The sequence below is a fragment of the Pistacia vera genome, unplaced genomic scaffold (assembly GCF_008641045.1).
Source record: "Pistacia vera cultivar Batoury unplaced genomic scaffold, PisVer_v2 Contig152, whole genome shotgun sequence".
NCBI classification, from domain to species: domain Eukaryota; kingdom Viridiplantae; phylum Streptophyta; class Magnoliopsida; order Sapindales; family Anacardiaceae; genus Pistacia; species Pistacia vera.
Window position 1 is genome coordinate 1,050,976 of NW_022195597.1, and position 72,089 is coordinate 1,123,064.

At 37.1% G+C, this 72,089-nt stretch overlaps 5 protein-coding genes and 1 pseudogene across 5 annotated transcripts in view; 2 read left to right on the top strand and 4 right to left on the bottom strand.

Annotated features, from left to right (window-relative positions):
- LOC116124370 (glucan endo-1,3-beta-glucosidase 14) overlaps positions 1–2,389 on the bottom strand; it is a 2,462-nt gene extending 73 nt beyond the window's left edge. Inside the window, exons 1-3 of the mRNA XM_031410090.1 lie at positions 2,218–2,389; positions 604–1,640; positions 1–516 (exon numbers count right to left, since the gene is read on the bottom strand). The exon at positions 1–516 is cut by the window's left edge and continues 73 nt beyond it. Of these exons, the coding sequence (XP_031265950.1) occupies positions 460–516; positions 604–1,640; positions 2,218–2,275 (1,152 nt within the window). The 5' untranslated portion in view covers positions 2,276–2,389 and the 3' untranslated portion in view covers positions 1–459. The remainder of the gene's footprint in view (positions 517–603; positions 1,641–2,217) is intronic.
- Positions 2,390–11,498: 9,109 nt separating this feature from the next.
- Positions 11,499–11,977, bottom strand: LOC116124402 (annotated as a pseudogene).
- Positions 11,978–29,140: 17,163 nt separating this feature from the next.
- LOC116124403 lies at positions 29,141–30,997 on the top strand. The gene is made up of 3 exons (XM_031410127.1): positions 29,141–29,542; positions 29,640–30,261; positions 30,951–30,997. Exons 1-3 carry the CDS (start codon positions 29,141–29,143, stop codon positions 30,995–30,997), a joined length of 1,071 nt encoding a protein of 356 aa, XP_031265987.1.
- Positions 30,998–31,586: 589 nt separating this feature from the next.
- LOC116124404 (60S ribosomal protein L10a-3-like) lies at positions 31,587–33,805 on the bottom strand. The gene is made up of 4 exons (XM_031410128.1): positions 33,770–33,805; positions 32,712–32,952; positions 32,031–32,236; positions 31,587–31,820 (listed from the first exon to the last, which is right to left on the bottom strand). Exons 1-4 carry the CDS (start codon positions 33,803–33,805, stop codon positions 31,767–31,769), a joined length of 537 nt encoding a protein of 178 aa, XP_031265988.1. The 3' UTR covers positions 31,587–31,766.
- A 2,622-nt stretch (positions 33,806–36,427) lies between these two features.
- Positions 36,428–38,293, top strand: LOC116124406. Its single transcript, XM_031410129.1, has 3 exons — positions 36,428–36,829; positions 36,930–37,557; positions 38,247–38,293. The coding sequence occupies exons 1-3, from the start codon at positions 36,428–36,430 to the stop codon at positions 38,291–38,293; spliced, it is 1,077 nt and encodes a 358-aa protein (XP_031265989.1).
- A 589-nt stretch (positions 38,294–38,882) lies between these two features.
- On the bottom strand, positions 38,883–41,478 carry LOC116124481 (60S ribosomal protein L10a-3). The gene is made up of 5 exons (XM_031410221.1): positions 41,332–41,478; positions 40,563–40,785; positions 40,008–40,173; positions 39,327–39,532; positions 38,883–39,116 (listed from the first exon to the last, which is right to left on the bottom strand). Exons 1-5 carry the CDS (start codon positions 41,334–41,336, stop codon positions 39,063–39,065), a joined length of 654 nt encoding a protein of 217 aa, XP_031266081.1. The 5' UTR covers positions 41,337–41,478; the 3' UTR covers positions 38,883–39,062.
- Between the last annotated feature and the right edge of the window lie 30,611 nt (positions 41,479–72,089).

Below are 72,089 nucleotides of genomic sequence, written 5' to 3' on the forward strand. Positions count from 1 at the left end.
TTTAAGATTTAAATATAAATTTCTGAGTTTAATATGAAATTAAGCATTATTTACTTGATGCATGTAACAAGTTAAAAATGGACAAGTTTGGTACTATGAAATGATTCCCCAAAATCTCAGCCGTGTAATGCCTAAATGTCAGATAAGAATCTAATGACAATCTGCAGGATCTGACGGCCCAATTGCAAAATACATTTTATAGATGAAAAGTGCCTCCGAATTTGAATGTGTGGTTCTCCAGGGATTTTATTAATTAACATTTGTCAGTGTGTATACGAAAGAATAATAGGAATTTGTATTCTGGTTCAGAATTTTGTGTTACTGATCTGACAAATAGGAGTTGAATTTATAATATCTTACCTCTAAAATTTCTTCTCTGGTATATGAAAGATCACTAGGAATTAACTATGTTGTTTTTGCTTTAACTCTATCTCCCTCAGTTGACAAATTCAGAAGCTTTTACAGTAAAAGTAACCATGCTATGACATAGATCAGAAGACCGAAGACAGGAAAAACCTGCAAAATACCCAAAAAGGAAAAAGGAAAATGTAAGACACGGTGCATTGTAAAGGTGATAAAAGGGGAAAAAGAGAAAGATCTTACATTAATCTTGGAAGCAGAAGCCATCTGATCTGGAACTGGAAGATAACCCTGCAATCCAATGTTATAAACTGGCCTACCATCAGGATAATACAGCCCATAGTTCCTCTCCGATGCAGGACCCGGCTTTAAATTCTCGTTAAAAAGTGCAAAAACGTATATATCAATGGGGACTGATGGCTTTGCAGGTGTACCTTGCTTCTGGTCAATCCTCTTCAACAAATTACCATTATAAAGTCCTGCATTTTCTATGGTAGCTCCGGCCTCATCTTCATCTCCGTTCGATGGCCACCCTGTCTCGGAAACCCTGACTTCGATATCTGTATGTCCCATTGCTTTAATGGCTGAATAAACAGCATCAACTTGAGCATATAACATGTTGTCATAGTTCAAATTAGTGTTGGGATCTATCATCCCTTGGTTAGGCTGAAAGAGCACATAATCTAGGGAGACCTCGTTGGGGCTACCCTTGTATGCAAAATAGGGATATGCATTGATCAAGAAAGGAGATTTCACTTGAGCATGAAAACTGAGAAGGGGTTGGATGTATTCAGCGAGATCGGGCCTGAAGCTTCCAGCCGAAGGAGGGAAAGAATTAGCCAAGATGTCGAGTGAGTGAGCGCTCGTGACGATCACTTGTTTGTCGAGTCCAAGATCAACGAGGGTCTTATACACGGTTTGCATTGCCGGGAGGAGAAATGAATAGAGCCGGGTGTCATTGTCTTTGAATACTTCATTTCCAACGGTGATGCAAGCTATTCTCGTTTGAGGGATGTGAGGCTGTAAACTTTGTTGAACCCAATTTTGAGCCTTGATTGGATCAGTCATGTTCTCCAGGTACTCATTTCCGAGTCCAATTATAAACTCTACTTGTGTATTTGAGAATGCGAGAAGGACATTTGGATCTGCATCGTATAATTTCACTCTTCTTATGTTGAGGGATCTTAAAAGAACTGACACTCGAGAGGGAGACGGAAGATTGTTTGCTATCTGACCATAATTGATTCCTACTCCCAGGCCAAGGATTTGCACCACTGAACCTGAAAACAGAGTTGGAAAGAAGGTAAAAACAGAGAAAAAAAAATTCCCTAAAACAAAAGAGAGAAGAAGAATAAAAGTATTATGGTTAAATTCTTGGAAAAAAAAAATAATAATAACCAGTGAATATCATTCAATTCTGAAAAAGGAATATCAAGATAAAAAATTGAAGACATGATATTCAGAAATTTAAAGAAGATATGAAGAGAGCATCTGTCTTGTACAAGAGAAGGAGAAAAGATTTTTGAATTCTGAAATTTAGTTTAAAAGCAATGAAAAGATAAATTTTCAATAACTGCACGTACCATAGTAAAAGGGTGATGCAATTTAATAAGAATCTAAATTAAGTTGGAAGCAAAAAGATGAGTGCATGAAAAGGTACTTTGAATAGACAAATCAGATCAGGTATTGGAATCCAAAACATAAAAAAATTTCATGGTTACATTCATTGAATGTTAATGGAAACTCAATCTTGATACTCTAATTCATTTGTGTTCTTCTTCCTGCATTTTTCTTAGCAGCCAAATAGAAGAGAGCAGAGCAGAAACAGAGTGCAAGTAGAGTTGAAAAAGAACAAACCTGAAAAAGTGAAAATAATGAGAAAGATTGTAGGAAGGAGGAAGCTGCAGCCGCCCATTAGTGATCTGATCTTGGGTAAACCAAGACAGACAACACCGCCACCACCACCCTTGAAAATTATTTGTGTGAGAGAGGAGACAGATTGTCTCCTCTCCTCTCTTCATATATATAATTATATAGGGCGGTAAGAGCTACTCTGTTTTACGTCCTCTGTTTATCTGTTCACAGCCGTCCCATATTTTTTTTTTTATTCATTTCATTTATTTAATTTTTAATTTTGGGTCAATTACAGTTGCCTCCCATGAGGGCCGCGCGTGGAAAATATCTTTATCACCTCTTACGTTCGAGAAATATCTAGGACCCCCTGCTTTTTGTTGACTAGAAAAATTATTGAGCAATGATAAGTTTACTGAAAGTGCATTTAGCTCCTAAATAGGATTATTCCACTTAGATTAACAAATTAAGGTCTACACTCACAATCAAAATTAATGGTCGAAGAATGACTTATGTTGATTGAATTTGTGCGTTGTTGTTCCTTCGTTCATTTCACTACACAAACTCAATGATATGAGCTCACTTTCATGTTTATAATTAAATAGGGGCATATGTTAAGACTTAAGACAACAAGCGTATAAAATTTTTATTATATCAATGCATTGGAACATGTTTTTATTTTGTCTTTTGTATATAAACTTTGTCCAAATATAACTACCGCTGGGTGACCTAATGGTAAAAAAGAAAAGGAGAATACTGACATGATCTCTCAATTTCGAGTTCCCTTGCTGGTAAAAGAGCAAGAGAAGGATCTAACATGGTCTTCCAAGTTCGAGTCCCCACGACCTCTGATAGGAGTGATCACTAAAACTCTTACACAGCTGATAGTTCTAGGATCTCAGGGTATTAGTTAAGGTGCGCATACAAACTGGTCCAGATACCCCTGGTCATTAAAAAAAAAAAAAAAATTTGTCGAAGTAATTAATTTTTTTGTATATTTGTAGTTTTAACATGCCCTTTAAGACATGAGTGAAAACAACTCTTTATTATTATATAAATATTAAAAATGGGTTTTATTAACACTTATAGAACCAAAGTTCTAATAATATCTGTAATTAATTCATTAAAAAAAGAGCATAGGTTATTGTTTATGAAATATCACAGTTTAATCATTTAGTAAAGAAAAAGTACGGTGTTAAACAGAAAAGATGTAGAGATATTTATTAAACCTAAAGGGGGTTAAGGGTAATTTAGCATGAGTTGTTTTCTTACACGTAACAGGTATTGACCAATGTGTTTCGGGTGATTTACCGACGGAGTAATTTCGGATTTTTGTTTTACTATTTTTTATTTCAGGAAAAATAAAATAAGAAGCCTGAATCGGGGTTCCTCTCAAGTGGGAAAGTTGATAGGACCATTCCATTACTGGGAACACCAATTTGAACTGTCCTCTTCTATCACATCTGTCTTTTGTTTTAATGTACAAGATAAAAATATATAATGACATACATAATAAAAATTCACAGTAAAGATGATGAGATTTGTTGATACTAGATTTTGATGTTAACGAATGTATGTATGAAGTGTTAAATTTTTTTTAGAAATTACATGTAAATAATTCATGAGAAATGTTTATAGTGCAGAGATTATATATGTTTACAGAAACATATATATAATAGATTGAAAAAAGAGATTTTTATAATAGTTCAGATGCTTAAAACAAATCCTACATCCACTGTTATTTTATTATTCTCTGGTTATTTTTCTGATATTGCTTGTAAGACATACAAAATAGAAAAATGTTTTGTTTATAGAGAGAAAATAATAAAGCTCAAATATTTATCTAACTCTCATATGTCTAACCAACTTATTTTTTTATGAAGAGAACCTTTATACCTTTGAAGTTAATGTTATGAATGTTTTTACGAGTTGTCTTGACTCTACCGTGTATTTTTGGAGCAATAATTTTGTTACTATGTGAGATTCATGTTCCTTAGGCCATCAAATCAAGAAAATGAACCATTTGATTTGATGAGTTGATGAATTCTCCACCATCCCTAAATTCTTTAGATGAAAATGAAGGCATAAGACAAGTGGCAAGCAGTGAATGGTGTTGGTCAGAGAATCTGTTATTGGCTTGAAAAATACAAGGGGTAGGATAAGTGAAGTAACTTTTAAAGGGTCCAAAAGTAATCATCTCAATTGCAAATTGAAATAACAAATAAATAAATGAAAATGCTGACTGGAATCTTATTAGAGCGCACGTGTTAACCACCGTCTTCCAGTTCCAGGCGCCATCCTCGCTTCCATCAATTTACTCGGCTCCCACCCCCCACCATTTGCACGTGTTATGTTTCCTTATAAATCGATGGCGTTTACAAAAATACTCTTTCATAGGGTTCTTTTATTGTAAACACGTGTGTTGAACTTTTTTTTTTTATTAGGAAATACCCACAGTTTTTAGAAATATTATCAATTTTCGAATTTATTAACAATTTTGTCAAATTAATCTTTAAAAAATTGTATTAATCTCTTAACATTATTGATAAATTTTGAATGTTAAATTGATTGAATTTGGGATAAATAGTAAAAAAGTAATTTCCTTCAAACTTAAATAAAATAATGTAACATCCCTTTAAAGAAAATAGGAATTCTAGTATATTATTTATGAAACCAACAAGTTTTCATTATATAAGAATTAGGATCGTATTTCTAAAATCAGTTAGTACTCGTTAAAAATATCAAACACATAAGATTTCCTATATATAATAAATGAAAATTTGTATTTAGCTAATGTTAAATGTTTTTATAAGATAACATTAAATGTTGATAAAGAGTAGAGCTCACCTAAAAGACGGCCTTGGTGCTTTTAGATCTTCAAGACTTGAACTACTTGTGTTTTTTATTTTCTCATAACTAATAGGAGTACGGAGACGACGGTTGCTGTGCAAGTTGGTGTTGGTGGACAGGTGGCGGTGAAAATAGTTTATAGTTTATTAATTAACGATGTGAACGATGGTTATTGTTAATAAATTTGTATTTGGTAGGATATTGTAGAATTTCAGGCTGAATTAAATGTTTTAGGTATGATAATAACAATGAAATGAAATTAATGTCAAAGGACGGTGATGCCTCCCTTTCTGTTACTTATAACTCCAATAACTATTACAAAAAAACAATAAAAAAAAAGATGTAATGACGTTTAAAAGTCTCCAAAATCATAAGTATGGGAATCAAGCCCTCAATTGTTTTTTTATTCTTAACCCTTCATTATTATTCTTTAACTTTACGTGAAAGAAATTAGAGAATATTAGCACCAACTAAGATGCCATTTCCCTAAAGTTAAATCTTTAATTAACACATTTTATATAGAGATTATTTTTATAAACTCTTAATAATAATAGTGAATATGTAATAACATTAGTTTTTGATATAAAATATGAACTCTATTGCAAACTTTACAGTAGATTGCCACCTACCAATATAGTTATTAAATGTTTTGAGACTTTTGCATGGCCAGAACCAAAAACATATTGAATATAATAAGGTGCACTTTTGACAATGTGTTCTGTTGGGGTCAAAAATCGTTCTTTATCTAAATAGAAGAACGGAACTGAATGAAGAAGAGACCAAGCTCAATCTCGATGCGGCCCCATCCGGATTAGACCCATTTTATATGAGATACAGTCAGCCCAAACCATCCGGGCACAAGCCTCCCAATCAGGGGCAGCGAGGCCTACCCTCACATTTTAAAAAGAAAATTATTTATATAATCTCATAAAAAAAAAATCTATTAATAAATATATGTCTAAACTTATCTTTAAATTTAAAAAAAAATGAGAAATATTTTACATATATCCAAACTCATAAAAAACTTGCTATTAATATATATATTTCACACCTACATCATATTAAAAGTTTTAAAACTCTCTTTACTATTTTCTACGTCCACCTATTTTTTATGATTTTATCTCTAAAATTCTTTATTCTTTCATTCTCTCATTCTCTCTTTTACTTTCTTTATGTTATTCGTTCTTAAAACTTTTGAAGATTGAAATTGTTGAAACTTTCACTCATTAAGGTGTCACAATTAACTTCGTTTTCTCAATTTTAAGTATGTGTATTGCTCATTTCATTTTAGTTTGTTTTAGGGTTAAATCATGCTCATTTTTTGGAGGATTTTTATTCTAATTTGATGGAAAAGGGCATGGATCTTATGAGTTTGTTTTGTGTTTTGTGTTTAAGAATGTTCTTGCTTTCTCAAATTAAACCTTAACTATATTTCACTAAACGTTATTGTTTGCCCTTCACCTACCACTTTCTTATATTTTAAACGTCACCGTTTAGCTGTTCAAAATTATTAAAGAAGTTGGAGTTATTATCTATGTTTATACTAAGAAAATTTTCCCTTTTTTTTATTAATTCATATTAAAAGTCAAGGTAACGTTGACTTAATTTAAGTTTTGGTTGACTTTAGCTTAGGCTAGGCTTGATCAAAATCATGAAAATTTATATTATAATTTTTTAAAGCAAAAGCAAAAAAAAAGAAAAAGAAAAAAGAAAATTAAAAGAAAAATAAAGAGGAGAAATAAGAAATTTGTGTAGAACATTTTTTGTGGATTGTGATTGTTGTAAACTCTTTTAATTATATTGATTTAAGTGGATCGTTAGATTCCCGTGGTTTTTTGCTCTCTTTAATTGAAGAGGTTTTTCTACGTATAAATTTTCTTGTGTTTCCTCGTGAATTGAATGTTATTTTCAACATAATTTATTCAAGGTTTTGCTTCTCATAGATTTATTCAAGTGGTAAATTATTGTATTGTTGTATTATTTTCTTTCAGATTATTAATATTATATTATTTCTTTTGCTTAAGGTTTGTTGATTTTTTAAAAATTTTCACCAGTTGTTTGACAAACAATGGCGGAGCCATAGAGGCCCATCCTTGGCAAAAATCCTGGGTTCGCCACTGCTCCCAATCCCAGTTCACTTCCTGGGCCTATGAGCGAGTTCAGAGCCCATGGCACCCACAGATCACCTTCCTATTCGGGATCAATCTCCTATTCAAGGTTACTTTCCTGTTCGGATCACTTTCCTACTCGAACACTGGTAAGACAACTCACCACCGCCCTAATTTCTCTAGGGTTCGCATCAGAGTCACACTAGGACTCCTACTCCCACCAGGATTGGGAGACCAGACAGTCACTATATAAGCAGAGGCCAGCCCTCTCACAAGACACATTACATTACACCTTCACACCCGAAGCTCTTACTTGAGAGCTTCACATCACTGTCGTAGTCACAGTCCCTGACTAGACTTCCAATAATCTCTCTACTCCCTAGCCCTTACTATACTAGCCTCTTTCAGACTTGCTGACTTGAGCGTCGGAGTGCCTACGGCCAACACCACCCCGGTGTTTCCCGCTCACTTCACGTATTTGTTTCTCTACGTGTGCGTGTGCAGGTGCAGTGAATCGCTAGTGACCTCAACCTCACGGGATCAGACCCCCCTTCCGTATAGGTAGATTTTTAGGTCTACATGTTCTACAAACTAAATCTCTAGAAGCTAGAAAAAACTATATTTATAATGAAGATGTTGATCAAGAGGCATCCCCTTTTGATTTGGTTGCTTTCTTTTTCCTATATATGTTCATAAAATAATAAGAGCCCACAACCAGAAGCATAGGATATATATATTACGAAAGAAGCCAGGTAGAGATACAAATATACATTGAAAAATGATTAGGCATCTACTCGCAAAGAAAAGTCTTATTAAGGAAGATGAGACAATTTTCCTTCCCTTACTATTATATTCTGGACAGTAATGAGAACACTCGCTTTTGACAACTCTGAGATGATCGTTTTTCAAACCAAGAAACTTTGATTGTTATACAAGTAAGCCCAGCCAGGATTAAGAGGTAATGGGTTCAAAATATCAAAGCTGATAAATTTATAATAAAATATATATTGAAATAATAAACATAAAAAATATACTTTTAAAAATTATATATATCAAATTATTAATTCTATAATTGTCCTTCGTTATTTTTCATATTCTGAAAACATTGCATAATTGCTTCATTGACAATTCCATCAAATATCTCTCTCTCAATATATGTAATAAGACAATTATTTAACAATTAATCTCTTATTCGATTCTGTAGTCGATTTTTTACAATCTTTATCGCAGAAAATGCTCTTTCAACACTTGCAGTTGCAATAGGTAATATCAATGCTAATTTCATACCTAAAAAGATAACAATACAAACAAAATCACCCTCATTTTCTACACTATACTCCAACCAATTTTCATATTCTCTAAACCAAATGAGATTAAAACGATGCATTAAATTCTCAATTAGTCGCTTTTTAAAATTATGATTGTGTGGTTGGTAAGGTCATTTTTGCAAGTATGTTTTTCTCACTTTGTCTCTATTATTAGGATGCTATTTTAAAATTTTAATCCTCAATCCAGGATCTGCATGAAGACTACTCAAGTTAAACTTAACATATGTTTGTCTTGAACTAGATTCCATAGGTTCATTGTGAATACTATCGTGGCACCTTATGTTTTGTTCAATTGATGGTTCCTCATTATAAAACTTTTTTTTGATAAAAAACTTGTCCATAACTAAAAAAAATAAAAGAATTTTTATTATCAGAAATATAATTTATTTGCAATTATAATTAAAAAACAACACAAATTTATCAAAATTCAACTCATAACTTAGGTTTTCCAAACAATTTCTACTAATCCAATAAAATTCAACTCATAAATCTATGAAAACTCATCAAATCTAACTCTAAATATCAAGCAACTAACCAATATATCAAAATTAAACTAAATCCCCAAATCTCTACAACTTAGGGTTTCATCAATTCTTCAAACCATATTCAAAATTAACTCAATAACTGACTACAATTTATCAAACCCAACTTAAAACAGCAATTAATTAACATAACCTCAACATAAATAAGATTAAATCAAAACCCACATTAAAATCAGAATTATTTCAAACTCATTTAAACTCAACAAAAACTCATAAATCGTGATCTTTCATCAATTAAGAAAGTTAAAAGAAAAGAATTAATTTTAAGTAAAAAAAAAAAAAAATTAGTATCATTTTAGTTGTAATCCAAATGAAGTGCTTTCTTGAGTATCCAATAAAAAAAAAAATAATATGAGAGTAAAAGAGAGGAAATAAAAAAAGGAGAAAAGTTTAAAAAATATTAATTAATAATTTATTTTGTGAGGTGAATATGAAGTTAAGTGGAGTATATTATAAAATCTATAAACCATTAATACTTTTTCAAAATTTTAAAAAGTTCAATAGGTTAATTAAACCCACAAACGTAAGATACCTCTAATCTTAATTTTTTAATGGGCTATAAGCTTCAATCATATTTATAGATTTCTACGTTGAAAGAATAAGATGTATGACCCCAGAGGTTGATTTATTTTAACGACTGAATAAGAGAAGCCAGTTGTTATCAAAGTGGCTTCTAGATAACATATGACGAATTGGAGAATCTTTGTGGAGAGAATATTTCGGGCATTCTTTGGTCTTTTTCAATGCTATAGTTGATCCTTCTGGGAAAAAAATCACAAACTTTGAAAATAACTCTTAGTAAGCAATGAGAAGGTGCATGCTTTATATAATAATTGTGTTGATATGCTAGCTATCGTTTCGTAAACTTGTGCTGGACGGGTCTTCTTCTCGATCGTCAAAAGTTGGATGAAGATGAAGATTCTTGTCTTGCTAAGCTCTAGCTTTTTAACTGTCCTTCTCCTTAATTCTCCATAAATGGAAAAGAGTGCTTCTGCTTTTATTGTAGTCAATTGAATTTGAAGGTAAAGTAGGGACACTCCGATCCTGTCCCAGTCCTACTCCTATGATAATGCCATCCCCTTTCTTCAAAAGGAGAACACAAAAATCTATGTAAAAAGTTAAGTAATGTTATCTACTTGTAGCAGAAGATGTTTAATTAGGTTGAATAGAGTAAACTTAGACTTCTTGCTTCAGTTTTCACCTTCTTGTAATTGACGCAGAATAATTTTGTGGTGTTGGAAATTCGATTACACAAAAAGCGTGGATTTGATTTCTAAAGACAACCCAAAATTAGAGAGATTGATTGATTGATTAATTGTCTAATAATGGGTTTTTATGTTTGAAAGGGTTTTCTTGTAGTGAATTTTTTCTAATAATCGAAGGTGTATGACTTGCTTACATACACATTAACTAATCATTTGGGCCTTGAAATTGTCGACCAAATAAGAGTTTCAATGATAATCTCTACTAGGGCTTGGAAGGACTCGAACTTAAGAGTTTACGAACTTGCTTTATTTTTTTACTATCAGGTTTATGGTAGTTTTGTAGTAAATTCTTATGTTATATTCTTCTTTTTCATGGCATTGGTCGTTTAGCTCATTTAAACTTAAAAATATATGTTTAATCATCTGATTATAAATGTAATCAAGACAAAGAGCCTTTACCGAAAGGTTGAGGGAAGTAAATTATTATCAAAATTAGTTGATGTTTGTTGACTCATTGATGTGTTGAGAAGTTGAACTCAAGTGCTCAACTTGATGTGTTGATGGAGCATGTTGTGGTGTAAGGGGTTCATTAATGAGATTTTGGGAGAAGTGAAAGTTCAGTAACACTTGCGCTATCTCTCCTGTTTTGTTGATTTAAAATTCAAGGGCATATAGTCTTCATGGTCAACCATTGACATAACACTTGCGCTATCTCTCCTGTTCTATACTTGTAGGGCTAATTATCCGCCTGTCAATACTGAAAACACCCCACTTTCAACCCTAAAATTAAAAGGTATGGTACTGAATTACTCTGAAGTGCTACACTAACAAAGCTTTACCACAAAGTAAATGGCATATGCTTGTAGTGGGCCCAAGTTTCGTGGATGACTATGGACCAAACAGTTTCGTTGCCGTTTAAAGTATAATTTCCTCATATTGGTTCGTTATTAGCAGAAATTCCTTCCAACTCCTCGTCCCTTTTGGCCAATGAAAATTAGTCTCTGCACACCCATAATCATACTGAGAAGTTGAAACTATTGAATAGAATGATTGTTTCACATAAGGATTCCAATTCCTGGTATGATACCGCTTCATAATGGTAGAGGATTATCATACAAACCACAATTAACACTAACATACTAAATGAGATTGCATTCCCATAAGAAAACCATCACACTGAAAAACCAACAAAAGGTCCATCAGAGCCCCCACCAGACTCTCTCTCATACTTGACCATGATCATTCTAGCAAAATTTAAGAAAAACACTCCTCATTTCTCACAAAAGAACGCTCAGTAAAGGTCGCCTTCCTGTGGGTGTGAATCACACAGTCAGCAGTTGGGTACGAAACGCACGTCAGCAGATAACCCTCCTTCATTTGACCATCATCAGGAAGGAACCATCGGACTGATCAACTGCACCTGACGCCAATTTCCCCGCCCAGGTCGAGCAGCCCCAGCTCTACAAGATGGCAGCTCAACTCCTGCATTCTCAGCAGCATCGAGATGTAGGTGTCTCAGGGGCTTCAAACTCAGACTCTTGACCTCTCGGTCCAACCAGCTTAATCTTGTATACTGTCATTGTGCTTTAAAATTGGGAGAAAATCTCAGCCCAAAAGACTTGGAGATACTCTTAACTGATCCAGCGAGGATGGACTCTTCATAATGGCACTTGACAACGCTTCTGCGGTGCAGCTTTAACCATGCACAGGGAGTTAAGTGTCACAGTTGCCATCTTCACCCCTGAATTCAAAAGCAATTGTCAGAGTTTATCGATGGTGCTTTCATAACTACTTAGAAGTTCAATTTACAACAAGTTTTGTCACTCTGGAAATGTGAAACTCTAATCTAATAAGCTAACTAATAGTAAATAAACGCACAACAGCATAATGACAATATGACAGGAGAGAACCTGAACACAACCCATGCATCTGACAAAATAAAACTTATTAATATACTAATGGGGGAATGATTATTAAGCATTCATAGTAACATGCAAGAAAATTACTTCTCCAGATCAGACTTAAGACTCTTCCATACACATTAACACATCATCTTAAAGACGATTGTACACATTTGTCCACCTTGTACAAAATTAACAAAAATGGAAACAACTAATCCATTCAGTAACGACATGAATTAATGTTGGAGCACTATGAGAAGAGCAAGCTGTAGGCTCTCTGATCTCACTCGAGGCTCCATCTTATAAAACAAGATAAAAGTACGCTCTTTTCCATTTCCAGCATACAGTATATTTACAAAAACAAAGGAAACATTATAATTTGTCAATTCTGGCGTACAAAGATTTATGGAGACTTATCCCAAAAGTAAGGATTCCACAAATCTGATAATTAGAAAAAATTTATGGAGACTTATCCCAAAAGTAACTAACATAGCTAATTATGAGTAATATGAAAAAGAATAAAGCAAAAGAAAGGTTGTGGATTTAAATAATGAATTCCATAGAGATCAACTCCAGTATTAATAACTGGCAAAGATTTGCTAAGCTAATGTTCTAAACTAAATAAAATTGACCCACAAACAAAAAATAAGTTTAGATTTAAAGTCAGAAGCAATTTTCCTACAAGATGCAAATAAACTTTTGGCATTTGATTTGTGTGCAGGTAACAATGAATGAAATTCTACAGAACTAGATGCCAGTACAAACACTGAAGTTTTTGAAGTTGTTTGGCTATAAGACTTCAGTGGTCTTTTATCAGACATAAGAAATGAGGAATAGCTAGATTTGATAGTGAATACCCACAGATGAATTCTTATATAAACACCTAAATTTCTAATTGATTTGAAGAATAATGTTACCCTCTTACTTTTCACCCACTATGCAACATATACCATTAAGTATTTGAAAAAATGATCGTGAGATGGAGCACTAAGCTATTTGCCAACTTGATCTTATTCCCCAAATCCACCATATGAATAAAACCCTATGGGAGCTGAGACAAGTTAACATTCAGTTAAACTTTGAACAATCAGAACACAACATCAACGAAATGCAATGCAAAGAAAATAATAGGAATTATATACTACACCCAAGCAAAATAAAATATCACAAGGACCCAAAAGAAGCACTATCATGACGTGAACAAATAACCAGAAAGGAATCTTCCAACAAATTTAAGTGACCTCACAGATACTAAAGAAAATTTAATCGAACAACGATTAATTAACACAGCCAATCAATTTGCACTTATTGCATAATTGTTTGCCTATACCAAACAAGCCAGGGAGCATTAATCACAAATCTTCCTATGAATTTTAAGCTTTTAACAGACAAGATTTAATAAAAAAAAAAAAAAAAAAAAAAAAAAAAAAAAGTAGTAGAAGATTCCAGAAACACGGCCTCGTAAAAACTTTCCACATAGAGCACCATATTTTTTGTTTATAGTTGCCGAAAGAAGAAAAACTAAAGGAAAGCGACACACAGCAGCAGATTTAAAGAGACAAATATTGCATATGAATGAAAAGAGAGATCTTACAGATAAGAGAAGAAGAGATCGTCGGAGGACGTTGTTAATGTTTATTCAAATAGAGGGAAGAAGCGGAGAATTCAAGGGGGCGGCAGTTGTTATTTATAGAGGGAGACAGAAGGCAAAATGGGTTTTAGTTTAGAAATGGACTTATTGAGCCCCCTGAGGTACCAGCAAATATTGAAAACCCTCTCAAGTTTTTGAAATAGTAAACTTCCCCTGTCTTCAAGTTTGAGGCGTTAAACTAAACGGGTTGAGGGTAATTTGGTAAATATATATTAACTTGTGTAGCATAAATTCTAACGGTTCACTAACAGTTGGGTAGTTTTTGTAATTTTAGAAACATTAGAGAAATTTTGTTATTTGAGAGATGACCACCCAACTAAAACCCTGCCTCTGCCCAACCCCAAAACCAAACCACTTACCGCCCCTGGGTTTTGTCTTACTACTTTTTACTCTTATCATTATTGAATATTTGATTATTCATTTTTTAAGAATTACTCAACTATTTATTTTCATTTTTTAAAAACAAACGAAAAATACGTTTTTAATATTGTATTCATATTTTTATATTATTTGTACGATTAATTACATCAGTTTATACAAAATAATGAGAATGAATTGATAAATAATGAGAATGAATTGATAAATAATGCGAATGGAATGGAAGGTAAGCTGAAGGGCAAAGTAACGAATTCATTCATAAAAATGTTATAAATATTTTGTCCTTTGGTTGAATTGAGAGACCAAATAACTACTACCAATTACCCTAATACACAAATGGAAAGCCAATGGACCATAAAAGGAAAGGCAAACGCCTCCTAACGCACACCATAAGCTATACATGTATTTATTTAATGACCAATTTGTTGTAAGTAATAGGCTGCTTACATTGTACTTGGACAATTCTCTATTTTCAGTTTTGGTTAACAATTTATTTGTCCAATCATAAATTTAGACTAAAATAATTCCCTATAACTATATTTTAGGTGTAATAAGGTTAATAACTTACCTTTATTAATTGTAATGGACATAGCCAATTCAGATTTCATCATCTTTCTTAACTTTCCAAACTTTTGATACAATTAAAATCCAGTATTTTAAAACCTCACCTGGCCTAACCTGATTGATTGAACCGGGACTCGGGGCTTTCACTGGGTCAGGTTACCAATTTTATTATTGATGGCAAATCCTAAAAATTAGGACAAGGCGAACAACGGTGGCTAGATGTTGGAGGTTTTGACGAGGAAGGTCTGATGAGTCAAAAGGTGATAGTTTAGATGATTTCTGGTGAATGAAATTATCGGAAATCGTAAAAATAAATTGAAGGCAACAACAGACTATTGCTAACAGTTGGTGAGACGAACAAGGGGGGAACGAGATAGGTTTTGGTCAAGAGACTGAGATAAGAGTTTTGTGGTGATGGAGTGTGTTTGTCAACACCAGAAACATGCCCTATTTGACTTGAGTTGTCGACACCGAAATGTATTTTAAGAAGTTTTTGTAGGATTTTCAAATGTATAAAGATTTATGTATAAATTTAAGGAATGTTTTTACTAGATTTCAAGCTTATTTACATGCTGCCACATCAACAACTCGCCGATCACCCGGTCCAACAAGTCAACCCAGAACCTGACCACTTATGCCAGGTTTTAAGACCTTGATTAAAACCATGGTTTTAAAAACTGGACCAGACCGGCCAGTCCAACCGGTTGGACCGGGACCTGGTCACACGTCCGGTTCGAGTCAATATAAAACCCGATCATATTTAATAACCCTCTATGAACCGCCATTGAACCAGGAAAATAGTGTGAACCGCCGGTCCAACTGGACCGCTTGATAAACTGGTCCAATGTTTCAAAAGGGGAAAAAAATCCCTAACTTTTTCCAGTTTCTCACTTTCTCTACTTTCTCAGTTTCTCTACACAAAATCCTATAAAAATCTGAAATCCCACTCAATCTCAATGAACTCCATTCTCTAAAGTCTGAAATCGCAACCATTGTGTCAATCGCAACTCTACTCTCTGAAATCAACGATGACGCCTTCCTCCCTCGCCGAAAATCGACGATAACAACTCCATTCCTTGCTGGAAATCGGCGACGACGACAACAGCTCCATTCCTCGCTGGAAATCGACGATGATGACAACTCCATTCCTTGACAACGATGACGATGACAACTCCATTTTTCGATGATGATGACGACGACAGCTCCATTCCTCGCTAGAAATCGATGACGACAGCTCCATTCCTCCCTGGAAATCGACAACAACACAGCTCCATTTCAGAAAGTGTAAGTTTTTCATGAGTCACGACCCTTTCCATTTTTGCAGATCTAGTTGATGTATCTAAGTTCTTATTATATGATGATTGTAAGTGAGTGAAACATATTCGCGTAGTGGAAAAAGATAGAATATAAAAACAAAACGAATCTAATCATCACATTAGCAACCCAAAATCCGGACAAAGATTATAACGTTATAACAAAACACTGTAAACAAAAATCTGTATGAATCAAAGTCTAACCCATACAAGGATTTAGAATACATTACCAACGTTTGGAGGCTCCTTCAATATCTCTAATTTGATCTCGCTCTCGATTCAAAGTAGAATCGCACTCACGTCGTCCACAAGAAGATAATCCGTACAACTATCAAGGGATTTGCTAGATCCTCTTGATGGCTTCAAGAAGCAATGTTTTTCAATTAGTCAAGAAGAGAAAGAATATTTTCTCTTCAATCAATGAGTGTGGCGAGAGAAAGAGAGTAAAAAGGGTGGCTAGGGTTTTTTTTTTTTTTTAATTACTGAATGAATGAAAATTAATTCACTTGTTTTAATTTAAGTTGCACTTATATATTGCAACAATTAAAACTCTATTCCAATAAGGAATAGTCATGGGCTCCAACCCTAATTTATCCTTGCAACCAAACACACCCTTTATGGAATTTTAATTAATTAATTATTATTATAATTAAAATCTATTAATATATAATAATATATTAACATTTAATTAATAATAATAATTCATTTAAATATATGCATAGATATATTTAAATATAATCTCACTAATTAAATTTTAATATTAAAATTAAATACAGGCAACAATCTCAGCAAATTAAATTGCACTGTGAGATTACCAAAATACCCTTTCGTCATAAAAGACAAAAATACCTCTTTCACAAAAACGATTCTTAAGTTATATTCTAAGTATGTGACCCGTAGGCTCCTTACCATATCAGCAGTGTGTAGTATCGCGATTAACACCAATTAATCGTCTCATTACACACAGACCAAGATTTGCCCATAGCAAGGCATCATGACCACTCTATAGATTCGGATTCAGCGAAACCGCAGCCTGTCAACGATATGCTTACCGTGCAATCAAATTCTTTCATCAACTGTTATCTCATCGAGACTGAGGTACATAAATAGTGTCAACCTCAGATATCCTTGACATGTTTGTATTCAGTTAATGGACCAATGACCGGAATAATAAATTGAATTGAGCAGCAACTCAATCCCACTGTAGCCACAGATTTAGTGTCATTGTCATTTACTGAATTACCCAGTGAGATAACGTCTTTCGTACCCAAGAGTGATGAATCCTTTGTCGATCCACCATAGTCTTGATACACTTGTCAATGTAGCCAATCACTACCGTGTTGATAGCTCTGAATAGAACTACATTGGGCTAATGTCAAACTACACCAATTGGTACACAAGACGCTCTGATCATCTCAAGTCTAAGGATCACATGCACCACCATCTGTTATTCCATAGACACTAGGGTTACCATCCATATGGAATCCTCTGGTGGGTCTGTCCAGTGAACTTGCCTTTAGCAAGCATCCATGCGTTGCACCAGGTTATCGGCAAACAACCTTGACAAGTGAGATCAATCACTACCTTTCGACAGGGTCGTTCAACACTATGATAGCCTTATCGTATTATCTATGTCCTTGGTCAGAATAATACTGGGGCTACGGACGTTTCTAGAATGGCCACTATATGTGATCATAGGGTTCTCACTATCAAGATTTAAAACACTTGAAACCCTCGTCACGGTTCTACCATCCTAAGGACATATATCATTACATATAACTATGATTTACATGATATAGAAGAATATGATTTTTATTGATAAATAAACATTTATAATAGAGTCAATTTTACAATAATAGATTGGCTCTAGGACACCTACTCTAACAATCTCCCACTTGCTCTATAGCCAATCATTCATGTATTTAATACCAAATGACCTTAGGTGTTGCTCATGCTCCTGCTGCGACAGAGGTTTCGTCAGTGGATCAGCGAGATTGTCATCAATATGTACTTTACTGATTTGTACATCTTTCCTCTCAACCATTTCTCTAATGAGATGAAAACGTCTGAGTATGTGTCTGGACTTCAAGTGAGACCGCGGTTCCTTTGCTTGAGCAATTGCTCCATTGTTGTCGCAATAGACATTTATTGGATCAACAATCGTGGAAACCACACCAAATTCGACTCCTTGGCCACATCGGATAATGCAATATACTCAGCCTCCATTGTAGAGTCCACTACAGTGCTTTGCTTACAGCTCTTCTAGCTCACTACACCCCCATTGAGACAAAGTACAAACCCTGATTGCGATCGATAATCATCTTTATCCATTTGGAAACTAGCATCATTGTATCCTCTTACAGTGAGCTCATCTTCCCCTCCATAAACCATGAACATGTCTTTAGTCCTCTTTAGGTACTTAAGGATGTTAGCTATCCAGTGATGCTCACCTGGATCCGATTGATATCTACTAAAAGTGCTCAATACACATGAGACATCAATCTGAGTACACAACATGGCATACATGATGGATCCAATTGCTGACGCATATGAGATCCTCTTCATTCTATCTCTCTCATCGTGTGTTTTAGGACACATATCCTTAGAAAGATAGACACCATATGACATCGGAAGAAATCTCTTCTTGGATTCTTCCATACTGAATCTCTTCAGTACCTTGTCAATGTATGTATTCTGACTTAGGCCAAGCAACCTACGTGATCTATCTCGGTAGATCTTTATTCTGAGGATGCAGGCTGCTTCTCCTAAGTCCTTCATGGAGAAGCACTTGGATAACCAAGTCTTTACCGACTGCAAGTTCGGTATATCATTCTCAATCAGAAGTATTTCATTGACATACAACACTAGGAATGCCACTGCGCTCCCACTCACTTTCTTGTAAACACATAGCTCATTTTCATTCTTGATAAAATCGAATTCTTTTACGGCTTTGTCGAAACGAATGTTCTAACTCCCTGAAGCTTGCTTGAGTCCATAAATGGGCCTCTTTAACTTGCATACCTTATCAGCTTGACCATCAAGAACGAAACCATCTGGTTATGTCATATACACATCCTCTTCAAGGTTTCCGTTCAGGAAAGTTGTTTTGACATCCATTTGCCAAATTTTATAGTCATGATATGCAGCAGTCGCAAGCACAATTCGGATGGATTTAATCATGGCAACAGGCGAAAAGGTTTCTTCATAGTCAATACCATGAAATTGTTTGAAACCTTTGGCAACCAGTCATGCCTTATAAGTGTGCATCTTGCCATCCATGTTAGTCTTCTTCTTGAAAACCCATTTGCACCCTATGGGTTTTACCCCTTCAGGTGATTCCACTAGAGACCATACTTGGTTATGGTACATGGAGTCCATTTCAAATTTCATGGCTTCAAGCCATTTAATAGAATTTGGATACGATATAACATCTTTGTAGGTTCTGGGTACATCGTCTTGGTAGACTAGTACGTCACCATGTTGAGTCACAAGACAACCGTATCTCTCTAGCTCATGACATACTCTCTTAGACCTACGTAGCTCCTATGCTACTTGAGGTGGTTCACTTTGATCCATAGATTGTGAAGTGACCTCCTCACAATGTTCAACCACTTCTTGTGGCATATCTTCCTGTCTTGCGTTTAATGTACCTTGTGCTTCTAGAACTTCATTGAGCTCTACTTTTCTCTCACTAGTACTTCTTAGGAAAAATTTCTTTTCTAGGAAGATACCAATACGAGCGACAAAAATTTTGCGCTCTTCTAAGTAGTAGAAATAGTACCCTTTGGTTTCCTTAGGATACCCCACAAAAATGCATCTCTCAGATTTTGGGCCCAGCTTATTCGAAGTCAATTTCTTAACATAAGATTCACAACCCCAAATCATTAGATAAGACAAGTTGGGCTTTCGCCCACTCCATAGTTAATATGGAGTCTTATCTATAGACTTGATGGCACACAATTCAGTACGTGAGTTGTAGTTTCCAAGGCATAACCCCAGAATGATGCATGTAGATCACTAAAACTCATCATGGACCTAACCATGTCAAGTAAGGTCATATTCCTCCTTTCAAACACTCCATTGTGTTAGGGTGTATATAAAGGGGTGAGTTGTGATATCATCCCACATTCCTTCAGGTATTTAGAAAACCCTAAGCTCAAGTATTAACCTCATCGATCCGACCGAGGAGCCTTAATACTTTTGCCCAACATATTCTGTACTTTATTCTATTCTCTGAACTTATCAAAGGATTCAGATTTATGTCTCATGAGGTAGACATAACCATATCTATTGAAATCATCAGTAAATGTGATGAAGTAGGAATATCCACCTCTGGCTTCAACTGTTAATGGACCACATACATCACTATGGATGATGCCTAATAGTTCAGTAGCCTTTTTACTTTGTCCTGAAGGTGACTTGGTCATCTTGCCTAAAAGGCATGACTCACATACCTCAAATGACTGGAAGTCAAAAGGGTCCAAAATTTCATCCCTTTGAAGTTTTGCAATGCGAGTCTGATTAACATGACCTAATCTACAATGCCAGAGGTATGTATGGTTTTGATCGCTATGTTTAGCCCTTTTAGTTTCAATGTTGAGAATATTCTTATTGTTTAAATCAAGAACATATAATATGTTATATAACCTTGCAATTCCAAAGAGAATACCATTCAAACTAAAGGGCAACAATCCATTAGAAATTTCAAAACGATATCCTATATTATCCAAAGCAGATATTGAAATAATGTTTCTAGAAATTGCAGGTACAAAATAACAATCTTTGAGTTCTAATAATAAGCTCATAGGCAAAGATAAACAATAAGTCCCTACAGCTAATGCAGCCACATGTGCTCTATTTCCAACTTGTAGATCCACTTCTCCCTTGGCGAGCAATCTATTTTGCCTTAGTCCCTGCACATCAGTACAAATGTGAGTACCATACCCTGTGTCAATGACCCAAGATGTTAAAGGAGAGAAGTTATTCTCAATCATGTACATACCTGAAGTCGATGCGTCTGACTTCTTCTTATTCGTGAGGAAAGCCTTGCAGTGTTTTCTCTGGTGGCCAGGCTTGCCACAATAGAAGCAGACTACCTTCCCACCTTTCCCAACGTTATCCTCAGGCTTAAGAGCATCCTCTCATTCGGGCTTGGGATTGGCCTTGGCCTTGGCCTTTCCCTTGCCCTTACTCTTTCCTTTACTGGCAGCAACCAGTAAAACAGGCTTGGACTTTTTCATGTTCTGCTCTGCAATCCTCAGCATGTTCAGAAGCTTTGACAGAGGTTTCATCATGGTGTTCATATTGAAGTTCATTATGAACGATGAAAAAGTATCAGGTAAGGATTGCAGAATTAAATCCACTTGTAATTCTGCATCCAACCCAAATCCCAAAGTCTCAAGCCTCTCTATGTACCCAATCATCTTGAGCACATGAGGACCAACTTGGGCTCCCTCAATCATGCGACTTCTAAACAACGCACTTAACACCTTGTACCTCTCATGTTGAGCGTTTCCTTCGAAAAGCTCCTTAAGGTGCAGAATTATGGTAGCAACGTCCATATTCTCATGCTGCTTTTATAGCTCAGGTGTCATCGATGCTAACATAAGGCATTGAATAGTGTCAGTATCGTCAAGGAACCTTTGGTAAGTTTCCTTTACTTCCTGAGTGGCATCAGGATCAAGCTCAGCCAAATAAGGCTTGTCAATGATATATAATTTCTTTTTGGACTTCAATACAATCCGAAGATTTCGATACCAGTTCGAGAAATTAGATCCATCTAACCTGTTTTCTTTCTCGATTATCGATCGTAGGTTGATATTGCTTATTTTAAATGAATCTACAATACAGAAAAGTAAAGTTATTATTATGTTTATTTTCATTATTTAATAAGGCCTTTTGTTAAATAATCGCTCCCACTATTTTCCTCAAGCCAATAGCCCTCACCACTAACTCGGGAAAGCCCGATAGCTTTCCCAGTGGACTTAGATCCCATCTAGCCCATTTCAAACTTTCGCTTTGGCGAATAAGCCAAAATGGGTTGATTAAGTAGGCCAACAAACTTAATCCACACCAGTTGATAGCTCCTACTACCAACCTCAAATGTGAAGCAAGCCAACAAGCCAATCACACCATCCAACGGCCTAGCCGTCGTCCTAAAGTATGATTCCCAGTATCAGTAGAGTGAAAACTACATGTCATCACGTACACAGAACATGTATACTACTCTACTATGCCTATGACGTGTTTATCAACCTTCACTTTGGCGAACAAGCAAAACTGTCATTTTAAGTTGACTCATCACCATTAAGGAAAACTCTAATGAATTTTAACCTCCCACTAGTAGAAGTGTACCCTTCACTTTGGTGAACAAGGTTCCGACGAACAATGATTTGATTAAAACCATGGTGATGGAAGGCATATGTGACTTAATATACTTAAGTTGAGGGTTTTTATTTAATGTCTCACTAGATTATTATCTTTGTTAGAATGTAATTTTTTGACATGTTTGTGAACATTCAACCTTAGCATGCATTCTAAACAAAATAAAACGTGCCGATACATGACCCACTAAAATCGATTTCCTCGAGCTTAGAGGAATTGGTGGGTCAACCTAGGGGTTTAAGAGTAAATCTTGGGTCTTCAAGTTATTCCTCTTCATAACTCCTTCGTTTCTTTTTTACGACCATTACAAAGTATTTTATAATACAAAACCCTATTCTAATTTACATCGATAAAATATAAACCTCGCGTTACATACGAGGGGAGTGAGATGAAAAGAAGAAATACATGGAGATATAAGAGAGAGAGGTAGGACCGCATGTCCTATTTCTTTATAAAATTATAAGCAAACCCAAAGTTACAAAAACATACCAAAGGTCTAAGGCTCATGTACCGGGCACTATGCAATTTCAAACAAGAACATTGCATACATCCAAAATTAACATTTTGAATTTGGGTGGGTGGAATTATTAAATTACCCTTCTTATATGTACAGAATTATTATTGGCTTTATAGGCTCAAAAACTGCAATTTGACCCGCTATGCGAAAAACAGAAAAGAAAAAACAGAACAGTAGCTTTCTTGCTGCGGCGAATAAATTATTCACCCCAGTGAAGTTCATACACATGGTCGCTGCAGCGAAGTTCTATTTCGCCTCGATAAATGCCATAAACTTCCAGAAAACATAAAACGTTCCAGAGAATTTCATGCCGCGGCGAGATCTACTTTTCCAGCGGGTCGCTGCGGTGAAGGTTTATTTTGCCACGGCCATATTCACTTTTTGCTTCTCGCTGCGGCGAAGTGTTATTTTGTCACGACTAACGCTGTAAAACAGTGAATCTCACAATATGCCTTTTTGCAATTTTTCACATAACGACACAAAACCAAATCGGATCGAATGCACAAGTATTCGACTAGGACACCAACCAACCAATAAATCATTCATCAACACATTATTTATTCAATTGATTAACCAAATCAAGCAATGAATGCAGATTTTACAGATTTTTAAAAAATCGTTTACACTAACATGTTATCAAACAAGCCACATGTTATCAAACAACATCAAAAATAGTATAATCAATTACCTGAGGCTCTGATACCACTGTAAGTGAGTGAAACAGATTCGTGCAGCAAAAAAAGACAGAATATAAAAACAAAACGAATCTGATCATCACATTAACGACCCAAAATCCGGGCAAAGACTATAACGTTATAAACAAAACAGTCTAAACAAAAATCTGTATGAATCAAAGTCTAACCCATACAAGGATTCGGAATACATTACCAACGTTTGGAGGCTCCTTCAATATCTCTGATTTGATCTCACTCTCGATTCAAAGTAGAATAACACTCACGTCGTCCACACGAAGATAATCCGTAGAACCCACTATTGTTTTGCTAGAACAACAAGGAGGCTTCAAGAATCAAAAGAAGAGAAAAATAATTTTTCTCTTCACTAATATCAAAAACGTGAGAGAAGAAAAAAGGGTGGCTAGGGTTTTTTTTTTTTTTTTTTTAAATTATTGAATGAATGAAAATTAATTCACTTGTTTTAATTTAAGTTGCACTTATATAGTGCAACAATTAAAACCCTATTCCAATAAGGAATAGCCATGGACTCCAACCCTAATTTACCTTTGCAACCAAACACACCCTTTATGGTATTTTAATTAATTAATTAATTATTATTATTATTAAAATCAATTAATATATATAGTAAAATCTCTCTATAGTCATAATGGTGGGATTAATTAATTTTATTACTATGAGGAGGTCATAGCTTAATAGAGGTGTGGTCACAAAAATTTCTTTATAATTCAGGTTTTAGTAGTACAATATTAGGATTTCAATTGATGTTCTAATACTATTAAGATTTCAATTCAACGCTTCACTTGCCTACTTTTGAAACGGATAAAAGATTGTGTCTTGAAACCAACAAAGATAAGTGTCATTGATAGAATTGTAAATGCAGTTGCTGCATGGTCAAATTTATGTGAAGCCACAAACTATTGCCAATTGTTTTAATCATTACAAAATTATGCAGCAAATTGATGTGAAGCCACATACTATTGCCAATTGTTTTAATCATTAGCAAATTAGGATCCCTGATGTCGATGAACTACAAGTTATAAATGAAGTGGATGAGGAGAATCAAAGAGTCATTGTAGAATTTAGTGATCAGATTTGACAACTTCATTACACTAATCGAATGAATATTAATGTCTTTCTCAATCATCCAAATGAGTAATAAGTCATGTATGTTTTAACTAAAAAAGAAATCTTTACTACAATTAGACAAGAAGATAAAGGAAATAATCATGATGTTGATAGTACGAAAATACAAAAAGTTTTGTGTCAAGAAGCTCTAAACATACTTGAGAAACTAGAAATATTTGGCTTCAACAAGAAGATGTTCATGCTAGCGAGTAATCTACCCGCAAGTTAAAAGATGTAGTAACAACTCTAAACCCTAAATCATTATCTCAAACAATTTTAGGTAAATATTTTATTTCATCATAAACCTTTAATGTAATATAACATATATATTTTTGCAATATAAAGATAATTATTACTATGTGGAGACAACTTTTCTTAAGACGGGAATTAGAAAAATTATAATTTATTACAATGTAGAGTTTATTCTTATTTATAACTATCCCAAATTAGAAATAAAATTTTTTATAACTATGTAGAGTTTATTCCTATATAGAGTATCATTATAGAAAGGTTTTATTGTAATAATATATTAACATTTAATTTATACTAATAATTTATTTAAATATATGCATAGATATATTTAAATATAATCTCACTAATTTAATTTTAATATTAAAATTAAATATAGACAAAAACCTCAGCAAATTAAATTGTACTGTGAGATTACCAAAATACCATTTCGTCATAAAAGACGAAAATACCCCTTTCACAAAAATGATTCTTAAATTATCTTTTAAGTGTGTAACCCGTAGGCTCCTCATCATATCGGCAGTGTGTAGTATTGCGATTAACACCAATTAATTGTCTCACTACACACAAACCAAGATTTGCCCCTAGGAAGGCATCATGACCACTTGATAGATTCAGATTCAGCAAAACCGCAGCCTGTCAACAATATAATTACTGTGCAATCAAATCATTTCATCAACTGTTATCTCATCAAGACTGAGGTATAGAAATAGTGTCAACCTTAGATATCCTTGACATGTTTGTATTTAGTTAATTGACTAATGACCGGAATAATAAATTGGATTGAGCAGTAACTCAATCCCACTGTGGCCACAGATTTAGTGTCATTGTCATTTACTAAATTACCCAGTGAGATAACTTCTCCCATACCCAGGAGCGATGAATCCTTTGTCGATTCACCATAGTCTCGATACACTTCTCAATGTAGCCAATTACTACCGTATTGATAGCTCTGAATAGAACTACATTGGGCTAGTGTCAAACTACACCAATTGGTGCACAAGGCGCTCCAGTGATCTCAAGTCTAAGGATCACATACACCACCATCCGTTAGAAGATTTATTCCATAGACACTGGTGATACCATCTATATGGAATCCTCTGGTGGGTCTGTCCAGTGAACTTGCCTTTAGCAAGCACCCATGTGTTGCATCAGGTTATCGGCAAACAACCTTGACAAGTGAGATCAGTCACTGCCTTTTGACATGGTCGTTCAATACTATGATAGCCTTACCGTATTATCTGTGTCCTTGGTTAGAATAATATTGAGGCTACGAACGTTTCTAGAATGTCTACCATATGTGATCATAGGGTTCTCACTATCAAAATTTGAGACACTTGATACACTCGTCACGGTTCTACCATCCTAAGAACATATATCATTATATATAACTATGATTTACACGATATAGAAGAATATGTCTTTTATTGATAAATAAACATTTATTATAGAGTCCATTTTACAATAATAGATTGGTTCTAGGGCACCTACTCTAACAATGATGAGTTAGGAAATAATTTATGGCTTATCTAGATTGTTTCACAGTTCAAAGCTTACGAATAAAACCATGGTCTTATTATGGAAAGTAGCTCAGCCAACTGTTCTACCTTGTAGTGTTTTTTGTTTGATTGACTTAGTGTCTTGAAGCATGCAACATATGTTTATTGAACAGATGCTTTAGGAATTGTAAATCCTCTAATCATGGTCCAGAGGCAAAACGTTATCTCTCAAGTTTGAATTGGCCAGGCTTTCTAGAAGGATAAGATGATTGTTCCACTGTTAGGGCCAAAAATCGTCTTGGGCTTGACGAGGCCCAATAACGAAATAAACATGTCACGACCCAAAGCCTCAACCCAATCTCGATTGGGCTTACGCTTAAAATCACCTTGGGACCTACCCACTCTATGAGTTGGGCTATCCTATAAGTTAAGCTAAATTGGGTTTCAGCCCATTAGCCTGCAACAGTCTATAAATAGGAAATCAGAATCCCATTCTATTTCCTCTTCTACTAAGATTCCAAATCTTACTCAAACTATTAAACTTAATATGATAAGTTCAAGAAATCTTATCTTTTTTATGATAGGGATTATCTCCCACAATAGGACTTAATGTCCTACTAAGATTTCAAATCTTATTTAAACTATTAAACTTAATCTGATAAGGTCAAGAAATCATATTTCTTTCTTGATAGGGATTATCTCCCAAAAAAGAGGACTCAATGTCCTACTAGGACTCCAACCCCTTGGGTTTACTATAAAAACAGAGGCTTACCCTCTCATTAAGGGAAATCTCCGACAGTCAATCTACACTATTCAAAACCATCTATTTGCTCCTAAGTTCTTGCTCCCAAGAACCCGACGCCTCCGCCGTAGTCCTAGCCTCCGACAAGACTCCTGGTAATTCTTCTTCTCCTTAATTCTTATTAAATCTCTTTCAGCCTTGCTGACTTGAGCGTCGGAGTGCCTACGGCAAACACCACCTCGGTGTTTTCCGGAAGCTTCACGCTTGCCCTTTCATGTGTGTAGGTCTAACGGATTGTTAGTGACCTCAACCTCACGGGATCACACCCTATTTTCATGACGGTAGATTTTTTGCATCTACATCCACCACCTTCAAGTAGGCTGTAGTATGACATCGTGTCCTCAAGTTCAACAAACAATTTATTGAACTTATGAACTGCAATCTGCCTTTATTAGTTATAGTTCAGTTTCTGCTCTAATAGAAATATGAATTCGAAGGAATTAAATCACCGAGTCAATTGGCAGAGCTTACAGATGGCAATCTTAAACAATTTCATTCACTTGATATATCTGATTGCTCCATTGATGATGACAACCCAGGCTCAATCATTTCTTTAACTAGAATCAGATTTTTCGGACACAGCAACCTATAATGAATGTAAAACACATCATATTGTCAAATGCCCAAAGGCTAAACTTTTATTTTATTTTTGAAATCAATCAACCAAGTCTAAAGACCATATTACTCATTGTAGATTTTACTCAAACACATGTTAAGTTTTTGATTCATTATTAAAATTAATAACAGAATAAATCATAGAATAATTTTTGAAATTCTTTAAAGCTCAATTAAACTGAGATTAAGAGTCATGTTAAGAAATTTTTTCTAGAATGTTACGTTGATAATTTTACAGCTCTTTTTCTTTGGCATAATTTTATGATCTTGTAGCTTTTATCATGTTTGTCCTTTCTTTTCGGTGTAGATTTGCATTAATTAGATTCAATCCTAGAATGCGTCCATAATATGCTGGTGTTTTAATATGCCAAGTATATAATAAATTGTTGTTATTTCTTGTGTGACAGGTAGATAAAGATTAAAAACAGATAATGTCAGCCTCTGGCTCTTGGTCTTCTTCATAATCTAGTAGAGGTAGGATTGATATAACATAGGCACATGTTATTGAGGGTATAGATCCAAATGGAAGGAAGACATTAAAATGTCTTCACTATGGGAAAGTAACTAGAGGAGGAGGTATTTTTAGAATGAAACAACATTTAGATGGAACAAAGAGGGGTGTTGGTGCTTGTTTAAAAGTTCCTTTTGATGTTCAATACTTGATGAGAAAATCACTAAAAGACATTAGGATAAAGAATAAAGAGAAGGCTGATTCTAGTAAGTATAATACTCCATACGGTGCTCCCGTACATGGATTTGAGGGAGATATGTTAAATGAAGATAGTGAAGAGTTCCGTCCATCAGAAATTCACATAAATGAAGGTAGGTTTGGCAGTAAAAAACAAAGTACAATACTAGACAAATCAAAAAGAAAAAAACCTATTGGGGTTGGTGACTATTTTGCTCCAAGGACAATTGTTGGATCTCAACCATCAATTAGGAGTTGTTTAGCTAGAAAAGATGTGACATGGAGAGCAGACATGGCTTTTGCAAAATTCTTTTACGAATGCTTGCATCCTAATTAATGCTGTAAATTCAATTTATCTTCAGCCTTTGGTGGATGCTATAGCTGCAATTGGGTCTGGGTATAAACACCCAAATTATCATGGTTTGCGTGTCAATTTGTTAAAAGATGCTAAGAAGGAAGTGTAACTTCTTGTTGATAGTTACAGAAAGATTTGGGAAAATGTTGGATGTACCTTAATGGCTGATGGTTGGACTGATAATTCACATAGGTCATTGATCAATTTTATGGTGTATTGTCCTAAGGGACTTTGTTTTGTGAAATTAGTTGATACTTTAGATGTTGTGAAGGATGTTGAGACATTGTTGAAGATGTTTGAGGAGGTAGCTTTATGGATTGGACCAAATAGTATTGTCCATTTTGTTATAGACAATGGATCCAATTATAAAGCTGCTAGAAGAATATTGTCTAAGAAATATCCGAGTATTACTTGGTCGCCCTGTGCAGCACATAGCATAAATTTGGTGTTAAAATGCATAATTGAGATTGATCATATAGTTTATCTTGCAAGACGTGCTTCTGAGGTGACAAAGTTTGTATATAATCATACATTCTTGATAGCTTGGTTGAGGAAAAGACAGGTAATATACCTTTAGCTCATGTTCTTGTCAATCATAACATAATATGCATTTTTTATAATTGACTAACATCTATTATTTATCAATTGAACAGGGTTAGAAAGAAATTGTTCATCTGGGCGCAACCCGTTTTGCTACAACTTTCATTGCAATAAGAAGCCTTCATGAGCACAAACATGACTTGCAAGCCATGGTGACAGATAAATCATTTGTCGATTCTCGATATGCAAAAAGTAATAAAGGCAAACATGTTATTGGCATAATTCTAGATAACGATTTTTGGGATGATATAGGTAAGATATCCAAAGTTGTGAGTCCATTGATGTGCTCGTTGCAGATTGTTGACTCAGATGAGATGCCTGCAATAGGATATGTGCATGATGACATGTACAGAGCGAAAAATGCAATTAAAAAGTTGTTTAAGAATAAAAAGAGATTGTACAAGCCTTATACACGAATCATTAAACTATGCTGGGATAGGACGTTGCGCTGTGATATCTATGCTGCGGCTTATTATTTGAATCCTGCCTTTAAATATGACGAAACATCTTTTTGCTCCAAGCCAGAAGTCATGAGTGGTTTCCTTGATCCTATTGATAGTAAAGCAAGTGCGTTCAATTTGAACAAGACAAGGTTAATGGAAGAGAGTAGATTATATTCAAACCAGGAGGAAAACTTTTCTCGTGGGCTTGCTCTTGAAACCGCCAAAACCACACGTCTTGGTACATAATAGTTATAAAATTTATGAGTTCTTTTGTTTTTTAAGTCTAATTTATTTATTATGTTTAATTTTCAATTAGATGAATTGTGGAGATCATTTGGGTATAGCACTCCAAATTTGCAAAAGTTTGTAATAAAAATTCTTAGCCAAACTTCAAGCTCTTCGGGATTTGAACAAAATTGGGGCGTTTTTTAGTGCATACATAATAAAAAGAGGAATAGATTGGAGCATCAAAGGTTGAATGATCTTATTTTTGTTTACTATAACTTGTGTTTGCAAAATATGTATAAAACATTGTCAATTACTCAATTATGCATCACTCTTATTGTTATTATCTATTATTTTTCCTTGATATTTTACTTGTCATGCTTTTAATATTTCATTATGGTATTTTATGAGGTGTTACAAGAAAATAAGCTTTGATCCTATTGATTATGAAAGTATCGACAAAACTGAAGGTTGGATAGTTGACGATGAAGAGGAGATCAATGAAGTGATGAACTTAATTATGAGGAGTTGAAACAAATGTTATATGGAAAATGATTTAGGAGTTGTTGATCACCCTTCTTTTTATGATTCAACCGATGGTTCATAAGGTTGGTTTCAAATATTTAAGCAACTTAGTCTCTATTTTAAATTAAATTACAAATTTTAACTTATGATTTCTATTTTTTACTTAAATTTATGTAGATAATGGTGATGGTTATGATAATGGTGATTATGATGATGAATTTTGATGCTAGTGTGTGAAGCTCAATCAATATGAAACCAAACAAAGAAAAAACATTCGCATCAAATATTTTATTATTAATTATTATGTATTTTATCAATTTAATATGTAACAGAGAATACAACATCATGTTTAAATTTGAATTTTAGAATGTTGATAAATACTTCAATTTGGGATTTTATTAAATTTGAACTTGAAATCATATTAAACAATAATTAAATTGATATTATCTTATTAAAAAATGAAAATCTTAAAATCTAGGTATTTTTTTGCTCCAACTCATTATATTGACGTCAGCTCACCTGTCCAACCGGTTAACCCAGACAGCAGAGCGAGTTACCAACAGTGATTAAAACTTGATCCAGCCAATTTAAAAAATTCCTTTACGTTGTATAATTGTTATATGAAACTCAGTGTCATAATAATAATAGTATATCTTCGTTCCTCGTTAAACCAGGCACTAGGTATCATTTTAATAAAACCCATTAACAATATCAGTTGATATTCTCATAACCAAAAATGAAATGCACAAATGCTCATAATATGAAAAAACGAAAAATTTAACAGAATGCAATCATTCAATTAAATTTAAAATCTCTCTCAAAAAAAAAACTTGATATAAGTCTACCATTATAAAATTACTAAAATATTCAAGTTGAGACACCAAAAATAAACATTCAAAATATGAGCATATCCAGAGTTCGACACGTTTTCGGTATTAAGCTCACACTAGTCTTTTCCTACACAAGTCCAAAATACCATGCAAAAATAATTTCTTAAAAGATCCGGTTTGACGGACCCATAGTACTCTTCAGATAGAGGCACCTCACCTGTTGACATAAATAAATGTCAGTCAGAACCATTAATAATTTACATAATTAAAAAAAAAAAAAAAAACAGACAGCTTTGTTGAAGAACACAAGTTGAAATGCTCAAGTAAAACAGTGGCCAGCAAAGAGAGAAAACAACTCCTAATCAAAATCAAAAAAGGGAGAAATAGAATCTTTTAATTTATCCAAGAATAGAGTGAGATAACTCACATTTTGCCAGTTCTTCTTCAACAAGGATACTAGGAAATTAACGCTCATTTGCACATTCTGGAAGATTTGCTTCTCCTCCATGGCACAGTTTCCGACGGCAACTCCCATACAGAGCACCTTTTTCAATTGGAACTTCACTGTTGCCTTGGTCTCATTAACCTTCGACTCCAGAGATTCTTGGTGAGTAACAAGGGTAGGGAACTTTCCTGCATTTACAGATGAACCAAGGTAAAAAATATTCAAGCAACACAGAAAACAATAAAACAGCTCTGTAAGACCATTTACGCAACACTACCCACTCAAGACTCAGTAGTTATAAACTATTTGAAAATCAATTATTCAATAGCAATCTATACAAAATGTGCATTACCAGACCTGTGTGGACAAGCATGATCCAAATAACTAGGCCAAAATAAATTAATTCTCTAACTCAACAAGTCAACAACAATCGATCATTTTGACATCCCTCAAAAATTGCTTTACTACCATCGATCCTCAGAGTGATGGCTAATGTACAACCACAATTCGCATTCATTCAAAGCTATTTAACCTTTAATGTCCCTCCAGCAAGAACATAGCATCTCAATCAATATTAAATTTTTAGGAAAAAGCAACCAATATGATCAGTAAAGTAGCCAGCAAAAAACAGCAAAAAACTTCAAACCATCCTTGTACACTTGCCTGCCTTGTTAAGACCAGGTCCCAACAGACGAGGGATCTGCTTGATGACAGATTCTGATGCCAAAAAGGCATGGTACTTCTTGGCAAGCTTCTTAACAAGTTTCTTGTTCTTGTTAAGCTTTTTCAAGGCTTCAACATCCATGTAATCGAGGCCAATTTTCTCTGCCTGCAAAATATAATACAAACATTTAGATTGATGTAAAACTAAAGTGTATCGCAGAACAAGAAGCTGTTCTAAACTCTAAACTATAAGGAGGAATTGATAGATCAAGAANTGCCAACTGTTAATGTATGTTGGATCTAGACACATGGTAGGTGAGTTTCCAAAGATATTATCTACTTTGAGTCTTCCGTACGATTTTGTCTTGAAAAGACGCATCGAGGTGGTGAGCGTGTCCTTATGTTATAAGTGACCAAGGCTCTTGTCTTTTAACCGATTTGAGACTTTGGCACTAACAAATTTATTGCTACAAAATAAGTATCATTTTTGCATTTTAGCAAACTAACTATATAATTTATAGATACATCAAATGTATTATACAACAGTTATCTTTAAAGGTATAGGAAATAGTATAATACATACAGAATGTATTTTTGAAGTTATAACATTTTCCATTAGTTATTTATGTGAGAGAAAATTAATGATTTAGGAACCTATGAATATGATTGGTACTTTTTTGTAAAGTTGAATTTCTTTATTAATTAATTTACAATCTTTATTTAAATATTGTTATAGTTAGAAAATGTATGATGCATTTATGGTCGTTTATTATAAACTAGACAAGGGGCCCACGCATTGCGCAGGTATGGTTATTCAACGCTTTTGAAATAGTTTGTAAACAAATTTATTCTAACAAAAGAAACTAATTAGATTAAGACATAATAATTGTTAAATAATACAAATTTTAAAATAAATAAAAATAGTATATATAGAGAGAGTTATGTTAAGATAAAATTAATAATTATACCTATATAATTATTAATATCAATTATAGGTAGTTGTCATTAAATATTTCATCCAACTTGTTAAAATGGAGTAATTGCATTGTTTTAAAAACCGGATCGGCTGGTCGAGTCAACACTAAAACCGCCATTATGTAATAAACCGCTTTAACCCGTTTGAAAACCGGATAAAATCAGTGAACCGCCGATCAAACCGGACTGGTGGATAAACCTGTCAAAATTTTCAAAAACCCCTAACCCTACGCAATCACAGCCCATTCCATTTGATTTCCTTTCTCTGTTTCTAACTTCTTCTCTTTCTCTACGAAAATTTATCAGCTTCTTCTCTGTTCTCTAAAAAAATTTCTCTCTGAAATCCCACTCAAATCGCAATCAACTCCACTCCCTGAAGTCTGAAATCGCAACCATTCACCAAATCGCAATTGAACTCTCTAAAATCGACGACGACATCTTCCTCCCTCGCCGGAAATCGACGACGTCTTCCTCCCTCACCGGAACTCGATGATGATAGCTCCACTCCTCGCTAGAAATCGACAGCGACAGCTCCATTCCTCGATCCAGGTAATAAACATGCCATTCCTCGATCCATCTTCAATAATGATTTCGTTGCAAACTTTATCTGGAGCAATGTGTATGTGCATGTATTTCCAGATTATGTATTTGAATTCATGTGTCCTATTATATCTTAGGAAAGATTATGTTTCAAATTAGCAAAAAAGGGGTTTGAATCAGCTACATAATTTGTGGATGGGCAATTTATCATGATTTTTTGTATTTTTTTCTTCTTTTATGAGCTTAATTTCATATATGTAGTTAGCAGAACTTTTATTGATATACTTTATGTTTTACTTGAATATTTCTTTTCATGAGTTATTTTATGTACAACTATCAACTGATTTTGTGGTATGTTTGTTGCTAAATGTGTCTACAATCGATGGAACTTTATGGGATGGTATGGGATGGAATAAGGACTTATGACGACAATAAAATACTACCTCATTCTTCACAAATTCTAATTGATATATTTACTGTTCAGTTACTTGTAGCTTAATGATATTGTTGAAGCAAATACTACTTTTTTGTCAGTATCAGTATACTTATAGCATTTTTTGCATTAATTACAATAGATATTCATGTCAATTCTGTATTATATTTCACATCCATTCAATACTTTTTAGTGCTCATCTGACAGTTGGGAGCATTTTATTTTGATTTTGGAGGACCATGCTGTAAGATTTTAGTTCTTCAATTTTCATTCGATATCATCTTTGTCAACCTCGTTGGGGTAACTAAGATTTTGTTGAAACTTAGTTGAGTTGCAAATTCAATAGAACTTCATAAAATTGATTTTTGTGAGCTAGTTGCATTGCATCTGTCTTATGCCTCCTGCACATCATCTCTAACTCTTTGAAAGTAGAGAAGGATGAGAAAGGCTGAAAATTGCAGAACTTGGACAAACTGTTCTTTATCTTAGCTGAAACTCATCTTAAAATATATTCAACTTCAGATGTTTTGATTGATTGCTTACTTTCCATGTTGATCTGAATTTTGGAGATTGGTTAATTTATTTCAGGCAACAGCAAGGTGATGAAACACCTATGGTGTGGGAAATTCTCTCTCTCTCTCTCTCTCTCTCTCTCTCTCTCTCTCTCTCTCTCTCTCTCTTATTATATATCTATATATATATATATATATATATATATTATTTAATTATATTAAACTGTAATAAAACTACATTAGTTTATCTTTTCTAGAAAATGATAGGATAAACGTATCGCATCTTGAATAGTCACATTATGCTAATCAAAAGAGTAAATGAGGTTATAGATTCTATATAAGAACCAAAAGAGGTAACACCTAAATTAATGTGATTCTTTTGTTTGCAATTGTTGTATACTTCCCCATTTAACAATACGTGATTATGTGATTCTTTTGTTTGCAATTTTATTGTATGATAGGTAGATAAAGATTAAAAACAGACAATGTCAACATCTAGCTCTAGGTCTTCTTCACAATCTAGTAGAGGTAGGACTAATATAACATGGACACATGTTATTGAGGGTGTAGATCCAAATGGAAGGAAGACATTAAAATGTCTTCACTGTGGGAAAGTAACTAGAAGAGGAGGTATTTTTAGAATGAAACAGCATCTAGCTAGAACAAAAGGGAATGTTGGTGCTTGTTTAAAAGTTCCTTTTGATGTTCAATACTTGATGAGAGAATCACTAAAAGACATTGGGATAAAGAATAAAGAGAAGGCTGATTCTAGTAAGTATAATACTCTTTACGGTGCTCCCGTACATAGATTTGAGGGAGATATGTTAAATGAAGATAGTGAAGAGTTTCGTCCATCAGAAATTCACGTAAATGAAAGTAGGTTTGGTAGTCAAAAACAAATTACAATGCTACACAAATCAAAAAGAAAAAAACCTATTGGTCTTGGTGACTATTTTGCTCCAAGGACAACTATTGGATCTCAACCATCAATTAAGAGTTGTTTAGCTGGAAGAGATGCGACGTGGAGAGCAGACATGGCTTTTGCAAGATTCTTTTACGATGCTTACATCCCAGTTAATGGTGTAAATTCAATTTATCTTCAGCCTTTAGTGGATGCTATAGCTGCAATTGGGCCTGGGTATAAACACCCAAATTATCATAGTTTGCGTGTCAATTTGTTAAGAGATGCTAAGAAGGAAGTGCAGCTTCTCGTTGATAGTTACAGAAAGATTTAGGAAAATGTTGGATGTACCTTAATGGCTGATGGTTGGACTGATAATCCACATAGGTCATTGATAAATTTTATGCTGTATTGTCCTAAGGGAGTTTGTTTTGTGAAATCAGTTGATGCTTCAGATGTTGTGAAGGATGCTGGGACGTTGTTGAAGATGTTTGAAGAGATAGCTTTATGGATTGGACCAAATAGTATTGTCCATTTTGTCTCAAACAATGGATCCAATTATAAAGCTGCTGGAAGAATGTTGTCTGAGAAATATCCGAGTATTACTTGGTCGCCCTATGCAGCACATAGCATAAATTTGGTGTTAAAAGACATAGCGGAGATGGATCACATAGTTTATCTTGCGAGACGTGCTTCTGAGGTGACAAAGTTTGTATATAATCATACATTCTTGATAGCTTGGTTGAGGAAAAGACAGGTAATATACCTTTAGCTCATGTTCTTGTCATTTTGTCAAGTTATAACATAATATGCATTGTTTTTAATTGACTAACATCTATTATTTATCAATTGAACAGGGTTGGAAAGAAATTGCTCGTCTGGGCGCAACCCGTTTTGCTACAACTTTCATTGCAATGAGAAGTCTTCATGAGCACAAACATGACTTGCAAGCCATGGTGACAGATAAGTCATTTGTCAACTCTCGATATGCAAAAAGTAATAAAGGCAAACAGGCTATTGACATAATTCTAGATAACGATTTTTGGAATGATATGGATAAGATATCCAAAGTTGTGAGGCCATTGATGCGCTTGTTGTGGATTGTTGACTCCGATGAGATGCCTGCAATAGGATATGTGCATGATGACATGTACAGAGCGAAAAATGCAATTAAAAAGTTGTTTAAGAATAAAAAGAGATTGTACAAGCCTTATACACGAATCATTAAACTATGCTGGGATAGGACGTTGCGCTGTGATATCTATGCTGCGGCTTATTATTTGAATCCTGCCTTTAAATATGACGAAACATCTTTTTGCTCCAAGCCAGAAGTCATGAGTGGTTTCCTTGATCCTATTGATAGTAAAGCAAGTGCGTTCAATTTGAACAAGACAAGGTTAATGGAAGAGAGTAGATTATATTCAAACCAGGAGGAAAACTTTTCTCGTGGGCTTGCTCTTGAAACCGCCAAAACCACACGTCTTGGTACATAATAGTTATAAAATTTATGAGTTCTTTTGTTTTTTAAGTCTAATTTATTTATTATGTTTAATTTTCAATTAGATGAATTGTGGAGATCATTTGGGTATAGCACTCCAAATTTGCAAAAGTTTGTAATAAAAATTCTTAGCCAAACTTCAAGCTCTTCGGGATTTGAACAAAATTGGGGCGTTTTTTAGTGCATACATAATAAAAAGAGGAATAGATTGGAGCATCAAAGGTTGAATGATCTTATTTTTGTTTACTATAACTTGTGTTTGCAAAATATGTATAAAACATTGTCAATTACTCAATTATGCATCACTCTTATTGTTATTATCTATTATTTTTCCTTGATATTTTACTTGTCATGCTTTTAATATTTCATTATGGTATTTTATGAGGTGTTACAAGAAAATAAGCTTTGATCCTATTGATTATGAAAGTATCGACAAAACTGAAGGTTGGATAGTTGACGATGAAGAGGAGATCAATGAAGTGATGAACTTAATTATGAGGAGTTGAAACAAATGTTATATGGAAAATGATTTAGGAGTTGTTGATCACCCTTCTTTTTATGATTCAACCGATGGTTCATAAGGTTGGTTTCAAATATTTAAGCAACTTAGTCTCTATTTTAAATTAAATTACAAATTTTAACTTATGATTTCTATTTTTTACTTAAATTTATGTAGATAATGGTGATGGTTATGATAATGGTGATTATGATGATGAATTTTGATGCTAGTGTGTGAAGCTCAATCAATATGAAACCAAACAAAGAAAAAACATTCGCATCAAATATTTTATTATTAATTATTATGTATTTTATCAATTTAATATGTAACAGAGAATACAACATCATGTTTAAATTTGAATTTTAGAATGTTGATAAATACTTCAATTTGGGATTTTATTAAATTTGAACTTGAAATCATATTAAACAATAATTAAATTGATATTATCTTATTAAAAAATGAAAATCTTAAAATCTAGGTATTTTTTTGCTCCAACTCATTATATTGACGTCAGCTCACCTGTCCAACCGGTTAACCCAGACAGCAGAGCGAGTTACCAACAGTGATTAAAACTTGATCCAGCCAATTTAAAAAATTCCTTTACGTTGTATAATTGTTATATGAAACTCAGTGTCATAATAATAATAGTATATCTTCGTTCCTCGTTAAACCAGGCACTAGGTATCATTTTAATAAAACCCATTAACAATATCAGTTGATATTCTCATAACCAAAAATGAAATGCACAAATGCTCATAATATGAAAAAACGAAAAATTTAACAGAATGCAATCATTCAATTAAATTTAAAATCTCTCTCAAAAAAAAAACTTGATATAAGTCTACCATTATAAAATTACTAAAATATTCAAGTTGAGACACCAAAAATAAACATTCAAAATATGAGCATATCCAGAGTTCGACACGTTTTCGGTATTAAGCTCACACTAGTCTTTTCCTACACAAGTCCAAAATACCATGCAAAAATAATTTCTTAAAAGATCCGGTTTGACGGACCCATAGTACTCTTCAGATAGAGGCACCTCACCTGTTGACATAAATAAATGTCAGTCAGAACCATTAATAATTTACATAATTAAAAAAAAAAAAAAAAACAGACAGCTTTGTTGAAGAACACAAGTTGAAATGCTCAAGTAAAACAGTGGCCAGCAAAGAGAGAAAACAACTCCTAATCAAAATCAAAAAAGGGAGAAATAGAATCTTTTAATTTATCCAAGAATAGAGTGAGATAACTCACATTTTGCCAGTTCTTCTTCAACAAGGATACTAGGAAATTAACGCTCATTTGCACATTCTGGAAGATTTGCTTCTCCTCCATGGCACAGTTTCCGACGGCAACTCCCATACAGAGCACCTTTTTCAATTGGAACTTCACTGTTGCCTTGGTCTCATTAACCTTCGACTCCAGAGATTCTTGGTGAGTAACAAGGGTAGGGAACTTTCCTGCATTTACAGATGAACCAAGGTAAAAAATATTCAAGCAACACAGAAAACAATAAAACAGCTCTGTAAGACCATTTACGCAACACTACCCACTCAAGACTCAGTAGTTATAAACTATTTGAAAATCAATTATTCAATAGCAATCTATACAAAATGTGCATTACCAGACCTGTGTGGACAAGCATGATCCAAATAACTAGGCCAAAATAAATTAATTCTCTAACTCAACAAGTCAACAACAATCGATCATTTTGACATCCCTCAAAAATTGCTTTACTACCATCGATCCTCAGAGTGATGGCTAATGTACAACCACAATTCGCATTCATTCAAAGCTATTTAACCTTTAATGTCCCTCCAGCAAGAACATAGCATCTCAATCAATATTAAATTTTTAGGAAAAAGCAACCAATATGATCAGTAAAGTAGCCAGCAAAAAACAGCAAAAAACTTCAAACCATCCTTGTACACTTGCCTGCCTTGTTAAGACCAGGTCCCAACAGACGAGGGATCTGCTTGATGACAGATTCTGATGCCAAAAAGGCATGGTACTTCTTGGCAAGCTTCTTAACAAGTTTCTTGTTCTTGTTAAGCTTTTTCAAGGCTTCAACATCCATGTAATCGAGGCCAATTTTCTCTGCCTGCAAAATATAATACAAACATTTAGATTGATGTAAAACTAAAGTGTATCGCAGAACAAGAAGCTGTTCTAAACTCTAAACTATAAGGAGGAATTGATAGATCAAGAAGAAGCCATAACATGTTAAACCATGTAAGCAGTCAGATGAGGCATTGTAATCAATTACAACATAGCTCGACTACTGACGTAGAACAGTTTTAAGACAAACACTAGAATTAAATCAACGCAAAGATAAGGCTGTGACATAACTCAAATACTGATGCAGGAGCGTCAAATATGCATGAAGATATTAATAAAATACTATAATAATTATATAAGGAATACAAGATACCAAATATTAATATTGACAAACTTCCAATTATAGACATAATCTAATGGAATACAATTTACCTCTTCAACGTGTTGAGCGTCACCAAGCATGCAGACCTTCATCTTAGGGCGAGGAATGTGTGGCAACTTGACAGAACCACTGAAACGCTTGTCCTTTTGGGGATCATAGTTCTTGAGCCCAATCTGGAGCTCAATGGTCTCAGTGAAGTTCCTTTTCTTTGTCTCCTTCGAATATTGCATAATGGTTGAGATAGCTTCTCTCAATGCATCACTCTGAAGCTTACTGAAAAACAAGACATTTTCACAATATTTAGAGCAGAGATCAGAACAAAAATACTAACAAGAATAACTTAGTATGCCTGAGATGAAATAACACAATGCAGATAGCTACACCTATTAACTGTGTAAACAATATCGCAAAGAAAGCTGAAACAGAATCATTTAAACAAATTCATGAAACAAAATCTAAGTTTCTCACAATAAAAATATAAAAGACGCAAAAGATCACACAAGATTTAAACACAACCAGTCTCCAAAATTTAGGCTGAATATAACACAGAAAATAACCCAACTACTAAAAAATTAACTGCCAGGGAATCGCCTAATAAACTTTTAACAAAGAAAAGCCAATAATTGCAAAAGATATACCCATAACATTAATGTTATATGACATTGGTTTTATAGACATAAATTTCGCCAACAATAACAACAACTTTAACACTAAAACGGTCTATATAATCTCTAGATTTCAAGCTTCGACTATGTTACATGAACATAAAAATAAAACTAATAAACAGCGAAATACAGATAAAAAAATATTACAACGTACCTCATGATTGATTCGCTAAAAGCTCTTCACAGATTTCGCTTCTGCAAACAACAAAAAAGAAAACAAATAAATGAAATGAGAGTTCAAAAAATATAAACAATGAATCAGAGCGAAACCATGACTAAAACTGTAGTTTAATAGTTTTTATGAGCATTTTTTTGGCCAAAATTGGCAGTGCTAAGATCTATACTTTTTCTTTTCGTTTTTCGCCTTGTAGCGTTTTCTCGAGAAACAAACAGAGTTACGGATCTAACGAAAAAGATAGTAACGTACAAAGAAGACAATTAAGCTTGACAGTAGAAGAGAGAGTGGGTATGTTTACCAGAAAGACGATGAAACCCTAAAAGAGGCTGTAATTGAGCGGCGAAGGAGAACTTATATAAGGACGCGATGAGCTCTTTTAAGTCATAAACCCTAGTAGGGTTGACAAGTGACAACACAACCAATTGGGCCGGATTCCACCTAGCCCAATTGATTTGGCTTGGGTTTCATCCCACCCATTCAGAATTACAAATTATAATGGATTGCCACTTGTTCCGTCCATATTCCTTTTTTATTTATTTCTATTTAATTATGATATTATCAATTTAATTTCATTAGAAGGCTAATAGGATAAAAATAAATGGGATTTAATAAAATCTTCCTTTAGATTATAAAAGCTTAATCCAATTTCACAATGAAGTTTTACATATAAATTACAATCATACTATACTTAAACTCTAATCAGTTATTAAATTTAATTATTTTATGATAAGTGAATATTAATATTCATATATATGGTCAAAAAATTATTTATTATTTATATTAATTATCAATTATAATCTTCAGTTTTGTTAAAGTAAAAATAAATATGAAAAAGAGAATCTTAAGCCAATAAAGTGAGATTGTGATATGTATTAGACTTAGACAATTTTATATGCAATAAAGATCGGCTCATAACACAATCTTACAAACTTTTTCTCACAAATCCGATATGACAGTTCGCAATTAGTTAGCTTATAATTGGGCATTTGTAACTCATTTTCGAGCTGATCAATTTCGAGTTGCCATGTCAATGGTTTTGAGAGAAGTTTGTGAGATTGAATTGTAAGTGTAGTATTGTCCATTTATATGATACTTATTGGATGCATTAAATGTATTGTACATAATGTGGATGGAATTTCAAGATACATAACATGTACATGTATGTTTCTCTGTAATGCATGAATATTAAACACACAGCAAAGCCATAAAATTTAGGAAATAAATAGAGATGGGTGTTTCGCCCACCCTGATGAGGATCCACCCTGACCCGACTTGATTGGGACGGGGATTCCTTGAATTTCACGAGTGATGGGTTGGGGATGGACATTAAAAAAAAAAAAAAAATCCTCGCACCCAAGGACGAGGCGGGTATGGGGGTCAGTTTGCCCCAACAAGAACTCACCCCGCCCCACCCTGCCCTCAAAAAGCCCAATAAAACTTGGACTTGTGTCGTCCCTAACCGCCCCATGAAAACCCCGCCCCGTCCTTGTCCCCGCCGGGCCTCGAAATTTAATTTTGATATTCTATATAATATTTTAAAATTTAGTCAGTTAATTCAATACAGTTTAATTACTTAATAATCTAATCACATTGTAATTAAGTAATTAATTACAATTTTATTAAATAATTAATTAATTCCTTAAAGATTTGCAATTTGTAAATTTATCGCAATATTACATAAACTAAGGTAATTGAGTTTCTCTTCTAAGTAAATTATCTAAACTTTAGAAACATTTTAGGAGAAATCTATAATAGAAAAATAAATATCAAATTGCACAAATTCTGTTATCTTTAATTCTAATCAATTAATTATTAATTATTAACATTGTTTTATTTTACACAAATTCTATTATCATGTCTCTCTAATCAATTAATTAGTCATAAACTTTAAAATGTTTTATTACAAATTTGATATCCCCTTACTATATTAATTTTGATGGCTGAGGTTTCCCGGGGAATTAGAGCTTATAACATTATTTGAAAAACGTTCATGTGTGGAAACCTGTTATATATGCATCATAGAGTATTTAAAAGAGTAAGCGACTTCTTCCCACCCAAGGTTTGGCGAAATGGCAAGTTTCCACCCCTAGTTTCATAAATTATAGATTTCTACCCTTAAATTAATACCGTTAGTTTCTCTTAAAATAACCTCTGCATCTCAAATTTCTCTCAAATAAGCCCCATAAGAGATCCCGGCCAAGCCAAAAATCCAGCCTAATTCCGACATTGTTGGACCTCCCTGATAGCACTATCCAATTTTCTGAAACCCAGGCCAGACTTGGCAATCGAACCAGTCTGATCGGTTTACGTTAAGGCTTTCGGTTTACAGGGGGAAAAACCAAGATTTGTTATTGGACCGCCTTGGATCGCGGTTGGATCGATGTTATTGTGTCAAACCACTAGTCTAGCACCAAATCCAGTCTAATAACCCTTAATACAAAAAAACCTTAAAACCAATTTTGTTTACCCATTTGTGATTGCTCCTCCATTCGCGACTTCCTTCAACTTCAACCTCTTTCAGTGTTCACATTTGTCATTGCCATTTGCATTTACTGACGTTGTCTGCGTCTTTCGTCCACATCCGTCGTTTGCCTTGCTGTCTGTGAGCTGCATTCTCGACATCCTTCAACTTCAACCTCTTTAGTCTTCACATCTATCATTGTCGACTGCGTCTGCGAGCTGCTGTCTACTGTCGACCAAGTAACAGATTGTAAGAGCTTCGAGTCATCCTATCTTTCTCTTTCTCGTTTGTTTTTGCTTCTGTTTTTCTGTTTTTGTTTTGTGACTTTTGTCTCTTTTTGGTCTTGTTCTGTTGATGAGTGGGTTGTTTGATTATGAGTTTAACATAGATGAATGATATGTTGTTGTAGAATCTTGATCTATAAGTGTAGAAGTTTGGATAATCTAGATGAAAGTGTAAAACTATTTGTTATAACATGTTAGGGTGCATCAAGAACAACAAAATTCAATCAATTCATGATTAAATAATTGATAGATAGTCTAATTGGTAACAATGAATTACTGTCTTCTTGTGTACAACCCATATGGTTTTGCAGCCCAAGATTCAAATTATATAGCCATTACAATCAGGATGAGTTGACACAATAGTTGTTTGTGGGAAGGTTTTAGTGAAGACAATTGGTTTTTTAAACTTTTTTCGCTTTAGTGTGTCATGACTTGGCAATAAGATGTCTCTCTCAATCAGCTCGTGAACCACTGTATTTCGAATTTGCAGCCCATTGATGATGAATGCTGTTTATATTAGTTGTTTGTTGAATGTGAAATAGTTTGTGTTGGTTGTTGGTTACATAACAAATATATGTTTCTTTTAATCAATCTCAGTATGTTTATTCATAATTGTTTCTTATATATAATATGAATTGATTTTATATTAATTAAAGTTATAAGTTATAGCAAATTGGTTGTTGGTTGTCACTTGCTAAGGGAGATAATGTCACCATCTTCGTTTGCACAAAACTAATCGGCTGCATCCATTTCCTCACAATCTTTTCAAGGAAAGACTAATATAGCATGGGGACATGTTATTGAGGGTATTGATAAAGATGGAAAGAAAATATTATCTTGTCTTCATTGTGGCAAGGTTACTAGAAGGTAGAGATATTTTCTGAATAAAGCAACACTTAGAAGGAGTAAAGGGGGATATTGGAAAGTGCCTAAAGGTTCCATTTGATGTTAGATTCCATATGAATGAAGTACTAACAGAAATAAGGGTAAAGAATAAAGAAAAAGAAGATTTCCAAAAGTATGCAAGTCATTATGGTGCTACGTAACATGAATTTGAGGGTGATAAGTTAGATTAAGAATGTGAAGAGATCTTCCCATCACAAATGACCATGAATGAAGGTAGTAGTGGTGGTGGTAAAAAACAATGTACAAATAGTAGAGAAAGAAACCTATAGGGATAATAATTATTTTACTCCACGAACTACTCTTGGGTCCTAGCTCTCAATTATGAGTGTTTTGGCTGGAAAAGAAGCGAAGTGGAGAGCACACATGGCTGTTTTATGATGGTTGCATCCCGATGAGTGCTTTAAATTCAATTTATTTTCAGCCTATGTTGGATGTTGTTACTGCAATTGGCTTTGGGTATAAACAATCTACTTATGATGTTATCCGTGTGAATTTATTGAGAGATGCTAAGAAAGAAGTGTAATTACTTGTTGACAATTACAAGAGTATAAGGGAAGAGGTTGGATGTACATTAATGGTTGATGGTTGGACTGATACTTTCCATAAGTCATTGATTAATTTTCTCTTATACTGTGCTAAAGGTGTTTGCTTTATAAAATCAGTGGATGCTTCAGATATTGTAAATGATGCCTTTACATTGTTCAAGTTGTTTGAGGATATGACTTTATGGGTTAGACCAACCAATATTGTCCATGTTATCATGGATAATGGAGCAAATTTTAAAGCTGTTGGAAGAATGTTGTTTGAGAAATATGAGAATATTACTTGGTCGCCCTGTGCAACACATTGCATAAATTTAATTTTGAAAGATATAGTTGAGTTAGGTCACATAGTGCATCTTGCAAAACGTGCATCTAAAGTAACCAAGTTTGACTATAATCACACAATCTTGATAGCTTGGTTGAGGAAAAGAGAGATAATAGCTTATAAACCTTTAACTCATGTTCTTATCAATTCATTATATAATAATCATTTTGTAATAATTCACTAACATCTACTATGTATGTATCACTTGAACAAGGTTGGAAAGAAATCATATGACCAAGTGCAACTCGTTTTGCTACTACTTTCATTGCACTAAGAAGTCTCCATGAGCACAAACATGACTTGCAAGCTATGGTGACGAATATATTTTTTGTGGACTCTCGACATGCCAAAAGTAGTAAAGGCAAGGATGTCATTCCCATAATTCTAGATAATGAATTCTAGGATGACATGGGCCAAGTTTCCAAAATTGTGGCTCCTTTGATGTGTTTCTTATGTATTGTAGACTCATATGAGAGGCCTGCAACAGGATATGTGTATGATGGCACGTACAACGCAAAAAAAGCAATCACGAAGTTCTTAAGAATAAAAAGATATTGTACAAGCCTTATACCAGAATTATTAAGCTGCAGTAGGATAGGCTTTTGCACCGTGACATTCATGCTGCAACTTATTATTTGAATCTAACTTTTCAATATGACCGTGCAACTTTTGACAAGAAATTAGAGGTCATACGTGGTTTCCTTGATATTGTCGACAATAAAGCAATTGCATTTAAGTTGAACAAGTCAAAGTTAGTGGACGAAAGTAGAATATATTGAGACCATGAGGAAAGATTTTCTCGGGAGCTTGCCATTCAAACTTGCAAAACCACACGACCTAATATGTGATACTTATTAAATTTCTCAATTTTAAGTCTGTTTTCTGAGTTATGAATTTATGTTTATTTCAAATGGTTAACACTTTAATTAGATTAATGGTCGAGGACATATGGGTACAATACTCCACATTTACAAAAGTTTGCAATTAAAATTTTGAGCCAAACTTCAACCTCTTCGAGATGTGAGCGAAATTGGAGTGTTTTCGAACACATCCATACAAAAAGAAGGAATAGATTGGAGAGTTTTCGAACGTATTCATTCAAAAATAAGGAATAGATTGGCACATCAACAATTGAATGACCTTATTTTTATCTATTATAACTTGCGTTTGAAAAATAGGTATAAAACATTGATAATTTTAATATTTTTATTGATATTTTTATTTGGTGTGTCTTTCAGAATGTGTTATAAGAAAAGCAGTTGTATTCCTATCGATTATGAAAGCATCGATAAAATAGAATTTTGGATTGCTGACGATGAACAGGTGGGTGATGAATTCAGTTTAGATGAATTGGAGTAAGCACTTTATGAAGAAGGATCTATTCCTATCGGTGTTGGTGATCAACCCTACTATGATTCAACAGATGTTTCACAAGATTGTTTTCCAACTTTTAACCATCTTGGTTGCTATTTTAAATTATAATATTAAAAAACAATATACATCATAATTTTTAACTTATGTTTTTAATTTTTGCTAAATTTTTTCTAGATGATGGTGCTGATAATGATGATGACTCGAACGATGATGTGGATAATCAATTTAGGATGGGTTGAACTGTTGAAGATCATTGGAAGAATAAAGTATGTTTTTGTTTTAAATTTGGGTTATGGAAATGATTCAAATGAATATAGGAATTGAGATGGATTATTATATTAATCAATGTAGTAATTTATCTCATATTTTCTTTCTAACTCTTTTGTTGTATTCTAATTCATTTGTAGAAATTAAGATGGATGACGGGACTCATAGGAGTTGATTCAATTGAATTTGGATTCAAATCATTTTACTTATGGCTGATGGATGGTGGTTTGGTTGGTGGATTGATATTTTAACATTTTGTAATTTTGTTTATGTGCTGGTTGGTGGATTGATATTTGATATTATTTTGTATGCCTTTCAAGTTTGAATTTTGTAAACTGTAAGTGGTTAAAAACTATCAAACTTTGATGTTTTATTATTGTTGCAGGGTTTGTTTAATTGTTTTTACAAAATATTAAATTTTAGGGTTTTTTTGATGTCATGATGATGTCATCATGAGGATGTCATTGATCTAATTGGTGGGTCAGAATGATCCAACAACCAAAATCGGAAATTGGGCCTTTGACTATGCCTAGGCCCGATCTGGTTTTTAGAACATTGCCACCATCAACATCCTCTTATGCTCCTCACTAAAAACCCTAACTTTTCCACCTGAGTGCACCCGCCAATCACTGGTCGCCGCTCCTTGCTGATCTACGCAACTTTTTAGTTTTCAGCTGAATTCCGATAAATTTCGGCACAAGAAAATCACCCCTAACACCACCATCAGCATCCTTATCTCCTCCTCATCAAAACACCTACCTCCATCAACTATCCCCACGCGTGGGTGAAGGTGAAGTGTCATTGGGGAAATTTGTCGAACACTTGGTAAGGTGAAGTGTCATTGGGGAAATTTGTCGAACACTTGGTNCACATTAAGTGAAAATTTACGAGAGAAACATATGCCAATTAACTAGGAGAGATAAGAGAGTGTCTTGCAAAGGTATATCTATAATATGAAAAACAGGTACGGGAACTAGCGAAGAGCCGAAATACCCGAGGAAGTAGCATCAGAAGAAATAAATGAAGACTTCGACTCTTGGAGTGCACTTAATAGGCCGAAAAGGACTTGATCTCGAAGCATAACCTCCTCTTTAGAAGCATCAACAACGAATGTACTATCCTTCATGCAACTATAGAGTAATGAACTTCATCAATATTTGGGAACCTCTGACGTGCTACCAACATATCCATAACAAAGAGCTAACTTTGATGTCTTAGAATATTGGAAAAACCAGAAAATGTATTTTTTCGGTATTATAACTTGCTCTGGATGTTTCCTTTGTTCTTGTCTTCATCTGAACAAACATTTAGTACAAGTAGAAGAATTTTAAATGAAAGGATGACTAAACTTTCACCAAAAAATGATTGAAGTCCTCACATGTCTTCGAGATTGGGAACGATCGCGCCATCAAGATTAATACGAGATTGTCTATGATACTTTAATATAATCATTTCAATTTTGTAATATAGATGATACTGATGAGGGAGGTCCTAGTCAACCCCCAAATTAGTTGTTTTGTAAATTGTAACTTTGTAATTTGTAAATTAATTGTCAATTATTGCACTCTTTTTTCCTTATGAAGTTTTTGTCCCAATTGGGTTTTTCATGGTAAGGTTTTTAACAAGGCAATAATTGTTGTAATTTCTTATTTTATTTTTTGATAAATGAATAAATCTAATTTTTTATATATTACAATTTAATTGTATTAATATTTGACATGCTAAAAAAATTAAATTAATTGAATTATTGATATTTGAAAAGTTACCTAAAAATAATTACACAAAAGAAAAAAAATAAAAAAAATTCCGGGCCAGCCCAGCCCGACCTGTACCAAAACCGGCTGGGTTAGGGTTGGCGGGTCAGGTTGGGCCAACCTTTTTGATCAAGAGGCGGGCCGGGGTGGCAAGTTGTGTTGGGCCCGACCAACCAATTTGCTTAACCCGCCAAGGGTTGGGCCGGATGTGTTATTTTTCCACCTTTAATCAAAGCCCAAATTCTTGAGGGACCTGTGGGGGATTGATGAAACTTATGAGAAGAAACCAACACTCAAGCATGTAAAGTGTTGGGTTATATTTGATAAAGAAAACATGCTTTAAGACTCCAACAGAANCGTACACCCCGCTGGGCAGGCTAGACCTTCATAGGCCAACCTGGCAACCCAACGGGTTATATATATATTAAAAAAAATGGTCCAACCCACTAGGTTGGGGATTTTCAACCTGTCGGGTTGGACAAAAAAATTAATTAATTAATTTTTTTTAACAAATACCCATTTTACCCTTGAAATATAGTCATTTTATAACAGTTGAAAGGGTCTTTTTGGTCATTTTCTTTTCCCTTTTTTTCTATAAATACGGCCTAAACTCTCATATTTTCTCACATCTCAAATTCTCTCATTTTCTCTATTGAAATCTCTCAATCATTCTCTTTGTTGTCAATTTGCTCTCATAGTCTCATTTTAATTTTTGTTAGTTTTTGTAATTTTCAATTCATACTTCCAAATTCCAATTCTCCTTCTTTAATTCTTTATTTCTTCGATATTCATTTTTTTTAAAACTAGAATAGATAGATATTTCAATCCCATTAATTTTGATGATGAAGGAAATTATCATAGTCCCCTTGAATTTACTAACGTAAATACAATAGATTCAAATAGTCCCGCTTTCCTACTCTTACAATGCGATACACCTCATAATATTCACCCCTTCCTCCCCATGCTGCTACAGCTCCCAGAGGTTCTAGAAGTTGTCCTCGTCCAACTCCGTCTCAAGCAGAAGCGGGTTCATCAACTGCAATTGAAACTGACGACAGACACACATCAAACTTTTGGGTACATTTCAATAAGTTTTACGAGATAGAAAATAAAGTTCAAGTGAAGAAAGCAAGATGCAAGTATTGTGAAAATATTTATAAAGCTGATGCATGTAATGGTACTAGTACTTTAAAAAGGCATGCTAATAAACATATTATTCAACATGGAAATAGAGAAACTAATCAAACTCAAATAACTAATATGGTTACTACTTGACGTTATAATTTTGATATATATAGGGAACAATTAGCTTTATATATTACTGCAATTAATCAATCGATTAATATGGCTGAAGATAAATATTTTGAAAGATTTATTAAAAATTCATTTTTTCTAGTATTTAAAAGTTATTGTAAAACTAAAACTAGAAATGATTTAATAAAATTATTTGGGAAAATGANCAATCACAAATTGATGGTCAAGATTGCAAATAATAAAGGAAAAAAAGGGCAGCGTTTGATGGCTTCACAATTAACAAGGCTCAAACAAAACTGGAACTTGACAATATAAACGAACATGAAACATAAAAGAGAAAGGAAAGGCGAGGGGCAGAAAAGTTGGAAAGTCATTTTGGAGGAAATTGAATAATCTGGTGAAAACGAATAGTAAGAAAATTGAGTTCAGTGTGTTACACGAGTTATATCACATCAAACAAGAAAGTTTAAAAGATGGAAAGACTTGGAAAGTTGGAAAAAGTTGAGCAAGTCTTTGTTTTAATGCACTTTATATCTCAATCCTTGTCTCCCGTGCGTGGTAATTCCTCTGTTTTAAAACTAGACCGGACCGGCTGGTCAGACCGAGACTCTACAGCTTCTCCGGTCTAATTCAGGTCTTAGGGAGTTTTGTAATATTTCAAAATTAAAAGGGTTAACTTGTAATTTTATAGGAGTGTTTTGGAGATGTATTTTTTTGGGGCATTTTTGATATAAATAAAAATTTTAGAGACTAATTGAACTTTTAGGAAAAATTTTGTAATATATTAAAATTTGAAGGATTAATAGTAATTTTTTAAAAATAAAATTATCGCTGACATCATCGGTCCAACTTATTGGACTAGCTGACCCATGACTTGGGTAGTAAAATGGGTTACCCTCTTGTCTAAATTTTAAAACAGTGTAAAATTGTAAAAGACCCATTGACCTATTTAATTATGTCGCTAATCAAGCTCACATGACGCGATAAGGTATGATGTTTAAATTTCTTCACAGGAATTTGGACTCTGTGTTAAAGATAGAATCGAGATATTTGCAGCCACATCAAATCCCACCAATGAATTCAAGATATATGAATTTGACTGTCACCCCATCTTTCACTTTTTGTCATTAATTATCCGTTCAACTTAAAATGAATCTTTTTAAATAATAGTAATACCGTAAGAGTTGGGACATTGATGTCTCAACTACTCTTTATTTTTCCTTTTTGATTATATTATTGGTGTAAGTGGTAGCTGGTTAAAGGAGAGCCAATAACAAACTTTTCTGTAATTTAATGATTCCTTTTGAATTACAGAACTGGTATTTCATGCTTTATTGTTTACAAAATTTGTCTTGTAACAATTTTTTTATGTAAAGAATCATTCCTCTGAATTTTGAAAAAAATATGAAAACTTTTTATGTAACATTTATCTCAAGTTCCGAATGCTGATAGATTCCAACATAAATTTTGATTCCGTATTACTAGTGTTGATGCTCGGTTTCGGCACCAACCAATTGTCACGTGGGTATCACTATTTGGTGAATTAATGCACGTAATAATAGATGTATGAAGTGAAATAAATGGAAAAGAGACTTTTAAAGTGGTTCGGATGCTAAGGTAGCAAGTCCTACGTCCACTGATTTGTATTGATGTTAGTGTGGGTCAGGTCGCGAAGCGGACTGACGTACATAAGAGTTAACAAAAGTAAGTGTTTTTTCTTTTACAAGAGAGAGAGTTGTTTTCTGTAAAGAATGGCCGAATCCCCTTAATGGAGAGGTCTTCTTCATTTTATATCAAATTGAAGCGTGTAATCATCATTAAATCCATGGGTTGGTGTGATTGTCAGGATATAATCCGGCTTCACGTCCCATTTTCCTTTTTCCAAGCTGACTTCGCACGACTTGCTGCAGAGAAATGGACGCGTGTGAGCTCCATATTATTTTGCAGATCTGACGTGTGCGTATTGTCCTGACGGGGCAGGTCACCCTTGATGTGACTTTCCCACGTCAGCCCTTTATTTTCCCGGGCATAACAGAAGCCCCCTAGTTTTTAAGGTTTGTGGAACGAGCCTTGGAAACTAAGTCACACTGAAGGCTTTGGTCGCTCCGACCTGGATGGGGTGAGCTCGGCTCAAGACTCGCAGCGAACACGATCTCGCGTGATCCCTTGCCTAAGCGACCTGACAATCTTCATCCTAGCGACCTGGACTTGATGGACGCTTCTTTCTGTACCTTTGAGGTTCAACGAACCTGGCTCTGCGCTGTCAGGCGCTCTGCATGAGTTACAGCGCTTGTCTGACACATTAAATGTGTGGTATGATGACCCGACGCCGTTTTGACAGCATTAACTGTGTGACACATTTGAAACGACAACCCTTATTACTGCATTTAATGCGACGTGGGTTTGAGACGACGCCCCTTTTCACGGCATTTAATGCGACGTGGGGCGCATTTAATGCGGGGAGAGAGAGAACTGCCGTTTCGGTTCCAAGGGGTGGTAACCATCGATTCGCAATCCATATAAAAACTTTGTATTTTTCGGATGAGGTCACCGAGATTTCTTTCGTTTTGAGTGATAAACCCTTGCAAACCCAGAATCATTCTCTCCCGATCGGCGCTTTTTAGGCAACCAGNTGGTTTAGACACATTAAGTGAAAATTTAAGAGAGAAACATATGCCAATTAACTAGGAGAGATAAGAGAGTGTCTTGCAAAGGTATATCTATAATATGAAAAACAGGTACGGGAACTAGCGAAGAGCCGAAATACCCGAGGAAGTAGCATCAGAAGAAATAAATGAAGACTTCGACTCCTGGAGTGCACTTAATAGGCCGAAAAGGACTTGATCTCGAAGCATAACCTCCTCTTTAGAAGCATCAACAACAAATGTACTATCCTTCATGCAACTATAGAGTAATGAACTTCATCAGTATTTGGGAACCTCTGATGTGCTACCAACAGATGCATAACAAAGAGTCAACTTTGATGTCTTAGAATATTGGAAAAATCAGAAAATGTATTTTTTCGGTATTATAACTTGCTCTGGATGTTTCCTTTGTTCTTGTCTCAACCGTCTCATTTGAACAAACATTTAGTACAAATAAAAGAATTTTAAATGAAACGACGACTAAACTTTCACAAAAAAATGATTGAAGTCCTCACATGTCTTCGAGATTGGGAACGGTCACGCCATCAAGATCAATACGAGATTGTCTATGATACTTTAATATAATCATTTTAATTTTGTAATGTAGATGATACTAATGAGAGAGGTCCTAGTCAACCCCCAAATTAGTTGTTTTGTAAATTGTAACTTTGTAATTTGTAAATTAATTGTCAATTATTGCACTCTTTTTTCCTTACAAAGTTTTTGTCCCAATTGGGTTTCTCATGGTAAGGTTTTTAACAAGGCAATAATTGTTGTAATTTCTTATTTTATTTTTTGATAAATGAATAAATCTAATTTTTTTTATATTACAATTTAATTGTATTAATATTTGAAATGCTAAAAAAATTAATTTAATTGAATTATTGATATTTGAAAAGTTACCTAAAAATAATTACACAAAAGAAAAAAAGAAAAAAAATTCCGGGCCAGGCCAGCCCGACCTGTACCAAAACCGGCTAGGTTAGGGTTGGCAGGTCGGGTTGGGCCAACCTTTCTGATCAAGAGGCGGGCCGGGGTGGCAAGTTGTGTTGGGCTCGACCAACCAATTTGCTTAACCCACCAAGGGTTGGGCCGGATATGTTATTTTTCCACCTTTAATCAAAGCCCAAATTCTTGACGGACCTGTGGGAGATTGATGAAACTTGTGAGAAGAAACCAACACTCAAGCATGTAAAGTGTTGGGTTATATTTGATAAAGAAAACATGCTTTAAGACTCCAACAGAAGTTTGGAGGGAAAAGAAACCAATACTTAACAAAAGTTTGGAGGGANGCCCCAGACGGAAGGCTCCGGCCCAAAGGTCCAAGAAGAGGAAACAGGTCCAGGTCGAAGAGTCTGAGACCGAATCCGAGGAGGAGCCCCTGAGGACGTGCCAAGAATCCAGGAGGTCGGGCAAAGAGCCCGCGAGCGAGGCGGTGACTGGCGACAAGGCGAAGGACACGCCTGTTCTGGACTCGTTAGGGAGTCTGCCCGAGTACCTGCAGCCAATTGTCTATGGCCTGCTCGAGTGCGAGCTATCGGAGTCGTACGGCGAATTTGCAGACACGGGCGACGACCTGATGGCCACGTCGTTCCAACACCTGAGCAAGGTAAACCAGCTGTACTTGAAATTTTGTTTTGGTTTATTTCTAACATGTATCCTGCTCGCAGGGGTTGCTTGCGATGAGGATGTCCATGGAGAAGACCCGGCTGGGGGCCGCAAAGGGGACGAGCGACCTGCAGGAGGAGGTCGCGAAGCTGAAGCAAAGTTTGGAGTCCGTTGAAGCGGAGAGAACCCAAGCGTTCGATGCAGCGAATAGGTACCTGAACCAAAAGGACGCTGCTCAGCGAACAGTGGACTTCCAGAGGGCGGAGCTCGATCGGCGTGCAGAGGAAGTTAGAGAACTTCAAAGGACAGCTGCCAGGCTCTCTAGGGAGGTCGGCGAAAAGGACAAGGAGCTTCAGGCGACCTTCGCGCGGGCTCAGCGAGCTGAAGAAGATAGGCAGGCCTCCGAGCAGGAAAGGCTAGCTCTTGAGGCCGAGCTCCAGGAGAGTCGGGCGAGAGTCGCTTCTCTGACCGATGAAATACAGAATCAGTCCGAGGAAATGGAGGAGAAGGCTGCGGACTGGGCTATCGGGTCCATCTACATCCTACGAGCGAGGAACCCGGATTTGGACACATCCGACCTCCCGGAGAGTTGGCAGGCGACCTTGCGGATCATGGCCGAGGAGGACGACTAGGCTGCCGCGGCCGCCCAGGGACCCGACCAGGCAGGTGGCTCTGGCTCGAAGGATCTTCCCGACCAGCCTTAGGCGAAATGAGTAGTCTTTGTTGTAATCGGGTTTTCGAACTCTTTTTGCTTGCAAATGAATTAAATTATCTTTTCGATTTGCAGTTCGCTCATTTCATATATTGTGTGTACAATTTACAATTTGTGATTTACATAGGCAATTGTTTACTAATTTTTACATGCGAACAGAACACATACGAACTGTTTCGAGCGAATAAAGTAATACTTAAAAGAAATTTACAAAAATTGAGCTGAGTTTGAGATTACTGATAGTATGGCCGGAGGTGCTCGGCATTCCAAGCTCGAGGCACTTTGGAGCCATTTAATCTTTTGAGATGGTAGGTCCCCGGTCTGATTACTTTGTCGACTCGGTACGGACCTTCCCAGTTAGGCCCTAATACCCCCGCACTCGGCTCTCTGGCCCCGAGGAGAACTTCCTTTAGCACAAGGTCTCCGACCTGGAAGTCTCTTCGCTTGACCTTTGAGTCGAAGAACCTTTTTGCTCGCTGCTGGTAGGCTGCTACCCTTAGCGAAGCCTTATTGCGGTGCTCCTCGATTAGGTCCAGACTTGTCCTCATAAGCACTTCGTTTTCGTCCTCACTGTACAAGTCCCTCCGAAGAGACCCGGTTTCGACCTCTACAGGGATCATTGCTTCACAGCCATAAGCTAGCGAAAATGGAGTTTCCGAGGTGGAGGCCCTTGGAGTTGTCCTGTACGCCCACAAGACTTCGGGGAGATCGTCAGCCCAATTTCCTTTGGCTGCCCCGAGCTTGGCCTTCAGAGTGTGCTTGATGGTCTTGTTGACTGCTTCGACCTGGCCATTCGCTTGCGGTCTGGCGACCAAGGCAAATTTTTTATGGATGCCCAGCTCGTCGCAGAACTGCTTGAACTCCTCATTATCGAACTGCTTCCCATTGTCTGAGATGAGGGTGTGAGGAATTCCGTAGCGGCACACTATGTTCTTGAAAACGAAGTCTTTCAGCTTCCTGGTCGTGATCGCGGCTAGTGGCTCGGCTTCGACCCATTTCGTGAAATAGTCTACCGCGACCACGGCATACTTGACCCCTCCCCTTCCAACTGGCATGGGGCCGATAAGGTTGATCCCCCACATGGAAAATGGCCAGGGGCTAGACATAGTAATCAGCTCGTGAGATGGGGCTCGCGGAATGTTCGCGAACCGCTGGCATTTGTCGCACTTCTTGACAAAGCTTTGTGCATCTTCTTGGATTCGGGGCCAATAATATCCCTGACGAACAACCTTGTTCGCAAGAGATCGAGCTGCTGTGTGGTTACCGCAGATCCCTTCATGAATTTCCCTCATGATGTAGTCTGCTTCTTCATTGGTTACACATCGGAGGAGAGGGATACTGAATCCTCTCCTGTACAGCTGATCCCTGACGAGTGTGAAACGAGCAGACCTTACTCGCAGGACTCTTGCTTCGACCTTGTCGCTAGGCAAGGTCCCATCCTTGAGGTACTGGACAATGGGAGTCATCCAGGAATCTGACTAAATCGCGCTCACGGCCTGTTCGCTCGAGCTGATAGTCGGAGAACCGACAAAACGAACAGGAATGTTATCAGAAGCCTCAGAATCTAATGACGAGGCTATCTTTGCCAAGGCGTCCGCTATAGAGTTACTCTCCCTGGGGATCTGAGCGATTTCAAAATGCTTAAACGACCCCAGAGAGACCTTAGCTTCTTTCAGGTAGCGGACCATGTTCTCTTCCTTAGCTTGGTATTCCCCTAGGATCTGGTTGACGACCAGCATAGAGTCACTATAAATACTGATCGCGGTTGCTCCCATTTCTTTGGCTAGTCTCAACTCGGCGAGCAGAGCTTCGTATTCGGACTCATTGTTGGTCGCTTTAAACCCGAACCTTAGAATACCATGAATTCGAGCCCCCTCGGGGCTCACCAGGAGAAGACCCGCACCTGCTCTTTTCCTGTTAGATGACCCGTCGACGTAGAGGTTCCAAGTTGACAGGTTCTGAATAGCTTCTTGCCCGACTTCGCTAGACTGTTGCTCGTTCGGGAGATAGGAAAATTCCGAGATGAAGTCCGTAACAGCCTGCCCTTTGATGGTCGACCTGGGCGTATACTTTAGGTCGAACTGGCTCAGCTTCATGGCCCATTTAAGCAGTTTACCCGAGGCCTCCGGTTTTTGGAGGACCTGCCTGAGAGGGTAGCTCGTCATTACATTGATTGTGTGGGCATGGAAGTAAGGTCGCAGCTTTCTGGACGCGACCAGCAAGGCAAAAGCTAGTTGCTCCATTTCCGGGTACCGCGTCTCGGCATCCGATAGACGCTTACTTGCATAATATACCGGCCACTGAACTTTTTCCTCTTCCCTTATCAAAGCTGCATGACCGCGAACTGAGACACGGACAAGTAGATGAGCAGGATTTCTTGCGGAATGGGCTTAGAGAGGAGAGGTGGCTTCCCAAGATGCTCTTTTATATTCTGGAATGCCTGCTCGCATTTGGAAGTCCACTCGAACTTCTTATTAGCTTTGAGAACATTGAAGAATGGTAAACAGCGGTCTGTTAGCCTTGATATGAAGCGACTGAGTGCCGCTATTCGCCCGTTCAGACTCATGACCTGCTTTTTGCTGGTCGGGCTCTCCATGTCGAGCAGAGCTTGAATCTTTTCGGGGTTTACCTCTATGCCCCGCTGATTGACCATATATCCCAGGAACTTTCCTGACGATACTCCGAATGAACATTTGAGAGGGTTCAGCTTCATTCTGTAGAGTCGGAGTATGTCAAACATCTCAGCGAGATGCGAAATATGCTCTGTGGCAACCTGGGATTTGACCAGCATGTCGTCCACATAGACCTCCATTGTCCTCCCGACCTGATCGGAGAACATCTGGTTGACTAACCTCTGATAGGTCGCACCTGCATTCTTGAGGCCGAAGGGCATGACCTTGTAACAGTATAGCCCCCGGTCCATAATGAAGGTCGTATGCTCTTCATCTGGCTTATACATCGGGATTTGNAGGGCTTGAATCTTTTCGGGGTTTACCTCTATGCCCCGCTGATTGACCATATATCCCAGGAACTTTCCTGATGATACTCCGAATGAACATTTGAGAGGGTTCAGCTTCATTCTGTAGAGCCGGAGTATGTCAAACATCTCAGCGAGATGCGAAATATGCTCTGTGGCGACCTGGGATTTGACCAGCATGTCGTCCACATAGACCTCCATTGTCCTCCCGATCTGGTCGGAGAACATTCGGTTGACTAACCTCTGATAGGTCGCTCCCGCATTCTTGAGGCCGAAGGGCATGACCTTGTAGCAGTATAGCCCCCGGTCCGTAACGAAGGTCGTATACTCCTCATCTGGCTTATACATCGGGATTTGGTTGTATCCCGAGTATGCATCCATGAAGCTTAATAGCTCGTGCCCCGAAGTGGCGTCAACGAGCTGGTCGATTCTTGGTAGGGGGAAGCTGTCTTTCGGGCAAGCTTTATTCAGGTCGCTGAAGTCTACGCAGGTCCGCCACTTGCCATTTGGCTTCTTGACCAGGACCGGGTTAGCAACCCAGGTCGGGTAGAGGGCCTCGCGAATAGATCCATTGCGGAGAAGGTTCTCCACTTCTGATTTTAGTGCGGCGTACCGCTCCGGATCCATTGCCCTTCTCTTTTGGCGAACTGGCTTAGCTTCACTGCTGACATTCAGTGAATGGCAAATAACGCTCGGGTTGATCCCGGCCATATCTGCATGCGACCAGGCGAACACATCAATGTTCTCTTTCAAGAAGCTTACCAGCTCGGAAGCGAGCTAGGGGTTGAGATAGCTTCCGATTCTTAGCATTCGGCTCGGCTCTTTTGGATCAACCGAAACTTCGGACAGATCCTCAACCGGGCCGCTCGGGGGGATTTTCTGAACTCGCGGATCTATGTTATCCTCCGCCGGACCAGGCTGTGGCTCGGTCCGGCTGATCGCCATAGCATGGCGGGGTGCACACCGCGAAATGCCCTTTCCTTTGTCGGCCATTTGGACCGATTTTACATAGCATTCGCGAGATGCGCTTTGCGATCCGCTTACCTCCCCTATCCCCGTCGGAGTGGGGAACTTCATTTTGAGATGATAGATGGAAGTGACTGCCCTGAAAGTTCTTAGTAGAGGTCGCCCTAAGATTCCATTGAAGGTTGATAGGCAGTCCACGACCAAGAATTCCGTAACCCTAGTCACCTCGTCGTAGTCGCCGAGCGTGACTGGTAGTTGGATCGTTCCATTAGGGATCAGGTGATCCCCTGTAAAACCGTACAGAGGCATCGAGGCTGGCTTCAGGTCGGCCTCGACCAGGTTCATTCTGTTGAAAGCGGATTTGAACAGAATGTTCACAGCGCTTCCGTTGTCCACAAGCATTCTGCAGACATTATGACACCCTATCAGGGGGGTGATTACCAGAGCATCCTCGTGAGGATGGTGCAAGCGAGCTGCCTCTTTCTCACAAAAGGTGATCGGTTCCTCTTTTCGGGCTTTTNCATCTCAGCGAGATGCGAAATATGCTCTGAGGCGACCTGGGATTTGACCAGCATGTCGTCCACATAGACCTCCATTATCCTCCCGATCTGGTCGAAGAACATTCGGTTGACTAACCTCTGATAGGTCGCACCCGCATTCTTGAGGCCGAAGGGCATGACTTTGTAACAGTACAGCCCCCGGTCCGTAATGAAGGTCGTATGTTCCTCATCTGGCTTATACATCGGGATTTGGTTGTATCCCGAGTATGCATCCATGAAGCTTAACAGCTCGTGCCCCAAGGTGGCATCAACGAGCTGGTCGATTCTTGGCAGGGGGAAGCTGTCTTTCGGGCAAGCTTTCTTCAGGTCGCTGAAGTCTACGGAGGTCCGCCACTTGCCATTTGGCTTCTTTACCAAGACCGGGTTAGCAACCCAGGTCGGGTAGAAAGCCTCACGAATAGATCCATTGCGGAGAAGGTTCTCCACTTCTGATTTTAATGCGGCGTACCGCTCCAGATTCATTGCCCTTCTCTTTTGGCGAACTGGCTTAGCTTCACTGCTGATGTTCAGTGAATGGCAAATAACGTTCGGGCTGATCCCGGCCATATCTGCATGCAACCAGGCGAACACATCAATGTTCTCCTTCAAGAAGCTTACCAGCTCGGAAGCGAGCTGAGGGTTGAGACAGCTTCCGATTTTTAGCATTCGGCTCGGCTCTTTTGGATCAACCGAAACTTCGGACAGATCCTCAACCGGGCCGCTCGGGGGTATTTCCTGAATTCGCGGATCTATATTATCCTCCGTCGGACCAGGCTGTGGCTCGATCCGGCTGATCGCCATAGCTTGGCGGGGTGCACACCGCGAAATGCCCTTTCCTTTGTCTGCCATCTGGACTGATTTTACATAGCATTCGCGAGATGCGCTTTGTGATCCGCTTACCTCCCCTATCCCCGTTGGAGTGGGGAACTTCATCTTGAGATGATAAATGGAAGTGACTGCCCTGAAAGTTCTCAGAAGAGGTCGCCCTAAGATTCCATTGAAGGCCGATGGGCAGTCTACGACCAAGAATTCTGTAACCCTAGTCACCTCGTCGTAGTTGCCGAGCGTGACGGGGAGCTGGATTGTTCCGCTGGGGATCAGGTGATCCCCTGTAAAACCGTACAGAGGCATTGAGGCTGGCTTCAGGTCGGCCTCGACCAGGTTCATTCTATCGAAAGCGGACTTGAACAGAATGTTCACAGCGCTTCTGTTGTCCATAAGCATTCTACAGACATTATGACACCCTATCAGGGGGGTGATCACCAGAGCATCCTCGTGAGGATGGTGCAAGCGAGCTGCCTCTTTCTCACAGAAGGTGATCGGTTCCTCTTTTCGGGCTTTTTAAAGTCGCTGCGAAGTGTTCATTACCCTAATCGGGTCGTGGTGCGCTTCGCGAGCATATCTTTCCTGCACTCCTCGCGTGTTTCCCGCGAGGTGCGGACCTCCAAAAATTATGTTAACACTATCATACCCGCTGCGATCATGGCGCTTTTTCTTTCGCTCCCCTTGGTTTTCTTTTGGGGAGTCATCAATGTACTCCTTGAAGTGCCCCTTCTTGATGAGCTCTTCGATAGCCTGCTTTAGAGCTCGGCATTCATCAATGAGGTGCCCATTATCCCGATGGTAACGGCAGTATTTTTTGTTGTTTCTGGCCGTAGCAGGGGTTTTCATGGGTTCGGGTTCACCGAGCAGGCTGGCCTCCTCGGACTTATCAAGGATTGCTGATATGAACACATTCAGCGGAGTATATTGAGCCCCGTCGCGGTCGCGACGAGGAACAGGAGCATAGGACTTTTTCTGCTCGTAATGGGGTTTCTTCCCTTTTCGCTGATCGTCATTGTCTCCTTTGCGATCAGCTCGCCTGTTATCTCCCCGACCAGGCGTACTGCTGGAAGTGCCGTGATCGCGACGGCGGAGTGCCGCCAGCGAATTCTCTATTCGGAGATACTTTTCTGCCAGGTTGTAGAATCTGGTGAGGGAAATATCGTCCTCAGCCTGCAGTTCTTTCCACAGGTCAGTTTGCGGGCGAACTCCAGCTATTATAAGAGTTCGGATGGACTCTTCTGGAGTGTGAGCCACTTTGTTGAGCTCCCTGTGGAAGCGATCAATGTAAGACTGCAGGGATTCGTCTCTTTCTTGCCTTATATTGCTAAGGTAGCTCAAAGGCATTGAAAATTTCCGGTTGGCTTGGAAATGCCGCAGGAACGTCGTGCTCATCTGAGGCCACGAACTGATCGATCCCGCTGGGAGCGACCTTAACCACCGTTTGGCGTGAGAAGTCAGCGTCACGGCCAAACAACGGCATTTCGCAAGGTCCGAAACCTGGTGGAGCTCCATCAGGTCGTTGAACTCATATAAATGATCCTGCGGATCATAGTTTCCATCAAACGGCCGCATATCTGGCATTCTGAACCCTGGTGGAAGTGGAGCAGCTAGCACTTCAGGAGAAAATGGGGATGTAGAGGCGACCTGCGCCTGTTCGTTTCGCTGCTCCCGTAACCTGTCCAGAGCTCGCTGCAGCTCCTCAATTTGTGGTAACGGAGCCATACCTGGGTTGTTTTCACCCATGCGAGCCTGGCCTTCCCGGTTGCGGTTCAGGAGAGTTCGGAGGTCGGATCCCTCCTCGCCTCGGTCGGTATTTCCAGTCGCGCTCGATACACGCTGACTAGAGGCGTGTGAAGGCGATGTATTGTGCGGGGCATTTTCACGACCCTCGCGGTGGTACGAACCGCCCCGCGAGGTGTGGAGGCCACCCGCATGAGAATGATCGGGATCGTTCTGCTGGTGGTGATCGGAATCATCGCGCCCAGCATTTTCGCTCGGGTTTGCTTGTGACGTGGCATGGGACAGCTCGGGATTTACTTTTTCACCGAGTCTCAGCTTTGCCGATACCCTGCTTGGGGCACCTTTTGTATTCGTCGGCCCTTAGGAGCCCGTAGGCTTATTTTTTACCACTTGCTTACCCTTGCGCTTACGCGCTGCAGTGCTCGCGGCACGGGCTATCGCCCTTTGCCGCGCTTTTGCGCGACCTGCAGGCGTTTTTGGCGGTTGTACCGCTCCGGCTGTCGTGGATGACATGCCTTGGTCCAGACGGTCCAACCTCTGGTTGACCGTCTGGAGAGTATTGTCGAACCTCTCCAGGTAGCTTCTGATGGCAGGGTCCAGTTGCAGAGCTGCTGGGGTATTCCCAACAGCATTTTGCGAAACTGGAGGTATGTTGGAAGGGGTGTCCCTCTAGGCTGGGGGGACTCCTTCAGCGGGTTGGTTCCCCTGCTCAGGTTTAGATTGGCGGGCCATTGTAGCTGTAAGACCAGTAGGTCAAAGATTCTCCTGATGAAGGGTAGACACTAAATCACCCCTCCTTCTAGCGCCAAACTGTTGATGCTGGTTTTAGGCACCAACGAATTGTCACGTGCGTAACGTTAATTGGCTGTTAAATACACGTGAAAATTGAATATCTAAAGTGAAATAAATGCAAAGGGGGTTTTTTAAGTGGTTCGGATGCTAAGGTAGCAAGTCCTACGTCCACTGATTGTATTGATATTAGTGTGGGTCAGGTCGCAACTGCGGACTGACTTACAAAAGAGTTGGAAAAAGCCAATGTCTTTAGAGAGTATTTCTTAGTATGAAAATGGTCGAATCCCCTTAACGAAGGGGTCTTCTTCATTTTATATCAAACTGAAGCATGTAATCATCATTAAATCCATGGTTTGGTGTGATTGTCAGGATATAATCCGGCTTTATGTCCCATTTTACCTTTCCCAAGCTGACTTCGCACGACCTATTGCAGGGAAATGGACGCGTGTAAGCTCCATATCATTTAGCAGGTCTGACGTGTGCGTGTTGCTCTGACGGGAGCAGGTCACCCTTCACGTGACTTTTCCACGTCAGCCCTTTATTTTCCCGGGCATAACAACCACAATAAGATGATAAATCATTTTGAATAAGGTCTCTGGAGTATTTTAACTCACAAAACATCAAAACATAAATTTTTCGTAAATATTTGAATTTAGAGTATGGTACATGCGGATGAGCGGATCGAATATATTTATATTTATATTAGAGAGTTTGAAATTTCATCATTTATATTAAAGGAATTCTCATTAGAAGTTTTTAAAAATTAAACTTTAATTGGATGCAGTTAGCAATTCTGAAGGTTACCTCATACAATACAACTAGCACAATACTTGAGTGCTTTGAAAATAAAATAACATAAAAACTTGTGCTAAATAATTAATAAAAACAGTTATTTTAAATGAAAAGTAGTATTTACAGAAGATGGGTGAATAGGTTACGGTTTATTATATAGGATGGGCATTATCGTTCTATACATTTGTGTAATCTGTCGTTTTGCTATTTTATGATAATTTTCAAAAATCGAGATTTTTCAGCTCCAACCTAAAATAATGTCATTTAATATAATTTATCTTATTTAGTGTGCTAATAGGTATTATAGTTTATGGGGCTTATACTGAGGTTTGAAATCGAATATTACTAAGACAATATATATATATATATATATTTTCTTTTTTTTTTTTTCTTTTTTTTGTTTTATATTACATTGTTTTTATTCAGTCAAGCATATAACATCTCCCTACTTAATAATAATAAAAAATTATATTTGAGTATAAAATTTAATTTAATTTTAATTTTAATAATAAATATTGATAACAAAATTTTATATCTATGGTATTCCATAAATCTTATATTAGGTTATATTATAAGATTCAATAATGTTTTCTTTACGATTGAGTCATACAATTGAGTTATACAAATAGATAAAAATTACATAAAATTTATGTAAAATAATTATCATATATTTTGTTTTTTATCTGTTTATATAACTTAATTGTACAACCCAATTGTAAGCACAGTATGCTCATTTATTAAATATGACAGAAATTCTATTAAAATGTTGTATTGATGAGTGACGTTTGAATCTTAATTACGATAAAAAGATTTAGGCTCCGTTTGGTTGCCAATTGGGAATACTACTTTTAGTATTCCCAAAAAAGTTAAACAGTAAAATACCCAAAAACTCACAATATTATTCAACTTTATTCAACATTTTTTAAACCCCCTAAATTTGTTAATTCAATTAAATACCCCTAAATATTTTTAATGTTTTTGTTACAGCAACTCCGGCCACCCTCCGGCGGTAGTGGCCGGCTGTCTGTATTTGACATTGGGTTAGGGGTGTTTTTGTTAACTTTTAAGATTTTATTATAAGAGGTGTTTTGTAAAGAAACAAATATAGGGGGTATTTTATTAATTTATAAATCCTACATCGTAATACCCGCCCAATTCAACTTTTTTTTTACTTTTTTCAAAAAACTTTTCCCAAAAACACCCAATTGTGAACCAAACGGAGCCTTAATTATTACACTTTTGAAAGTTTACATTAAGCATAACGTAGTGCCAATAGTTTATAAAGAACAAGAAGAAAACATAATTGTCATATTTTAGGAATAGGGATATAAACTGAAATAGAAAGAGAATATATTTTGACATTATAAAATATCCAAGAGAATTAAAAAAAAAAACAAAAGGAGCAATAGAATGGATAAACTCTTAAAATATAAAAATTAAAGAATTTATCTTCAACTTTTTAAGTTATAATTTATAATTTGTATAAATATATAATTTATTAATTGAAAATTACCTTTCCGATATTAATAAAAAAATTTATAAATTTATAATTTATATAATATATATACTAATCAATCATAATAGAACATTTCATTAAACTATGTACCTATAAGTGATGTGCATTATGTATCATATTACTTTATTGATAGTGTATGATATTTTCTCTTGAAGGTAGATATATGAAAAGAAAATTTGATTCAACAAACGTCATCAAAGGCTTCCTCATTGCCAATATCTTTTCATACTTCCGACAGCATTTAGCACAGATAAAACATCCTCATCTTGAAATAGGTAATACTAACCCTTGGTTTTTCATTCCCTTTCCCGTAAAGTTTCTCCATTTTTTCACTTTTTTTTTCCAACTTCGTCATTCTATCAACTAAACAATTCAATTTCCTCAAATATCTAATTATTTTCTTTTATTTCTTTTTCATCACTAACCTTTCAAAATTTTAAAAAGCTTGTCAGTAAGGCATTGTGTTATATACTATCATCCTCCATTATCCTTGGTTAAACAAAGTTATGCTTTAACAGAATTTTATACCAAATATTTTTAGGATAATAATCATAGACTTATTAAATATATGTTACATTCTAATAGTAATTACTAAACAACCATTTTCAATTTCAAATCATTAAATTTTGAATGCGAGACAACTCAACTAGCTAGATACAAGCTTTGGTTTTAGTATTCATCAAATAATTTGGGGTACGGTAAGAGAATGTTATATGTACATATATGATCATTATGTTTAAAGCCAAATTATTATTATATAATTTTATATTTTAAAGTGAAATTCTGATTTGTTGATGCGTGATTTTTACACCAACGAAACGCATGTATGAAATACTGAGCTGGCTCAGAAGGCACACGTGAATGCAAGAAAAAATGAGAGCGAATGCAATGAGAACAGTTTTTAAAGTGGTTCAGATGCTAAAGAAGCAAGTCATACGTCCACTGATGTTTATATTAATGATAGGGGTCAGGTCGCTTTAGCGGACTGACTTACAAATGATAGTACAAGAGAGAGAATGCTATATATTCTTAAGAGAGAGTAGCTAATCCCTTAAATGAGAGAGGAGCTCCCAATTTATAGTGGGATGGATTAAGGTTATCATTACTGAATCTGTGAGTTGGTGGGATTATCTGTGCAAATCTTTCTTTTTGTCACATTGCCCACCTTCTACAGTGATTTACGCAATTCGGAGCAGGGATTGGACACGTGGGATCACCACAACTTCTGGCTGGCCTAGCACACACCCACTATTCTGACAGTAGAATGCTGCTCCTTTCCTCACGTGACTCGGCTGCGAGTGTACCTATGTTCTGACTTTTGCACGCTGACTGGACCTTACGTCAGCCCTGCAGTCTTTAGGCATAACAGAAGTCCCCTAGTTTTTCAGGTTTGAGGATTGAACCTTGGAAACTATAATTTATGTCGTGACTGGATGCCTTCGGGAAATTCTAGTGATTACGACCTGTCTGAAAATATGTCGAGGTAGCGCTTTTTGCGAATTCAACCTCGCATGGTCATCGCTTGTTAAGGATGAGCGACCTGACTTCGTCAGGCGTTATTTGTTGTACCTCATATATGGATGCATTTAATGAAACAGCCCCTACCCTAACAGACATGTCCTCTGCATAATAAGTGCCAACCAGGCGCATTAAATGCATGGTATGCTGACACGATACTCTTTATCAGAACATTAAATGCATGACATGCTGAAACAACACCCCTTATCAGAGCATTAAATGCAGATTGGGGCGTAATTAATGTTGAGGGAAATAGTGTCGTCGCTTGAGTTTTTCAATGGAAAAAGATGACAGTTTGGTTTTCTTTAATTGTGACGCTCACTCTTCCTCGCTGATCAGCGACATATGGTCGTGATCAACAGTGAGACATTTTTCCGCCCAAATGTCGTTTTGATTTCAAGAAAATCAAGCGTCGTTTCCTTTGTTATAAAAACTCAGATCCATCTCAGGCAATGTCACCACACTCGTCTTTTTCAAAGAGAGCAAGAGACTTTCGCAAGCTTGGAATTTTTGCCTTCCAAACCAGCGTGTTTCTGATATTTGAAGCAGAATGAGCCATTTTCGTATTCTAAGAGGTAAGAATCGTTCTTTGCTTTTATTTTCCTATTCCCCGTGGTTGGTAAATGGCGTTAGTCTTCCGGCAGCTGATCGGAGACGAGACGCTTATGTCGAGTTTGAGCCATGAATGACGGCTCGAATCATTTTGTTAGGGTTTTCTCTGGGTTTTAGAGAGTTTGTTTTCTTCCACGTCATCGTACGGAATAGTGTACGATGGCTAAATGACCCCCTTGCTTGTCGCTTTTGCAAACCAACAGAATGGACCCCTCAACAACCAGATCCGAGGAAGGAACTGGTTCATCCTTGCAAGGTGCTCTGAACGTCACTCCTGAGGTCTACTCAGTACTTACCGGGGAAGAGATCGAGAGGGTGATAAAACAGTATGGTGTCAACATGGAAGTTTTCCGTGATAGGACCCACTCATCGTGATACCCATCAAGTGGGATGGCTGCGATCTCCGAGGAGATTTTCAAGGGTCGAGGGTTGATCACCTTCCACCCTTTTGTCAGGTCATTCTTGGATCACTTCGGGATAACGCCGATGCAACTCATGCCAAACGCGTATGTTATTGTTGTTGCCATGTACATCGCGTGTTGTGAGAACAGGCTGGGTGAGCTAACTGCGGTAGAGCTCGGCTACTCGTATTTCTTAAAAAAGAGCAAGGACAAGGATTCTTATTACTTGTCTAGGCGACCTACTATAGCCGAGGGGATACACAGCTACCCTAGCAATGCGGGGGCCTATGAAACGAAGTTTTTCTTCTTTCGTTACGACGACCATTGTCGCTTTTAGGACCCGAGTAGGCTCATTTCCTTTGGCAAATTCATTAAATTTGAAGTGCATTTATTTTTGCTTTTCTTTTTTTTTTAACGACCTGTTTCTTTTGTGGCAGTTAACAAGACCATCGACTTAGGGCTGCTCTTCGATCCGGATAGGATTGTAGCTTCAGCTTCCTGCCTGAAGCTAGTCGCGACGTGAAGAAGCTTATGACGACTACGAATCTGCAAAAATATGATTTCTTCAACGCAAACGAGTCCTTAGAACCCCGATTGAGTAAGTTTCGCTAAGTGGGTCTTTTCTGGTCGTGCAATGAATTATTTTTGCTAACGATGCTCGCATGTAGCGACCATGCCTTCGAAGCAGTCAGAGCTGCCGCGACGAAGGCAATTCAATTTTTCGCGGGCAAGGACCGCCAGGGCGACCGATGCTGCTCCTGCCGATCCCCCGACTGGAGGTGCCATATCGGGCCCCTCGATGCGACCTTCTAGAATTTCTCAGCCTCAACCTCCGGAGGACACACCAATACAACCAGTGAAGGCTTCCCAGCCATCAGCTGTTCGCCAGAGGCTAAAGACAACGGCCCAGCGAGCAAAGAAGAAGAGTTAGGAAATTCAGGTCGAAGAGTCAGAGACCAAATTTGAGGGCGATCAACCAGGGAGGTCGCAACCAGACATCGAGAATAAGTCGAGTAAGGAACCGGTGGGCAACACGATCTCTGCGAAAGGTGCGAAGAAGGAAACTCCAATGCTAGACTCACTGGGGAACCTGCCAGAGTACCTGCAGCAGATGTCTACACTTTGTTAGAGTGCAGACTCTCGGAGGCATTCGAGGAGTTCATAGGTTCCAGTGACATGGACCTAATGTCCACATCGCTCCACCACTTAAGTAAGGTAAACGAACTGTCCTCGGCAAGGAAATCCCTTAGTTCCTTTTGATAAACTAACTCGCTATTTTTTCTTGTTCGCAGGCCCTACTTTCCATGCAACTGTCCCTGGAGAAGGTTCGATTAGGAGCTGCAAAGGGGGAGGTCATCTTGAAGGAAGAGAACGCACAGCTCAAGCGAGGCCTGGAAGCCACCGAGGCAGAAAGAAACCTATCCTCTAAGTCGACGAATCAGTACCTGAGCGAAAGGGACACGACTCTTCGTACGGTGGACTTCCAAAAAGCCAAGCTCGAGAAGCATGGGGAGGAAATAAATGAACTGTAAAGGACCACAGCCAGACTTTCTAAGGAGGTCAGAGAGAGGGACTAGGAGTTCAAAACAACCTTTCTGCGGGCATCAAGAGTAGAACAAGAGAGGGATGCCTCCGAGAAGAAAAATCAAGCTCTCGAGGCTGAACTCCAAGCAAGTCAGGGAAAAGTTACTTCCCTGGCCGAAGAGATGCAGAATCAGGCAGCGGAGTTTAAGGAGAAGGCTGTCGAATAGGTGATCGAGTCTATCTATGCCTTGCGGCCGAAGAATCCGTGCATTGATATGTCCAACCTCCTGGAGGACTGGCGGGAAACTCTTATGTCCATGGCGCGACAAGATGATGAAACAGTGGCCGCCTAAAAATTTGATCAGACAGAGGGTTTGGGACACGCCTCGAAGAAGCCCCCAGTCAACCAGCCTTCGGAAGATGAGGTCGGTCCTCTAGGAGTTAGATTAGGGCTAACAGTTGTACTGTCTTGCCTGCTGTACTCTTTACATTAATGAAATATATTTTTCTTTTACAATTTCTGTTCACTTTATTATACATGAGCTTACATTCTAAGTGCTTATAATACTGGAACAAGTTTGTGCGAACATGATAACACGTTTATACGTACAAAATTACATGCGAAGACTATTACTAGCGAACAGACTAATACTGATTTACATTTACAAAGATCAAAAAATAATATTTTCAAGGAAAACTGAGCTCGGAATTACTGATAATAAGGTCGAGGTGTTTAGCATTCCAAGCTCGCGGTATTATGGAACCATTTAGCCTTTTTAGGTGGTAAGTCCCCGGCCTTATCACTTTGGTGATGCAGTATGGGCCTTCCCAGTTTTGTCCCAACACTCCCGCACTTGGTTCTCTAGTACCGAGCAAAACTTCCTTCAATATGAGGTCGTCGACCTGGAAGTCTCTTCGTCTGACCTTAGAATCGAAGAACCTTTTGGCACATTGTTGATAGACTGCTATTCTTAGCGAAGCCTTGCTACGATGTTCTTCAACAAGGTCCAGACTTGCTTGCATAAGCACTTCATTGTCAGTTTTATTGTACAAGTCTCTCCGTAGTGAACCGGTTCCTACCTCAACAGGGATCATCGCTTCGCAATCATATGCTAGCGAAAAAGGGGTTTCTGAGGTAGAGGTTCTCGAAATTGTCCTATATGGCCATAGGACTTCGGGAAGGTCGTCGGCCCAATTCCCTTTGGCTGTACCAAGTTTGGTCTTTAGGATGTGCTTGATGTTTTGTTGACAGCTTCAACTTGACCATTTGCTTGCAGTCTTGTGACTGAGATGAATTTTTTATGGATACCCAGCTCATCGCAAAACTGCTTGAACTCCTCGTTGTCAAACTGTTTTCCATTACCTAAGATAAGGGTATGAGGAATCCCGTAGAGGCACACAATATTCTTGAAAACGAAGTCCTTGAGCTTTTTGGACGTGATCGCGGCGAGCGGCTCAGCTTCTATCCATTTGGTGAAGTAATCTACTGCAACCACAGCATATTTGACTCCCCCTTTACCAACTGGCAAGGGGCCAATAAGGTCGATTCTCCACATAGAAAATGGCCAGGGGCTAGTCATTGTTATCAGTTGGTGGGAAGGAGCTCGCGGTATGTTTGTGAACCACTGACACTTGTCACACCTCTTGACAAAGTTGTAGGTGTCTTCTTGGATTCTGGGCCAGTAGTACCCTTGACGAACAACTTTGTTGGCAAAAGATAGCGTGGTGGTGTGATTACAGCAAATCCCTTCATGTATTTCCCTCATGATGTAATCTGCTTCTTCGCTGGTTACACATCGAAGGAGAGGAACACTAAACCCTCGCCTGTATAACTGGTCTCCGATGAGGGTGTAACAAGCAGATCTTGCTCACAAAACTCTTGCTTCGACCTTGTCATCAGGCAAGGTCCTGTCCTTGAGGTACTGGATAATGGGAGTCATCCAAGAATCTGACTCTATTACATTCACAGCTTGTTCAATCGGGCTAATACTGGGGGCCTTGATGAATCAAATCGAAATGCTATCCGGTGCTTCTGAGTCCAACAATGAGGCTATCCTCGCCAAGGCGTCTGCTATAGATTTGTTATCTTTGGGAATCTAAGTGATCGCGAAGTGCTTGAACAGCTCGAGTGCAGCCTTAGCTTCCTTCAAATAGCGGATCATATTTTCTTCCTTGGCTTAGTACTCTTCTAAAATCTGGTTGACGACCAGCATGGAGTCGTTGTGGATACTAATTGCAGTTATGCCCATTTCTCTGGCAAATCGTAACCCAGCGAGCAGAGCTTCATACTCGGCCTCATTATTGGTTGCCTTAAATCCGAACCGAAGAATGTCGTGAACGCGATCCCCTTCGGGACTCAAAAGAAGAAGACCTGCACCGGCCCTCTTTCTGTTCGATGAT

Excerpts from the sequence above, each read along its gene's own strand:
- LOC116124404 (XM_031410128.1), bottom strand. The coding sequence starts at position 33,805 with ATGGCGGTTTTAGTGTTGACTCGACCAGCCGATCCG. Across the intron at positions 32,237-32,711 it reads ACCTGGTCTTAACAAGGCAG|GAAAGTTCCCTACCCTTGTT; the intron begins GCAAGTGTACAA and ends CTGTAAATGCAG. Across the intron at positions 31,821-32,030 it reads TGAAGAAGAACTGGCAAAAT|GTGAGGTGCCTCTATCTGAA; the intron begins GTGAGTTATCTC and ends TTATGTCAACAG.
- LOC116124403 (XM_031410127.1), top strand. The coding sequence starts at position 29,141 with ATGGCTGATGGTTGGACTGATAATTCACATAGGTCATTGATCAATTTT. Across the intron at positions 29,543-29,639 it reads CTTGGTTGAGGAAAAGACAG|AAAGAAATTGTTCATCTGGG; the intron begins GTAATATACCTT and ends GAACAGGGTTAG. Across the intron at positions 30,262-30,950 it reads CGCCAAAACCACACGTCTTG|ATAATGGTGATGGTTATGAT; the intron begins GTACATAATAGT and ends AAATTTATGTAG.
- LOC116124481 (XM_031410221.1), bottom strand. Across the intron at positions 40,174-40,562 it reads ACGCTCAACACGTTGAAGAG|GCAGAGAAAATTGGCCTCGA; the intron begins GTAAATTGTATT and ends TATATTTTGCAG. Across the intron at positions 39,117-39,326 it reads TGAAGAAGAACTGGCAAAAT|GTGAGGTGCCTCTATCTGAA; the intron begins GTGAGTTATCTC and ends TTATGTCAACAG.
- LOC116124406 (XM_031410129.1), top strand. The coding sequence starts at position 36,428 with ATGGCTGATGGTTGGACTGATAATCCACATAGGTCATTGATAAATTTT. Across the intron at positions 36,830-36,929 it reads CTTGGTTGAGGAAAAGACAG|GGTTGGAAAGAAATTGCTCG; the intron begins GTAATATACCTT and ends TCAATTGAACAG. Across the intron at positions 37,558-38,246 it reads CGCCAAAACCACACGTCTTG|ATAATGGTGATGGTTATGAT; the intron begins GTACATAATAGT and ends AAATTTATGTAG.